The sequence below is a fragment of the Ranitomeya imitator genome, chromosome 9, assembly GCF_032444005.1.
Source record: "Ranitomeya imitator isolate aRanImi1 chromosome 9, aRanImi1.pri, whole genome shotgun sequence".
Lineage (NCBI taxonomy): Eukaryota > Metazoa > Chordata > Amphibia > Anura > Dendrobatidae > Ranitomeya > Ranitomeya imitator.
The window spans coordinates 77,644,595-77,716,683 of record NC_091290.1 but is presented as its reverse complement, the minus strand read 5'-3'; the positions used below and the strand labels follow the sequence as shown (position 1 = coordinate 77,716,683).

The window sequence follows — 72,089 nt, the reverse complement described above, 5'->3', positions numbered from 1 at the left end:
GCGTGGATCAAGAAGGCAGGCCAACCAGTAATCGTCATCGTTCATCATTTTAGTAATGCGTGTGTCCCTTTTGAGGATACGTAAGGCATAATCCGCCATGTGGGCCAAAGTTCCAGTTGTCAAATCTGCGGTTGTGATTGGCTGAGGGGCAGTTTCAGGCAAATCTACGTCACTTGTGTCCCTCAAAAAACCAGAACCCGGCCTTGCCACGCAACCAATTTCCAGTGCCCCCGGGAAAGCTTCCTCATTAAAAATATACTCATCCCCATCATCCTCCTCGTCCTCCACCTCCTCTTCGCCCGCTACCTCGTCCTGTACACTGCCCTGACCAGACAATGGCTGACTGTCATCAAGGCTTTCCTCTTCCTCTGGTGCAGACGCCTGATCCTTTATGTGCGTCAAACTTTGCATCAGCAGACACATTAGGGGGATGCTCATGCTTATTATGGCGTTGTCTGCACTAACCAGCTGTGTGCATTCCTCAAAACACTGAAGGACTTGACACATGTCTTGTATCTTCGACCACTGCACACCTGACAACTCCATGTATGTATAATGATTTTAATTATAATTTGTCTAAAACTATCATGTGATTTAGTTAGGCAATCTGGTTGGTGGATTTCCCACATATAGGACAGCTAAACCAGATTAGGATATGGCTATGAAAAAGATCGTCAGATCGAAACGCGTTAAAAAAAAAAAAAAAAAAGCCGTATAGCCCCTCATGTGCAGGGGCACCCACCCGGAGGGAGTTTGGTTATTCCATGTCTGTGGATTTTATCGTTTTTGGAATCTAATAAAAATTACCGAATTTTAGGAGCTGGATCTCAATCCCTTTTTTTTTTCCTTTGGACTGCCATCCTACTGCCTGCCCGTGTATGTGTATCCTCCCACAAAAACATAACAGCCCGCCTCTGTTGGCACAGTCTCTGAAGCATGTGCAGTGTTGAGTTCCACCTTGTTGCAACGTCTATGATTAGGCGATGCTGGGGAAGGTTCAAAGACCGCTGGTAGGTCTGCATACGGCTGGAGTGTACAGGCGAACGTCGGATATGTGAGCAAAGTCAACGCACTTTGAGGAGCAGGTCGGAGAACCCAGGATAAGTTTTCAATAAGCACTGCACCACCAGGTTTAAGGTGTGAGCCAGGCAAGGAATGTGTTTCAGTTGGGAAAGGGAGATGGCAGCCATGAAATTCCTTCCGTTATCACTCACTACCTTGCCTGCCTCAAGATCTACTGTGCCCAGCCACGACTGCGTTTCTTGTTGCAAGAACTCGGACAGAACTTCCGCGGTGTGTCTGTTGTCGCCCAAACACTTCATAGCCAATACAGCCTGCTGACGCTTGCCAGTAGCTGGCCCATAATGGGACAACTGGTGTGCAACAGTGTCAGCTGCCGATGGAGTGGTTGGCCGACTGCGGTCTGTGGAAGAGCTGTCGCTTCTGCAGGAGGACGAGGAGGAGGAGGAGGGGGTGCGAACGCCTACAGCCATTTGTTTCCTAGACCGTGGGCTAGGCACAACTGTCCCGAAATTGATGTCCCCTGTGGACCCTGCATCCACCACATTCACCCAGTGTGCCGTGATGGACACGTAACGTCCCTGGCCATGCATACTGGTCCATGCATCTGTAGTCAGGTGCACCTTTGTACTCACAGATTGCCTGAGTGCATGGACGATGCGCTGTTTAACATGCTGGTGCAGGGCTGGGATGGCTTTTCTGGAAAAAAAGTGTCGACTGGGTAGCTCGTAGCGTGGTTCAGCGTACTCCATCAGGGCTTTGAAAGCTTCGCTTTCAACTAACCGGTAGGGCATCATCTCTAACGAGATTAGTCTAGCTATGTGGGCGTTCAAACCCTGTGTACGCGGATGCGAGGATAAGTACTTCCTTTTTCTAACCAGAGTCTCATGTAGGGTGAGCTGGACTGGAGAGCTGGAGATCGTGGAACTAGCGAGTGTGCCGGTGGACATGGCAGACTGAGAGACGGTTGGAGACGATATTGTTTCCGCCGGTGCCCTAGATGCAATATTTCCTCCTACAAAACTGGTGATTCCTTGACCCTGACTGCTTTTGGCTGGCAAAGAAACCTGCACAGATACTGCCGGTGGTGCGGAAAATGGTGGCCTTACAGTGACGGAAGGGATGTTGCGTTGCTGACTAGCTTCATTGGCCGAGGGTGCTACAACCTTAAGGGACGTTTGGTAGTTAGTCCAGGCTTGAAAATGCATGGTGGTTAAATGTCTATGCATGCAACTTGTATTGAGACTTTTCAGATTCTGACCTCTGCTTAAGCTAGTTGAACATGTTTGACAGATGACTTTGCGCTGATCAATTGGATGTTGTTTAAAAAAAATGCCAGACTGCACTCTTCCTAGCATCGGATCCCTTTTCAGGGATTGCAGACTGAGCTTTAACCGGATGGCCACGCTGTCCTCCAACAGGTTTTGGCTTTGGCACGCGTTTTGGGCCAGATACGGGCCCGGCAGATGGAACCTGTTGCGATGTTGATGCCTGCTGCGGCCCCTCCTCCACCTCCGCTTCTGATGCTCCACTACCACTACCATCATTACCAGCTGACAATGAATGCCCACGGCCACGACCTCTTGCACCAGACTTCCTCATTGTTTTAAAAACTTAACCAAAGAAACTTTATTTGTTGCTGTCAAACAACTTACACGGTGAGCTATAACTTCAGTATGATTTCAATATCCCTTTACAGGTTGGTGAGACCACAAGGAAAATCAGGCACAATGTTACACACTCTGTTTTCTGTGGCACCAAATCACAGAGATGCCACACACGCAGGACTGTCACTCAAGCACAAATGTCAATATTAATCTCCACCTATTTTTTTTTTATTTTTTCAGGGAGACTTTAGCAACAAAATAAAATAAAATGATTTTTTCTGGGAGAATTTAGAAACCAAATAAAAAAAAAATAGGCTTTCTATGGCCCACTGAGTGAGAGATGGCACACACAGGAGTCAGGAGTGGCACACAAGCCCAGAGGCCAATATTTATCTCCCACTGATTGATTTATTGATTTTTTCAGGTAGAATTTAGAACCCAAATCAAGCAAAAAAATAAATAGGCTTTCTATGGCCCACAATTTGAGAGAGAGAGAGAGAGAGATGGCACACCCAGGAGTCAAGACTGGCACACAAGCAGAAAGGGCAATATTAATCTCCCACTGTTTTATTTTATTTAATTTTTTTCAGGGAGACTTTAGAAACAAAATAAAATAAAATGATTTTTTTCAGGAAGACTTTAGAAACCAAATAAAATAAAATGATTTTTTCAGGGACAATTTAGAAACCAAATAATAAAAAAAAAAGGCTTTCTATGGCCCACTGAGTGAGAGATGGCACACACAGGAGTCAGGAGTGGCACACAAGCCCAGAGGCCAATATTTTTCTCCCACTGATTGATGTAGTGATTTTTTCAGGTAGATTTTAGAACCCAAATCAAGCAAAAAAATAAATAGGCTTTCTATGGCCCACTGAGTGAGAGATGGCACACACAGGAGTCAGGAGTGGCACACAAGCCCAGAGGCCAATATTTTTCTCCCACTAATTGATGTAGTGATTTTTTCAGGTAGATTTTAGAACCCAAATCAAGCAAAAAAATAAATAGGCTTTCTATGGCCCACTGAGTGAGAGATGGCACACACAGGAGTCAGGAGTGGCACACAAGCCCAGAGGCCAATATTTTTCTCCCACTGATTGATGTAGTGATTTTTTCAGGTAAATTTTAGAACCCAAATCAAGCAAAAAAATAAATAGGCTTTCTATGGCCCACTGAGTGAGAGATGGCACACACAGGAGTCAGGAGTGGCACACAAGCCCAGAGGCCAATATTTTTCTCCCACTGATTGATGTAGTGATTTTTTCAGGTAGATTTTAGAACCCAAATCAAGCAAAAAAATAAATAGGCTTTCTATGGCCCACAATTTGAGAGAGAGAGAGAGAGAGAGAGAGAGAGAGAGAGAGATGGCACACCCAGGAGTCAAGACTGGCACACAAGCAGAAAGGGCAATATTAATCTCCCACTGTTTTATTTTTTTATTTTTTTTCAGGGAGACTTTAGAAACAAAATAAAATAAAATGATTTTTTCAGGAAGAATTTAGAAACCAAATAAAATAAAATGATTTTTTCAGGGACAATTTAGAAACCAAATAAAAAAAAAAAAAGGCTTTCTATGGCCCACTGAGTGAGAGATGGCACACACAGGAGTCAGGAGTGGCACACAAGCCCAGAGGCCAATATTTTTCTCCCACTGATTGATGTAGTGATTTTTTCAGGTAGATTTTAGAACCCAAATCAAGCAAAAAAATAAATAGGCTTTCTATGGCCCACTGAGTGAGAGATGGCACACACAGGAGTCAGGAGTGGCACACAAGCCCAGAGGCCAATATTTTTCTCCCACTGATTGATGTAGTGATTTTTTCAGGTAGATTTTAGAACCCAAATCAAGCAAAAAAATAAATAGGCTTTCTATGGCCCACTGAGTGAGAGATGGCACACACAGGGATGGCACTCTAGCAGAAATGCCAATCTTAATCTCCCACAAAAAAAAATAAAAACAGGGACTGTCCTACAATTACTATCTCCCTGCAGTAATCTCAGCCAGGTATGGCAGGCAGCAATAAGGAGTGGACTGATGCACAAATTAAATAAAAAGTGTGGACAAACAAAAAAGATAGCTGTGCAGAAAGGAAGGAACAACAGGATTTGTGCTTTGAAAAAAGCAGTTGGTTTGCACAGCGGCGTACACACAGCAATGCAGCTATCAGGGAGCCTTCTAGGGCAGCCCAATGAGCTACAGCGCTAAGAAAAAAAAAAAGTAGCTTCCACTGTCCCTGCACACCGAAGGTGGTGTTGGACAGTGGAAATCGCTACAGCACAAGCGGTTTGGTGGTTAATGGACCCTGCCTAACGCTATCCCTGCTTCTGACGAAGCGGCAGCAACCTCTCCCTAAGCTCAGATCAGCAGCAGTAAGATGGCGGTCGGCGGGAACGCCCCTTTATAGCCCCTGTGACGCCGCAGACAGCAAGCCAATCACTGCAATGCCCTTCTCTAAGATGGTGGGGACCATGACTTATGTCGCGAAAGTCGCGTACCGCATGGCCGACCCCGCACAGGGGTCGGATCGGGTTTCATGAAACCCGACTTTGCCAAAAGTCGGCGACTTTTGAAAATGAACGACCCGTTTCGCTCAACCCTAATCATTACTTTTGGATCGCCCCTCGTATAATTAAAGGGTTCGTCCAGGTTTGAGATGAAAGTCTGCAGTCACTATAGGTGGCTGCAGGCTTCTCACAGCGCACACACTGCACACATTCAGGATTCTCCTTTGCACAAGTATGCGATTTGTATACTTCTGACCACATTCCGACTAGACGTGCCTGGCCTCACTCAGTTCATTTTCATTGAGTGAGGCCACACATGTCTTGTCAGCACGTGACCGTATGTATGTAAATCACCAGCACCAGAGAGTGTGCAGTGTGTGCACTGTGAGAATTCAGAAGTCTGCAGTCACATAGAATGACTGCAGACTCATTACAAACTTGGACAACGCCTTTAATATCCCTAGCATAAAAAAAAATATGAGAATTAGTCAATATAATAAAAAATATTTACATCCAAGTACCATATAGGTGACGTCGTGTCTTGAGTTGTTCTCTTTCTTTTCTTCGTCATCTTGTCCAGACTCCATGAGTTTTCTTATCCACAGCCGTCTGCAGACTTCCATCTTCTCCGGTCTTGTGCAGCACATCCCCACACGACGCCCTTAAAGATAGCAGTGTTATTATAATGCTCCTGAATAAAAATATCTGTCTTAGGCCGGAGTCACACATGCGAGAAACATGTCTGTATCTCGCATGTGAAAAGCAAGCTCTGGTGCCGGCACTTCGGAGCGGAGCATGCGGCTCCATGTGTTGCTATGCGGCCGCATGCTCCGCTCTGGAGTGCCGGTGCCAGAGCTGCTTTTCACATGCGAGACACGGACGTGTTTCTCGCATGTGTGACTCCGGCCTTACCCTGAACCTCTGAATAAATAATTGCCCCTCACTATATGCCCTGCACAAAGTATGACCCCACACTGTCCCTCTTATGGTACATGCTCTCCACACTGCCCCCTCCTTTCCATACTTCACGCTGTTCTCTCACACTGAGTCACCCCTATAGGGCCCAGTCTCTATACTGTGCCCCCTTATCACACTCCTTGGTATACTGTTGCCTCCTGACTATGCCCTAACACTGTTCCCCCATGCTACATCCCCCACACTACTCAGTCTCTATTCTGTGCCCACTCGCACATTTTCCCACCATACTATCTCCTTGCACGTTTCCTCCTCCCTCCTCATACACTTACCTTCTCACTTTCCATACTGCCTCCTCACACATTCCTCTGACTTCCCAAACTGTGTCCGCACTCATCCCATCACCCTCACTTCCCATACTGTGTCCTCTTACTTTTTTACCTCGCTACTCATACTGTATCCACATCCATACCACCACACACCATACTGTGTCTGCACCCATCCCCCTATACATACAAAATACCCCTATACATGCCCCCATTACATACCTTCCTCCTCATATTGTGTCTTCAAATTTCTCCCGCTCCCCATATTGTGTCGGCACCTGTCCCTTCCTTTGCTCTCCAAATGTGTGTCCTCAAATCATACCCGTTACACAAAATCTCACCCAGCCATATCTCACCCAGCTATACTAAATACCCCCATCACAGTAAATCTCCTTCTGCCCGTTACAGTAAATACCCCCAACACACACACCGTAAATACCCCCACACACAGTAAATACCCGCCCACACAGTAAATACCCCACACACGCACAGTAAATACCCCACACACATGCACAGTAAATACCCCACACACACAGTAAATACCCCACACACGCACAGTAAATAACCCACACACACGCACAGTAAACACCCCCAACACACACAGTAAACACCCCCAACACACACAGTAAACACCCCCAACACACACACCGTAAATACCCCCCCACACAATAATAAACACCCCACACATGCACAGTAAATACCCCACACACACACAGTAAACACCCCACACACACACAGTAAATACCCCCCACACAGTAAATACCCCACACATACAGTAAATACCCCCTAACACAGAAAATACCCCCTCATACACACAGTAAATACCCCCATACACTAAGTACAACACACACAGTAAATGCCCCCCACCCCCAGTAAACAAACACTATCCACACTCAGTAAACACACAAACTAAATGCATTGTGAAACAGAGGAGCTGGGTTTGACAGGAGGCTCAGTAATGTGCACACCATCTACCTCTGTACTCGGGGGTTGTTTTGCGCCTGGACCTAGCTATATGGCTCGGTAACATTACATCATCGGATAATCGGTTAATTATCAGATTGTAAGGCCATCCGGCATGCAGAGGATCAGAGGGACCCTGTGGCAGAAGAAGGAGGACACAGCACCAGCTTGCAGCTTTTTAGGCTTAAAAACCTCAAGCACTCAGCCACTCACCCTCAAGCAGCAGGAGCTGCCTTCGGCCCGTCCTTCCCTGTAGTGCGGCTGAAGGACCTGCAGACACCTCTCTCCTGGTCACAAGGTTAGATCATGTGACCACATTCAATCCACTTCCCCCTTATGTAACTGGAGGACCTGCTGTGACGCCTCCCTCCGGGTCTCATGATTGGGACCTTAACAATTGTGCTACCTTTTTCTGCATCTTTGCTGGACGGACAGATGGACGGGAGGGCCCCTGTACTCCGGGCCCCGTCGCAACTGCGACCGCTGCGACCGCTATAGTTACGCCCCTGCCTATTACTAACCCCATAATTAAAAATAAAAAGACACAAACAGGAAAAGAAACTTTATTTGAATAAAAACTCCACCACACATTCCCTGGTTTACACATGTGTTATTAAAAAATAATCCCTACACCTTCATCGTAATCCATTGTGGTTCCTACGATGTCCAGTGATCCCCTCCTGCAAGCTATGTAGCATCATTCTGAGACTGACGCTTTTTAAGGTACTCGTTGTCTTGTCTCATGAGCGATGGCGTCAGTAACATTGTTGCCCATGAGACATGACCACAGGTGACCTATGAAGCATTGTGTGATAGACGATTCTCCATTACTAGCCCCTGGACTTGATACCAGCTGAAATTACAAAGCTGACTTCAATTCCGAAAGCCACCGCAACAGTGCAGTTGGGGAAAACCAATGCTAAGTGCCAGAATTGGTGCATCCAATGGATGCACATTTCTGGGGCGGCTGAGGGCTGGTCTTATAAGGCTGGAAAGAGACCAATATCCATTGCACTTCCCAGCCTATCAGTATCAGCCCCCAGCTGACTGCTTTGCCTTATCTGGTTATAAAAAATAATGATGTGGGGTCACCCCAAGTTTTATTTACCAGCAAAAGCAAAGCAGACAGCTGATATTAATAGGCTGGTAAGGTCAATGGATATTGGCCCCCACCCAGCATAATAAGTCCAGCTCATAACTGTCTGCTTTTCCCTTGGCTGGTTATTAAAAATATGCTTTTTACGCTAATCAGAGCACAATGGCGACACCACACATCATCCGGCATTTATTCAGGCCAGGTAACATGTTGCGCTGGCCAGTCACAGCCATGCCAATACTTGTGCTTACAGCCTAAAAACTTGTTGATTGGTTGCTTCAGCCTTTGAACAAACTTTATTCGGCATCTAACCTGAATAGTAAGACAGACTTCAGGGGAAAAGGCAATGTTCAGAGTGCAGTACAAGACACTAGGTGTCCGATATGAACCCCGAACTTTACAGTTCAGATTTGCTCATCCCTAGTGATCTTTATTCCATTAGTGGAGAGTTTTAGAAATCACATACTTATGTATTTCTTTGACTCTCATTGGTGCCATAAAATTAATCCCAGAAACTTTTAAATTGGAGTTAGAACTGCTCCAACACACTCATACACAATGGTGTGTAAAAGTGTTTGCCCCTTCCTAACTTCCTATTCTTTTGCTATCTGTCACACTTAAATGTTTCAGATCACCAAACCGATTTAAATATTAGACAAAGATAACACAAGTAAACACAAAATGCAGTTTTTAAATGAAGGTCTTTATTATTAAGGGCAAAATAAATTCAAACCTACAGGGCTCTGTGTGAAAAGGTAATTGCCTCCTAAACCTAATATCTGTTTGGGCCACCCTAAGCAGCAACAACTGTAATCAAGCATTTGTGATAACTGGCAATCGGTCATTTACAACACTCTAGAGGAATTTTGATTGCCCCCACCCCCCATTAAAACATAAATTAACTGGTTTATCACATCTTTGGGAAGCTGAGTTCAAATTCCCTAGCCACACCATGGCCTGATTACTGCCACATGTGTTCTCAATCAAGAAATCACTTAAATAGGTTCTGCCTGACAAAGTGAAGTAGGCCAAAAGATCCTCAAAAGCTAGACATCATGCTGCAATACAAGGAAATTCAGGAACAAATGAGAAACAAAGTAATTGAGATCTATCAGTTCCTATTATTAGGTTTTGGGGCAATCACTTTTTCACACAGGGCCCTGTAGGGTTGGATTTCTTTTTCCCTTAATAATAAATACCTGCATTTAAGAACTGCATTTTGTGTTTACTTTTGTCATCTTTGTCTAATATTTAAATCGGTTTGCTGATCTGAAACATTTAAGTGTGACAGATAGCAAAAGAATAGGAAGTTAGGAAGGGGCAAACACTTTTTACACCACTGTAGTTGTGTCTATAAAAAAATTAAAAAGAGCGAAAACTGAAATCACACCTGTCAGGAAGTGGTTAAAATTAAAGCACAAACCACTTTGATGAAAAAAAAATTGGGGCATTTTTTAGACTGTCCAGTTTAAGTATGGACTATCTAGCAATTAGAATTTGCAAACCTAGACTAAACTGTCTTAAAATGACCCATATTTATCAAAGTGGTTTGCTTTCTTTTGTAAATCTTTCATAACTCAACAGAGTGAATGATATTAAACCAAAATAACTGCAAATCATTAACCTATGCAAAAATATAAGGTAATCAAAGAATTGTCCTAATTTAACTGGCACTTCTTATTGAATACATATAAACCTAGAAAACAGTAATTAAACTGCTAACTCAATCAAGCAAACCAAACAAAAATTATTAAAATATATCATTTACTGTAAAAAATTAAAAATGTCTAAAATAACCACATTTCGATCATTCACAGAGACGTACCCCAAAACAGAGAGGGAATACCAATAGTAGACCATGGACACAGAGCCAATATAATGCAGCATACAGGGAAAAATAAATAACTAATCAAACCTACTAATGCAGATTATACCTAAACCAAAATGCAATATAAAATTCACAAGTACAGGCCAATGACCAGAAAAAATATAAAAGGTGCTATAAGTCATCCATATTGACGGTCTCCCTATAAGGGTTAGCATATAACCATTGTCTGTTTGGCAATAGTCTGCAGTGAGATTACACATTAAGTAAACAATAATGTTACATTTTCCCGGGCCACGTATATAGAGGCAAAAAGTGCGAGTGGTCTAACGGTATCCCCCACTGGTGCCCCGACGCGCGTTTCGCTCTTTGCTTTTTCCGGGGGCTTCTGCTTGGTGTGCACGGCTTGTGCCCTGCCCCTGCTCTTTTGTACATGGGTGAGCACTAGCTTTGGCACTATTAGTGGCACTTTATCCCTTGATGATTAGGAGCATGGCTAGTGACATCACAGATTTATTTATATAGACTAGTAGAGGAATTTTTCTCATATGCCCTATAGGGGTTAAGCATTAAGTTTGTATATGCTAAATGCACTTTGCTAGTACCTCACTTGCTTTACATTGGGGTCAGTGGTACCTGTGCAGCCTGGTTTTCTTCCCTTAAACGTCAAGTTTTTTGCAACTTTGTCCTTATGTGTATTTGAATTTATATATTCTATGTGAGGTTTTTGTATTAATAAACATTTTTTTTCACTATATATTTACATACAGCCTCAGTCTTTATACAGTAATATTTTTTATTGTGAGTAAATACTCCTCTGTCTATATAGGATTAATCCTACAAAGATAGAACAACACAAATATATTTTATTAATTAAATATACAAGCAAACATATATTAAACTGTGACACAGAAAAAATGGTAGTGACAAAGCAGAAGGGGATGTAAATACAGAGCAAAGAAATTGATTAAATCTAAATAAGGTACCAGTTACACAAAGCGCCAAAATGCAATAATCAAGCATTTTTTCAGGGTAAAGGCATTCATGATAATATAGGCAGAAAATGATGCACAGCTAGAAACAGGGATGGACACTGACAGCTTGGGGCCCCTGTGAGAGAAATGTGATTGGGCCCCCCTCCTTTTTCCCTTTTTGTTGTTCTCTTTTCCCCAAAATGTACATCTGTCCAATATTTATATTATATACTGGGTTTTGTTGAGCCCAATTTATGTACTTTATATCTGTGTGAGCTTAATAAAAGTTATATTTGATAAAATCTAAAAAGGTTGTCACACTAGAATTATGTTTTGAGTATGGAGCTCCTTTTTTAATGTAGGTTGTATATGACTTTGAGGAGCCACTCACCTTGCTTAGTGCGAATCTGAGTTGTTTAGGTATTTCCGATATGTCAGGTTTTGTTAACTATCTATGGGGAAAAGTGCAGCCAGGAGCTCGAGGTGTAAATAGCACTGGCTCACGAAACCCCTACAAGATTTGTTATCTCCAGAGAATTTATCTGGCAGTGGGAGGCGAGATAAGGTCAGAACAGGGGTGGCAGTGGACAAAGTTGCTGCAGCCACGCTAGCAGCCTGAACAGCATCTGCGGTAACATCCACAGCTGAGGTTGTGCGCTCGAGAGCCACCAACCTGCCCTCCAGCTGCTGGATATACCGCAATGGTTGCTGTTCGTCCGCCATTACTAGCCAGACCCTGGCGCTAGTATACTGTTAGGGTTAGCGGAATGCACCGAGTAATGAGAGATAGATGCGAGGTGCGTTCGCAGCCCGGGGTCCACCTTGCAGAGATACCTGCTGCTAAGTAATGGCGGATGGACACTGAGCTCACACGTAGGTTAACCTCACCCCATGTGAAATGTAAGCGACCTCTGTTACTTCACAGAGTTGCGCTGTACACAGAAAACTATTACCCTATCTAGGGTTGCGCTTGCTCTAGAACTCTTCTGTGCTAACCGCCCACATGAAGGAATCAGATGCTAAGCCAAGGCTAATTGCCCCCACTGACGCTAGCTGCCTGCCTTAGTGTACAGCCCCTAAGCTAAACAGACTCTCCGCATATGACTGAGTGGTAGAGTATCCACTGGCAACAGCCAAACACAATTGATGCTAGCGCACGGCCGTGCGGCCATACAAACCTTTTATAGTTGTAGCTTCTTCTGGACCTTCCTAGTGGACCAATAGGAGCTGCAACAGGACCTGAGCATGTGAACCCCGACCTCCAATGAGAGGTCTTCCCTTGACCATGCTCAGAAGGAGAAAAGAAGGACTTAGTCCCAGAAGCGTCTGCTCGCCGCTGACCAGTACTGGCTACAATTAGTGAGCCTTGAAGGGCAGCAGTAACCAAGCGCACAGTATCTGCCTGAGCCAGATGCTGGGACCGATGTCTCCTCTGAGCAGGCTCCACTGCAGCTGGAGAAGAATGGGAAAACGCAGCTGAGGTGGTTCAAGATTCCCCCTGTGCAGCGGCGGGAACGTGAGATCTAACACACTATCCCTCAACTTAGTCTCCTCTCAACATGGATCACCCTTAAGGCAGCACTGATCACTTCACACTCCAAACTTGAACAAACTCACTCCACAGGCACTTGCCCTAACACTAATTCCTCCCACTGTGGGCTAGTCCCAAACGTTAACTCTATCCTACACTACATATGCTACAGTTAACTATCTACATCCCTATACTACCTGTCCTATAACACTATATCTTGCACTATACATCCTTTAGTATACAATAATTATCTTACATGACTAACTGGTTTAACCCCTTCATGACGGGAGGTATTTTCGTTTTTGCGTTTTCGTTTTCTGCTCCCCTTCTTCCCCGAGCATAACACCTTTGGTTTTAACATATCATGTACTAGAAAATGGGGGGAAAATTCAAAGTACAGTTACATTGCAAAAAAAAGTGCAATTCCACAATCGTTTTATGTTTTGCTTTTGTACTATGTTTACTAAATTCTAAAACTGACCTGCAATTATGATTCTTCAGGTCATTATGAGTTCATAGACACCAAACATGTCTAGGTTATTTTTTATCTAAGTGGTGAAAAAAATTCCAAAGTTTGTTATAAAGAAAAAGTTGTGCCATTTTCCGATACCCGTAGCGTCTCGATTTTTTTGTGATCTCGGGTTGGGTGAGGGTTTATTGCGTGCTGACGTTTTTAATGATACCATTTTGGTGCAGATATGATCTCTTGATCGCCCGTTATTGCATTTTTTCTCATTATGCTGTTTAGCGATCGGGTTAATTTTTTTAAAAATTGATAGATTGGGTGATATCAAATGTGTGTGTTTGATTTTAATTTATTGTTTTACTTTGAATGGGGCGAAGGGGGGTGATTTGATCTTTTATGTTTTTTATTTTTTTTATATTTTAAAAACCTTTTTTTTACTTTTAGCATGCTTCAATAGTCTCCACTGGGCGGCGGACATAGCAATCCGGCAGTGACAACCATAGAGGTCTGCTGGAGACCTCTGGTCGTCATGCCAACCCATCGGCGACCCGCGGTCATGTGACACGGGCACCAATAGGTTGGATTTCCATTGCGCTTGCTGGAAGCGCGTGTTAAATGCCACTGTCAGAGTTTGACAGCGCCATTTAACGGGTTAACAGCCGCTGGAGGATCGCGATTTGTCCCCCGGCTGTTAGCGGCACATGTTAGCTGTTCTGTCCAACATCAGCATATTATTTCACCCAATGTCGTAAAAAGGGTAAAGGATATAAAGATTGAAATTTGAAAATTGCTATTTGCTTCAAAAATTTTAACAAAATTGAGATATTTTCACAAATAAACACAAGTCATATTTAAACAAATTTTACCTCTGTCATAAAGTACAATATGTCATGAAAAACAATCTCAGAATCAGTGGGATACCTTAAAGCGTTCAAGAGATATTACCACTTAAAGTGGCACAGGTCAGATTTCTAAAATTTGGCCTGGTCATTAAGGTAAAAATTAGCTCCGTCACTAAGGGGTTAATATTCACTTATTTCGTTGCTACAGGTATATGTTCATTTTGTTTTTTTCTTGTGTTTTGATTGTAAACTTGTAACCTAGGATCGCACAAAACGATTTTTCATTTTTGAACTGTTCATATTTTCAGGATTTTCTTCGTATTGCACAGGTGATGGTATTCTTGCCTGTCCAGGTGATGCAATTATCACCTGGGCCATAAACTGTTAAAAGACCGCATATCCAAAAAATCATACATTGATCTAATTCCGCTAGGCAAAAATATATATAACTGAACATGAGGTTCTTAGTTTCTGATCAGACTGTATGAAGCCCACTGCCACATCACGGCGAGCCTCTCAGTGGGTCGTTTATTGGCTTAACCGCTTCCCAACCGCCCACTGTAGATAAATGTCAGTGCTAGCAGAGTTTTATGTAGCGCTGACGTTTCTCTACGATGGGCGGTCTCGCAGTTCTCAGGATCCCAGGGTTCTGCAAGCACTGCAATTCTGGTGCAGAGCAGTAGCTGTGACAGGTGACATCATCAGGTCCCAATGATGTTAACCCTTTGCTATCTTCTAGGTGCCTCAATCGCGGCCGGAAGAGGGCTTCTCTACTCAGCTCTTTGACATCCCCATGATGTGATGTAATCACATCAGGAGGGAGCAAAGCATTGTCAAGGCAGCCAGAGGTCACATGATGACAAATTTCATGCAACGCAATACATGTGTTTTGCAATGCATGAGACCAGCGAACAGGAAAATGAAAATTGAAGTCAGATACAGAGATTAAGTAAAAAACGTTTAAAAATAAAAAGTTAAAAAATGTTTTAAAACTATTAAAAAAATCACAAAATAAATAAAAAAAGAAAAATATTAAACCAATAAATACATATATTTATGTAAAAATAAAAAAGTACACATATTTGGTATTGCCGCATCCGAATTGACCCGACCTATAAAACTGTTGCACTAGTTATCTCCTTTTGTGCATAATGTTAACAAAAAAGGAGCAAAAAGCTTTGCTTTTTCATCATACATCATGAACAAAAAATAGAATAAAACACACAACAAAATTTATGGTGCATTTTCTCCTGTTATCCTTGTGAAAATGAAAAATTTGGGAATAAAATAACATTTTTGTGGGAAAAAGTTAAATGTTAATTTTTTCCTTCCACATTCCAAAAATTCCTGTGAAGCACCTGATGGGTTAATAAACTTCTTGAATTTGGTTTTCAGCACATTAGGGAGTGCAGTTTTTAGAATGGTGTCACTTTTGGGTAATTTCTGTGATAGTCACTTCAAATGTGATGTGGTCCATAAAAATAATGATTTTGTAAATTTTATGTAAAAATGAGAAATCGCTGGTCAACTTTTAAAACTTATAACTTCATAACAAAAAAAAAAAATTTAAAAATTGTACTGATGTAAAGTAGACATATGGGAAATGTTGTTTAGGAATTATTTTGTGTGATATATCTCTCTAGTTTAAGGACATAAAATTCTTCAGAAATAAATGCAAGTTATATCAAACAAATTTTACCACTATCATAAAGTACAATATCTCACAAAAAAATTCTCAGAATCACTGGGATACATGGAAGCGCTCCAGAGTTATGATCTCATAAAGTGACACTAGTCAGAATTGAAAAAAATTGGCCTGGTCATGAAAGTGAAAACAGGCTCTGACGTAAAAGGGTTAAAGGAGCAGCATTGTGCGCTAACCTCGACCACACCAGCAATGCATCTTCAGGGCAGACAGCCTCACAGCACCCATTTTAGTTGAAGCTAGATCAAGAAACACTCCTTTATTAGGGAGTTTTAAGAGGAGTTTTTCGTTTCTTGAAGTGGTTATGGAGAGTTTTTGAAGCATTTTTGATATACAGTATGTGCATACAGTGTCTTCAAAATGCATTTTCCTAGGGAAGCCTGCGTGGACGCACGGCCCGAGATCCTGCCCCGCAGCCTCTTCTGATTTATTCTCACTGCGGGGCTGGGATCTCGGGCTGCGCGTCCACGCAGGCGCAATAAGAAAGACATCAAGGGAAGTCAGTGGATGAGCAGTGCTAACTGCACATGCCCAAGGCCTAAGATCACAGCGCAGGCGCCAGGAAAATTCAATAACGCTGAGGAGGCGGCACCCTGTAAACATGATGAAGTAACTGATGGCTGTGGTGCGTCTGTGTTAGGGGGAAAGACCTGCCCCCCTGACGAATTCAAGGTATGAGGGCCAAATTTCACAAACAATTCTTTCAGCAGTGGCAGGAACAAGAACTAAAAGAGCCACCTTGTCAGAATGCAGCAGTAGTACTGCACAAGTTGTCTCTTTTAGTTACAAATGCCTGGGGGGGGGGTGACAGGTTCCCTTTAAGTCTGGCATTGAAAGTATCTGTAGGATCTTGAGGTAGAAAATTATACATGATTTTATCAGTCAATAATTTTGGACACATTTGATGATTCAAGATCACCATAATGCCTCCCCCTTATCAGACGCCTTGAAAATGAGTTCCTTGTTTTCAGATAATGCGTCTAAAGCTTTTCTCTCGAATAGAGGCAAGTTGGAGTTTTTCTATTGTTTCAGTAAACTTTTTTTTAGGTCTGCTATATCTAATTTGGTGAATATATTTATTCTAATGTTATCCAAGCAGGGATGCATCTTGATACTCATTGGTCTTAATTCGGTGAATGGGTCTGGACCTAGTCCTCTAGAATCCTCATCGAACAGATAATAATAATAATCTTTATTTATATAGCGCCAACATATTCCGCAGCGCTTTACAGTTAAAGAGTTTCAAACACAGCAGTCATAAGTAACAGCGTTAACAATAATATAATACATAGTAACATAGTTATTAAGGTTGAAGGAAGACTTTAAGTCCATCTAGTTCAACCCATATTGATTAAAGCAAAGCAGACGACCCTGCTCGTGAGAGCTTACAATCTACAATGAGGTGGGGGAGATAAAAAGTACACGTGTGTATTTTCAATGATGTATTTACAGTGAAGGTCCAGCCATCTTCAGGGGGTGGCGGATAGATGGAGATAGTGAATGGCCTACACACACACACTTACACATAAAATGACTTTGATGAGGGAACGTGATAGGCCACTCTGAACAAATGTGTTTTGAGGGAGCGCCTAAAACTGTGCAAGTTGTGGATGGTCCTAATTTCTTGGGGTAGAGCATTCCAGAGGATTGGCGCAACGCGGGAGAAGGTTTGGAGTCGGGAGTGGGAGGTACGGATTAGTGCAGAGGTTATTCAAAAGTCGTTTACAGAGTGCAGCGATCGGCTAGGCAGATAGACAGAAGTGAGGGAGAAGATGTAAGGTTGTGCCGCACTGTGGAGAGCTTTATGGGTGAGAACAAGTACTGTGAATTAGATTTTATAATGAACTAGCTGAAGAGCCCGGCGTTGCCTGGGCATAGTAAATATCTGTGGTTAGTTATAGCACCTCACTTCTCTCATTTTCCCATCACATCTTTCATTTTCCCTCTCACATCTCTCATTTTCTCCCTCACACCTCTCATTTTCCCCCTCACTCCTCTTATTTTCCCCCTCACTCCTCTCATTCCCCCCTAACACATCATTTCGACCTCACATCTGTCATTTTCCGATCACTCCACTATTTTCCCTCACTCCTCTCATTTTGCACTCACACCTTTTCATTTTCACCTCACACCTCTCATTTTCACCTCAGTATATACATGTTTGTCATCTCCCTTATATATAGTATACACCTGTATGTCATCTCCTGTATATAGTATATACCTGTATGTCATCTCCCCTGTATATAGTATATACCTGTTGTGTGCCATCTCCCCTGTATATAGTATATACCTGTATGTCATCTCCTCCTATATATAGTATATACCTGTATGTCATCTCCTCCTGTATATAGTATATACCTGTGTGTCATCTCCCCTGTGTATAATATATACCTGTAAGTCATCTCCTCCTGTATATAGTATATACCTGTAGGTCATCTGCTCCTGTATATAGTATATACCTGTGTGTCATCTCCTTCTGTATATAGTATATACTTGTATGTCATCTCCTCCTGTATATAGTATGTACCTGTATGTCATCTCCTCCTCTATATAGTATATACCTGTGTGTCATCTCTCCTGTATATAGTATATACCTGTGTGTTATCTCCCCTGTACATAGTATATATCTGTATGTCATCTCCTCCTGTATTAGACCTCGTTCACACGTTATTTGGTCAGTATTTTTTCCTCAGTATTTGTAAGCTAAATTGGCAGCCTGATAAATCCCCAGCCAACAGGAAGCCCTTCCCTTGGCAGTATATATTAGCTCACACATACACATAATAGACAGGTGTTGTGAATTCTGTGGCAGAGCTCCCTCCTGTGGTCACAAGTGGTACTTCGGCTGATTCTCTCTGGGAGCTTCCGTTTGTGGAGGAAAGTGGTACTGCGGCTTCTGAGTTTCCTCCCTCCGGTGATCTGGTGAGGTCGTTAGGTGCTTCTCTACTTAACTCCACCTAATGCTTTGATCCATGCTTCCTGTCAATGTTCCAGTGTTGGACTTGTTTTTCCCTGGATCATTCCTGTGGCCTGCTGCTCTGCATAGCTAAGTTCTTCTTTGCTATTTGTTTGCTATTTTTTCTGTCCAGCTTGTCTAATTGTTTTGCTGGAAGCTCTGGGACGCAAAGGGTGTACCTCCGTGCCGTTAGTTCGGTACGGAGGGTCTTTTTGCCCCCTTTGCGTGGTTTTCTTTAGGGTTTTGTGTAGACCGCAAAGTTATCTTTCCTATCCTCGCTCTGTTAAGAAAGTCGGGCCTCACTTTGCTGAATCTATTTCATCCCTACGTTTGTCTTTTCATCTTAACTCAGTCATTATATGTGGGGGGCTGCCTTTTCCTTTGGGGTATTTCTCTGAGGCAAGGTAGGCTAATTTTCTATCTTCAGGCTAGTTAGTTTCTCAGGCTGTGCCGAGTTGCATAGGCAGAGCTAGGCGCAATCCACGGCTGCCTCTAGTGTTGTTTGGAGAGGATTAGGGATTGCGGTCTGCAGAGTTCCCACGTCTCAGAGCTCGTTCTATTATTTTGGGTTATTGTCAGATCACTGTATGTGCTCTGACCGCTATGTCCATTGTGATACTGAATTGCCTATCACAACAGTACAGGAAGCCAAAAGTGCTAATGATTCTCAATAGAGGGAAAAAAGAAGTTCTGAGACCATTTTTTTTCTTTGCACTGTGTTTTGCCTTTTTTTTCCCCTAGACATTTGGGTGGTTCAGGACACAGGTGTAGCAATGGACATTAAAGGTCTGTCTTCATGTGTGGATCAGCTCACGGCAAGAGTTCAAAATATTCAAGATTTTGTGGTTCAGAATTCTTTGTTAGAACCGAGAATTCCTATTCCAGATTTGTTTTTTGGAGATAGAACTAAATTTCTGAGTTTCAAAAATAATTGTAAACTATTTCTGGCTTTGAAACCTCGCTCCTCTGGTGACCCAGTTCAACAGGTTAGGATCGTCATTTCTTTTTTGCGTGGCGACCCTCAGGACTGGGCATTTTCTCTTGCGTCAGGAGATCCTGCAGTAAGTGATATCGATGCGTTTTTCCTGGCGCTTGGATTGCTGTACGATGAGCCTAATTCAGTGCATCAGGCAGGAAAAAATTTGCTGGCTCTTTGTCAGGCTCAGTATGAGATAGAGGTATATTGTCGGAAATTTAGAAAGTGGTCCGTTCTCACTCAATGGAATGAATCTGCGCTGGCAGCTATATTCAGAAAGGGTCTCTCTGAAGCCCTTAAGGATGTCATGGTGGGATTTCCTATGCCTGCTGGTTTGAATGAGTCTATGTCTTTGGCCATTCAGATCGGTCGACGCTTGCGTGAGCGTAAATCTGTGCACCATTTGGCGGTATTACCTGAGATTAAACCTAAGTCTATGCAGTGCGATAGGACTATGACCAGAGTTGAACGGCAAGAACACAGACGTCTGAATGGGCTGTGTTTCTACTGTGGTGATTCCACTCATGCTATCTCTGATTGTCCTAAGCGCACTAAGCGGTTCGCTAGGTCTGCCACCATTGGTACAGTACAGTCAAAATTTCTTCTGTCCATTACCTTGATCTGCTCTTTGTCATCGTATTCTGTCATGGCGTTTGTGGATTAAGGCGCTGCCCTGAATTTGATGGACTTGGAATATGCTAAGCGTTGTGGGTTTTTCTTGGAGCCCTTGCAGTGTCCTATTCCATTGAGAGGAATTGATGCTACGCCTTTGGCCAAGAATAAGCCTCAATACTGGACCCAGCTGACCATGTGCATGGCTCCTGCACATCAGGAGGTTATTCGCTTTCTGGTGTTGCATAATCTGCATAATGTGGTCGTGTTGGGGTTGCCATGGCTACAAGCCCATAATCCAGTATTGGATTGGAAATCCATGTCGGTGTCCAGCTGGGGTTGTCAGGGGGTACATCGTGATGTTCCATTTCTGTCAATTTCGTCATCCACCCCTTCTGAGGTTCCAGAGTTCTTGTCTAATTACCGGGATGTATTTGATGAGCCCAAGTCCGATGCCCTACCTCCGCATAGGGATTGTGATTGTGCTATCAATTTGATTCCTGGTAGTAAATTCCCAAAAGGTCGACTGTTTAATTTATCGGTGCCTGAGCACACCGCTATGCGCAGTTATGTGAAGGAATCCCTGGAGAAGGGGCATATTCGCCCGTCATCGTCGCCATTAGGAGCAGGGTTCTTTTTTGTAGCCAAGAAGGATGGTTCGCTGAGACCTTGAATAGATTACCGCCTTCTTAATAAGATCACTGTTAAATTTCAGTACCCCTTGCCATTGTTATCTGATTTGTTTGCTCGGATTAAGGGGGCTAGTTGGTTCACCAAGATAGATCTTCGTGGTGCGTATAATCTGGTGCGAATCAGGCGAGGCGATGAATGGAAAACTGCATTTAATACGCCCGAGGGTCATTTTGAGTATCTAGTGATGCCATTCGGACTTGCCAATGCTCCATCAGTGTTTCAGTCCTTTATGCATGACATCTTCCGAGAGTACCTGGATAAATTCCTGATTGTGTACTTGGATGACATTTTGATCTTCTCCGATGATTGGGAGTCTCATGTGAAGCAGGTCAGAACGGTTTTTCAGGTCCTGCGTGCTAATTCTTTGTTTGTGAAGGGATCAAAGTGTCTCTTTGGTGTGCAGAAGGTTTCATTTTTGGGGTTCATCTTTTCCCCTTCTACTATCGAGATGGATCCTGTTAAGGTCCAAGCCATCCATGATTGGACTCAGCCGACATCTCTGAAAAGTCTGCAAAAGTTCCTGGGCTTTGCTAATTTTTATCGTCGCTTCATCTGCAATTTTTCTAGTATTGCCAAACCATTGACCGATTTGACCAAGAAGGGTGCTGATTTGGTCAATTGGTCTTCTGCTGCTGTGGAAGCTTTTCAAGAGTTGAAGCGTCGTTTTTCTTCTGCCCCTGTGTTGTGTCAACCAGATGTTTCTCTTCCGTTCCAGGTCAAGGTTGATGCTTCTGAGATTGGAGCAGGGGCTGTTTTGTCGCAGAGAGGTTCTGATTGCTCAGTGATGAAACCATGCGCTTTTTTTTCCAGGAAGTTTTCGCCTGCTGAGCGAAATTATGATGTGGGCAACCGAGAGTTGCTGGCCATGAAGTGGGCATTCGAGGAGTGGCGTCATTGGCTTGAAGGAGCTAAGCATCGCGTGGTGGTATTGACTGATCATAAGAACTTGACTTATCTCGAGTCTGCTAAGCGTTTGAATCCTAGACAGGCTCGTTGGTCGCTGTTTTTTGCCCATTTTGACTTTGTGATTTCGTACCTTCCGAGCTCTAAAAATGTGAAGGCGGATGCTCTGTCTAGGAGTTTTGTGCCCGACTCTCCGGGTTTATCTGAGCCGGCGGGTATCCTCAAGGAAGGAGTAATTGTGTCTGCCATCTCCCCTGATTTGAGGCGGGTGCTGCAAATATTTCAGGCTAATAAACCTGATCGTTGTCCAGCGGAGAAACTGTTTGTCCCTGATAGGTGGACGAATAAAGTTATCTCTGAGGTTCATTGTTCGGTGTTGGCTGGTCATCCTGGAATCTTTGGTACCAGAGAGTTAGTGGCTAGATCCTTTTGGTGGCCATCTCTGTCGCGGGATGTGCGTACTTTTGTGCAGTCCTGTGGGATTTGTGCTCGGGCTAAGCCCTGCTGTTCTTGTGCCAGTGGGTTGCTTTTGCCCTTGCCGGTCCCGAAGAGGCCTTGGACACATATCTCTATGGATTTTATTTCAGATCTTCCCGTTTCTCAAAAGATGTCAGTCATTTGGGTGGTCTGTGATCGCTTTTCTAAGATGGTCCATCTGGTACCCTTGTCTAAATTGCCTTCCTCCTCTGATTTGGTGCCATTGTTCTTCCAGCATGTGGTTCGTTTGCATGGCATTCCAGAGAATATCGTTTCTGACAGAGGTTCCCAGTTTGTTTTGAGGTTTTGGCGAGCCTTTTGTGGTAGGATGGGCATTGACTTGTCTTTTTCCTCGGCTTTCCATCCTCAGACTAATGGCCAGACCGAACGAACCAATCAGACCTTGGAAACCTATCTGAGATGCTTTGTTTCTGCCGATCAGGATGACTGGGTGTCCTTTTTGCCTTTGGCTGAGTTCGCCCTTAATAATCGGGCCAGCTCGGCTACCTTGGTTTCGCCATTTTTCTGCAATTCTGGGTTCCATCCTCGTTTCTCTTCAGGACAGGTTGAGTCTTCGGACTGTCCTGGTGTGGATACTGTGATGGACAGGTTGCAGCAGATTTGGACTCATGTAGTGGACAATTTGACCTTGTCCCAGGAGAAGGCTCAACGTTTCGCTAATCGCAGACGCCGTGTGGGTCCCCGACTTCGTGTTGGGGATCTGGTTTGGTTATCTTCTCGTCATATTCCTATGAAGGTTTCCTCTCCTAAGTTTAAACCTCGTTTCATTGGTCCGTATAGGATTTCTGAGGTTCTTAATCCTGTGTCTTTTCGTCTGACCCTCCCAGATTCTTTTTCCATACATAACGTATTCCATAGGTCATTGTTGCGGAGATACGTGGCACCTATGGTTCCATCTGTTGACCCTCCTGCCCCGGTTTTGGTGGAGGGGGAATTGGAGTATATTGTGAAGAAGATTTTGGATTCTCGTGTTTCAAGACGGAGACTCCAGTATCTGGTTAAATGGAAGGGTTATGCTCAGGAAGATAATTCCTGGGTTTTTGCCTCTGATGTCCATGCTCCCGATCTTGTTCGTGCCTTTCATGTGGCTCATCCTGGTCGGCCTGGGGGCTCTGGTGAGGGTTCGGTGACCCCTCCTCAAGGGGGGGGTACTGTTGTGAATTCTGTGGCAGAGCTCCCTCCTGTGGTCACAAGTGGTACTTCGGCTGATTCTCTCTGGGAGCTTCCGTTTGTGGAGGAAAGTGGTACTGCGGCTTCTGAGTTTCCTCCCTCAGGTGATCTGGTGAGGTCGTTAGGTGCTTCACTACTTAACTCCACCTAATGCTTTGATCCATGCTTCCTGCCAATGTTCCAGTGTTGGACTTGTTTTTCCCTGGATCATTCCTGTGGCCTGCTGCTCTGCATAGCTAAGTTCTTCTTTGCTATTTGTTTGCTATTTTTTCTGTCCAGCTTGTCTAATTGTTTTGCTGGAAGCTCTGGGACGCAAAGGGTGTACCTCCGTGCCGTTAGTTCGGTACGGAGGGTCTTTTTGCCCCCTTTGCGTGGTTTTCTTTAGGGTTTTGTGTAGACCGCAAAGTTATCTTTCCTATCCTCGCTCTGTTAAGAAAGTCGGGCCTCACTTTGCTGAATCTATTTCATCCCTACGTTTGTCTTTTCATCTTAACTCAGTCATTATATGTGGGGGGCTGCCTTTTCCTTTGGGGTATTTCTCTGAGGCAAGGTAGGCTAATTTTCTATCTTCAGGCTAGTTAGTTTCTCAGGCTGTGCCGAGTTGCATAGGCAGAGTTAGGCGCAATCCACGGCTGCCTCTAGTGTTGTTTGGAGAGGATTAGGGATTGCGGTCTGCAGAGTTCCCACGTCTCAGAGCTCGTTCTATTATTTTGGGTTATTGTCAGATCACTGTATGTGCTCTGACCGCTATGTCCATTGTGATACTGAATTGCCTATCACAACAGACAGGTCATGTGACTGACAGCTGGCGTATTTCCTATATGGTATATTTGTTGCTCTTGTAGTTTGTCTGCTTATTAATCAGATTTTCATTTTTGATGGATAATACCAGACTTGTGTGTGCTCTAGGGCGAGTTTCGTGTGTCAAGGTGTGTGTGTTGAGTTGCGTGTGGCGACATGCATGTAGCGACTTTTGTGAGATGAGTTTTGTGTGGCGACATGCGTGTAGCAACTTTTTGTGTGTCGAGTTGCATGTGACAGGTTAGTGTAGTAAGTTGTGTGCAGCAAGTTTTGCGCATGGCGAGTTTTGCGCGTGGCGAGTTTTATGTGTGGTGCCTTTTGAGTATGTGCAAGTTTTGTGTGAGGCAACTTTTGCATGTGTTGCAACTTTTGTGCATGTGGCAATTTTTCCGTGGGTGCAAGTTTTGCGTGTGGCGAGTTTTCCCATGAGGTGAGTTTTGCACGTGTGGTGAGTTTTGCGTGAGCCTAGTTTTGCATGTGTTTCGACTTTTATGTGGCGAGGTTGGTGTATGTGTGGTGAAATGTGTGCTGAGGGTGGTATATGTGTTCAAGCACGTGGTAGTGTGTGGCGCATTTTGTGTGCGTGTTCATATCCCCGTGTGTGGTGAGTATCCCATGTCGGGGCCCCACCTTAGCAACTGTACGGTATATACTCTTTGGCGCCATCGCTCTCATTCTTTAAGTCCCCCTTGTTCACATCTGGCAGCTGTCAATTTGCCTCCAACACTTTTCCTTTCACTTTTCCCCATTATGTAGATAGGGGCAAAATTGTTTGGTGAATTGGAAAGCGCGGGGTTAAAATTTCACCTCACAACATAGCCTATGACGCTCTCAAGGTCCAGACGTGTGACTGTGCAAAATTTTGTGGCTGTAGCTGCGATGCCTCCAACACTTTTCTTTTCACTTTTTCCCCATTATGTAGATAGGGGCAAAATTGTTTGGTGAATTGGAAAGCGCGGGGTTAAAATTTCACCTCACAACATAGCCTATGATGCTCTCAGGGTCCAGACGTGTGACTGTGCAAAATTTTGTGGCTGTAGCGGCGACGGTTCAGATGCCAATCCCGGACATACATACACACATACACACACACATTCAGCTTTATATATTAGATGGGCAGCCAGTGTAACGACTGGCGAAGAGCGGTGTAAGGATTCCGGACTTCCCTTGTGCCTGTTTGCCCTGATCCAAGATGGAGTCTTGGATCTCACCCTGTCATGGAACTTCCTGTCTGTCCTCATTATTTAAGTTTGGGTCATGTGTTCTCCTGTGCCTGAGTATTTTGTGCTGCTGGCTCCTGAGCATTTGCCTGTTGGCTGGTTAACCCCCTGCTTCTGCTGCTCACTACTCGGTGGTCTGCCTCACCCCATTCTACTGCCTCTTACTTCTGGAACTGCTGCGACGGGCAGAACACCAATGGAAGTGTACTGACCACGAAAGCCATTACTAATGTATGTTATATATCATATGGTAAGTGTGTTCTCTATTCCTTACATAATCACTCTTGCGACATCGGCTCCTTTTCTTGCCTTGGGAGGAGGTAAACTATTTGATTCTATGCTGTTATTACAACTTGTAGTACTATGCTGCTTTCTTCTGCTTTCTTCTGCCTTAGTTTGCATTGCAACGTGTTTTTTCTGATTTGAAGATAAGTGGCAGTTGGAGGTGGTGAAAAGCACTTTATGGACGGTTTTGGTAGGGATAGGAGGTAGAAAATTGGGGCTCCTGGATTGGGACAAGCGGGGTGTACAAATAGCACCGTATTTGGAGTGCCCTGCATCTTACAGCAACAGAGTGCTGAGACAAGAGAAGGAACTGCAGAACTGCGTAGCAGATTCCCTGGATACTCCGATCTGATTAAGGTCAGTTTGATCCTCCCCCTTCATGCAGCACAGTTAGTCAAATGAAAAGTTTCCACCGTCCTCCCAAGGCCGGGACCGAGAAAAGGCTTTGACCTTCGTAGTTGTAAGAAAAATTTTATCGGCTACCCATGACTGATATATTGAAAAATATAAGGATTGTTACAAGTCTTCAGTAAAGTTCATCTTTCAAGTTTGCACGAGACCCCGGTTTATGATAGCCACCGAACCTAGGGATTGTTAGACCCATCGGAGTCACCGTGACTGAACCATCCTCCGAGATTCTAGGCCCTGCATCTCACAAGGCGGTGCGTCAGAAGGATCTCCTTTGTTTGCAAAACTTTTCCCAGTGTTGTGCCTCTTTGCACAACCACACCAGGTGAGCAAGATTCAAGCTGTGCTTTTCTCTCCGAGAAAGATCTACTCATCTACTTCGCATAAATAAGCGCTCTCCCTCTTTCTCCCCTCGTCCTTTCTTTCCCAGGACATCATTCACTCGACACATCATCTGAGAATTATTGGACTCCCACTAACAAGTACTGTGCACACGTGTGATCAAGCTTTGCTGGACTTCATCATTTAAGTACTGTGTGCATTTGCACTATAACTTTATTGGACTTCCTCGTTTAAGTGTCTTGCTTGCTTCCTGTCATTTCCTTGCTGGTCTGGTTCATATTAGCGGTTGCGCCCCGCTACTGTTTGCTGTGATTTTCTATATAGAGCTGAGGACCTCGTTACTATTGCAGGAATATCTATACTATGTTCTGTTCGCTGTCCTGTTGGCTATTTTCTATATAGAGCTGACGACCTCATTACAGTGGCAGAAATATCCATGTTAGTTCTGTTTAAATTTCTGTTTTGAGTAAATACATCTTTTGCCGCAACTTTGCTCTCGGACTGGCTTTATCCCATGCTATCAGATTCCGTAGTACCCATATAATTATTACAGGATACTCAGGCCATAAAGGAATCTGCTGGGATAATGTCGACTGAGACCAAGATGGATCAGTTGTTCTCTATGATCCACTCTTTACAGGGGGAGATTGAGGCACTGAAAAACAAGGTTGCTAACTGGGAGGCCCATTTTGGGCAGGCTCTTCAGGATTTAAGTAATCACGTGGCTGGGCAGATGACTGCATGGGCACCTCCACCCCCAGTACAGCCACAGCCAATTACTCCTCCCACGTTACCACCATTTAGGTTCAGTGGAGACCGTTACAAGTTTTGTGGGTTTGTAAACCAATGCCTGTTGCATTTTGATGTGCATGCCGCCCATTTCCTTATTGATCGATCTAAGGTTTTCTGTATTTTCATGTTGCTCACTTCCCGAGCTCTTGCATGGGCAAATCCGCTTATGGAAACTCGTGACCCTCGTTTGAATAACCTAGATTATTTTCTTGCTGCAATGTCTATGATGTTTGATGACCCTAATTGTCACACTACAGCTGAAACCGCCTTGTTATCACTACGTCAGGGTAAGCATCCTGTCATTGAATACGCTACTGAGATTAGATGGCTGGCGGTGGATACGATTTGGGACAGTTATGCCCAATTACCTATTTTTAAGAGGGGATTGTCTAATGTGTTAAAGGATGAACTAGCTCATGCAAATTTTCCAGAAGAGTTAGACGCTTTTATACAGCATTGATATACGTATTACTGAGCATAGACAGAAGAGATTTGCTGCCTCTAATCGTGTCACTAACTCTTCCCTTCCTTCTAAAGAACCGTCAGGCAAATCTTCTAGGCTGAACCAGTTCCCATGCAGGTGGATGCGCTACAGTGGCGCGAGAGTAACGAGCACAGAAAGCATCATTTCCAGGATAGTCTGTGCTTTTACTGCGGTCAGTCAGATCTTTTTCTTATCAATTGTCCCAAGCGGCCTCGCAAGATACTAGCCATGGTTGGGGAATTTGAGAATCAGGATGCTGAATCCATTACGTCTGAGTCTAGTTTTTCTGTGAATGCCATTTTTCACTCTGTATCTATGACTGCCTCTCCCAAGATGCTGGAGGGTAAGGACACTCATTGCTCCCTTCCTATTAAAATCCGGTTGTCGGGCCAATGGTTTCCCTGTGCAGCTATGGTAGATTCAGTGGCAGGAGGAAATTTTATGGACTTAACTTTTGCCCGGGAACATGGCATACGGACCCAGCAGAGAGCCACCCCTGTAACTATGGAAACGGTGGATGGCTCCCCTCTAGTCTTTGGACCAGTAGATTAAGAGACTGTACTTCTGGAAGTCTTCATAGACCCTGATCATCAGGAAATGCTGTCATTTATGTTGATCTCTTCACCACATTTCCCTTTAATTTTAGGGATTCCATGGCTGCAGTCACAAAATCCTATTATCAACTGGGAGACCAAGGAAATCACTTTCCCATCAAAGGAGACACTGCTAACAGGCCAAGTAAGTCCTCGAGATACGGAATATGCCACTGAGGTATCTACTTTACCATCTGTCTATAGTGAATTTTCAGACATTTGTGAGAAGATGGCAGACCAGTTTCTTCAACACCGATCATATGATTGTCCCATTGAGCTGCTTCCAGGGGCCGCTATTCCTTTTAAGAATGTCTACCCACTTGCATCTCCGGAGCTGCAGGCTTTAAAAGAATATATCAATGAGAATTTGGCTAAGGGTTTTATTCACCCCTCCTCATCATCGGCAGGAGCACCCATTTTTTTTCGTTAAGAAGAAGGATGGAACTCTTAGACCCATGTATTGACTATCGGGAGCTCAATAAAGTGACCATTTGGAATCGCTACCCATTACCGTTGATCCTTGAACTGCTGGAAAGAGTGTGACAGGCCAAGATCTTCTCCAATTTACGTCTTCGGGGAGCATATAATTTAATTAAGATCCGCTCTGGTGATGAATGGAAGACTGCATTTAGATGTTGGTATGGGCATTTTGAATATCTGGTGATGCCTTTTGGTCTCTGCAATGCTCCGGCAACCTTCCAGCATCTGGCTAATGATATTTTCTGAGATCTATTGGACCATTTTGTCGTGATCTATTTGGATGACATCTTATTTTTTTCTGATTGTTTGCAGGAACATCAGGAGCATGTTAAAACTGCCCTAAAGCACCTGAAAGAGAATCACCTGTACATTAAGCCTGAAAAATGTGAATTCCATCGCACTGAGATGCGTTTTCTGGGGTATGTCATCTCACCACAGTGGCTTAACATGGAGGCAAGTAAGATCCAGGCTATTCTTGATTGGCCCACACCTAAAAATGTCAAGGAGGTCCAGCGTTTCATCTGATTCGCGAACTTTTATAGGTGATTTTTTCGTAATTTGTCTGAAATTGTTCGACCCATTACCCAGCTAACACAGGCTCAGTAAGCCTTTGATTGTCTTAAAAAGGCACGGATGATTGACCTCGTGGAGACCAAAACATCCAACACCGCGGAGACACCATCACGTGTTTCTCAACGCAGTGATCCAGAACACTGCCCCCAAATATGCAAATGCATGTAGAGGAGCTGCGGAGACACCATAACGTTTTTCTCCTCTACATGCATTTGCATATTTGGGGGCAGTGTTCTGGATCACTGCATTGAGAAACACGTGATGGTGTCTACGCGGTGTTGGATGTTTTGGTCTCCACGAGGTCAATCATCCGTGCCTTTATAGACTTTCTACTAGGCACTGCTCCTGATAGCCAGTTTCCTACTCCACACTGATGAGGGGCAAAAACCCCAAAACAGCTGTCTGTGGATGGGTACCATGCTTGGCATAGGTGGTTTTCCTTTATTGGATGTTTTCCTTTATTGGATGCTGCCCTTCCCTTGGTTGTTCCTTCACGGTGAAAGGCCTGGCTATTCACTGCCTGCGTTGAGAAACACGTGATGGTGTCTCCACAGCTCCTCTACATGCATTTGATTGTCTTAAGTCCTGGTTTACTTCTGCACCAGTATTGATTCACCTTAACCCGGCACATCCTTTCATCGTAGAGGTGAACGCTTAGGAATGTGCTCTTGTGGCCATCCTCTCACAGAGAATGGGAGAGAAGTGTTTGTTACATCCATGTGCTATTTTTTCTCGCAGACTCTCCGTTGCAGAGAAGAACTACGATGTTGGAGATAAGGAACTTCTAGCCATTATTGCTGCATTTAAGGAATGGAGGCACCATCTGCAGGGGGCAGCACAACAAGTTATTGTGCTCACGGATCATCGCAACTTGGAATTCCTTAGGTCTCCGAGATGTCTTTCTCCTCGGCAAGCTCGATGGAGTCTAGTTTTGAACCAAATTACTTTTGGCATTTCGTACCCCCAGGTTCACGTAATGGGAAAGTGGATGCTTTGTCCCAAATCCATGCCACGGATTCCATACCAGGGACCCCGTCTAAGACCGTCTTGTCTGATGCCAACTTTGTCGGAGTCATTCAGTCATTCAGAATAAGGAATTATGGAAGACCATTAAGGAGGCCTATGACGCAGATCGATTTCTCGCCAACCCGACTTATGTCAAATAAAGCTACACACTTGGCTTAATCATGAATCTTAAAGAAACTTTCCACTTTCAGTGTCTTGAAAACAAATTGATGTCCTTATATCAATCAAACTCGTTAAAATTGTTGGTAGGTATAAAAAATAGTCCCTTATATAGGACTGATATTTTCTTTAAGGGATTCATTTGGCATGATAACGGGGGGTACCTGTCCGTCCCCGTAAATGATATGGGAACCTAAAGTTCATCTTTCTAAAAAAGACATGGAAGATGAAGAGGGAGAAGAGAGTGTTCTAGAGTGGGTGGTGTTTGAGGCGTGATAGCCAATATTTCCTCTTGAAGGAATGAGCCTCCTTCTTCCTGCCATCCCCATCTCTATATACGGGCTCCATTACCTCAAGTGAAATTACTCCCCCCTGCTATTCTGCTTGTTTCTTCTCATTCACTGTTGGATATCTCTATATCAGAAGATGATATATCAATATCACCTGCGTTATCTGTCTTGTCCTCCAAAAACAAATTGAATACTCTATTTTCTTTAACCCCTTAGCGACCGCCGATACGCCTTTTAACGGCGGCCGCTAAGGGTACTTAAACCACAGCGCCGTTAATTAACGGCGCTGTGGAAAAAGTAAATAGCGCCCCCCAGAGTCGGATTTTCTCTGGGGTCTCGGCTGCCGGGGGTAGCCGAGACCCCAGAGAACATGATTCGGGGGGGGGGGTTTACCAACCCCGCATTTGCGATCGCCGGTAATTAACCGTTTACCGGCGATCGCAAAAAAAAAAAAAACGCGATTTCTTTTTAATTTCTCTGTCCTCCGATGTGATCGCACATCAGAGGACAGAGAAAAGGGGTCCCAGATAGCCCCCCCGATACTCACCTATCTCCCCCGATGTTCCTCGTGGCTCCCGGTGGGCGCCGCCATCTTCAAAATGGCGGGCGCATGCGCAGTGCGCCCGCCGGCCGGCACCGGGACAATCTTTGGGGTCTCGGCTGCCGTGGGTAGCCGAGACCCCAAAGAACATGATCGGGGTCGGTTTTACCGACCCCTGTTTTGCGATCGCCGGTAATTAACTGTTTACCGGCGACCGCAAAAAAAAATAAAAAAATCAAAGTGTAATTCTCTGTCCTCTGATGTGATCGCACATCAGAGGACAGAGAAATAGGGGGATTCGGGGACCCTATTTTACTTACCGGTGTCCCTGGATCCTCCTGCTGCTCCTCCTGGTCTTCTTGGCAAAAGAAAATGGCGAGCGCATGCGCAGTGCACCCGCCATCTGTCGCCATCTGCCGGCCGGCAGGAGAAGAGCAGTTGGGGCTAAAATTTGGGTTAGGGTTAGGGCTAGGGTTAGAGCTAGGGTTAGGGTTAGGGTTAGGGCTAGGGTTAGGGCTAGGGTTAGTGCTAGGGTTGGGTTAGGGCTAGGGTTAGGGCTAGGGTTAGGGCTAGGGTTAGGGCTAGGGTTAGGGTTGGGGCTAAATTTAGGGTTAGGGTCGGGTCTAAATTCAGGGTTAGGGTTCTTTCACACTTACGGTACGCCTGACATACCGACGCACGTTGTGAAAATTGTGCACAACGTGGGCAGCGGATGTAGTTTTTCAACGCATCCGCTGCCCAATCTATGTCCTGGGGAGGAGGGGGCGGAGTTACGGCCACGCATGCGTGGTCAGAAATGGCGGACGCGACGTACAAAAAAACGTTACATTGAAAGTTTTTTGTGCCGACGGTCCGCCAAAACACAACTGATCCAGTGCACGACGGACGCGACGTGTGGCCATCCGTCACGATCCGTCGGCAATACACGTCTATGGGCAAAAAAAACGCATCCTGCGGGCACATTTGGAGGATCCTTTTTTGTCCAAAACAACAGATTGCGACGGATGCCAAATGACGCAAGTGTGAAAGTAGCATTAGGGCTAGGGTTAGGGTTGGGGCTAAAGTTAGGGCTAGGGTTGGGGCTAAAGTTAGGGTTAGATTTGGGGTTAGGGTTTGGATTAGAGTTGGTATTAGGGTTAGGGTTGGCATTAGGGTTACGCTTGGGATTAGGGTTAGGTTTGGGATTAGGGTTAAGGTTAGGGTTGTGATTAGGGGTGTATTGGGATTAGGGTTAGGTTTGAGGTTAGGGTTGAGATTAGGATTAGGGGTGTGTTGGATTTAGGGTTTTGATTAGGGTTATGGTTAGGGTTGACATTAGGGTTGTTTTGGGGTAAGGGTTGTGATTATCGTTAGGGTTAGTGATTAGGATTATGGATCGGGTTGGGATTAGGGTTAGGGGTATGTTGGGGTTAAGGTTGGAGCTAGAATTGGGGGTTTCCACTGTTTAGTTACATCAGGGGGTCTCCAAACACAACAGTCAATTTTGCGCTCAAAAACTCAAATGGTGCTCCCTCCCTTCTGAGCTCTGCCGTGCGTCCAAACAGTGGGTTACCCCCACATATGGGGCATCAGCGTACTCGGGATAAATTGGACAAAAACATTTGGGGTCCAATTTCTCCGGTTACCCTTGTGAAAATAATAACTTGGGGGCTACAAAATCTTTTTTGTGGAAAAAAAATATTTTTTTATTTTCACGACTCTGCATTCTAAACTTCTGTGAAGCACTTGGGAATTCAAAGTTCTCACCACACATCTAGATAAGTTCCTTGGGGGGTCTAGTTTCCAAAATGGGGTCACTTGTGGGGGGTTACTACTGTTTAGGTACATCAGGGGCTCTGCAATCGCAACATAACGCCCACAGACCATTCTATCAAAGTCTGCATTCCAAAACAGCGCTCCTTCCCTTCCGAGCTCTGCCGTGCGCCCAAACAGTGGTTTACCCCCACATATGGAACATCACTGTACTCGGAATAAATTGGACAACAACATTTGGGGTCCAATTTCTCCGGTTACCCTTGTGAAAATAATAACTTGGGGGCTACAAAATCTTTTTTGTGGAAAAAAAAATATTTTTTTATTTTCACAACTCTGCATTCTAAGCTTCTGTGAAGCACTTGGGCATTCAAAGTTCTCACCACACATCTAGATAAGTTCCTTGGGGGGTCTAGTTTCCAAAATGGGGTCACTTGTGGGGGGTTACTACTGTTTAGGTACATCAGGGGCTCTGCAATCGCAACATAACGCCCACAGACCATTCTATCAAAGTCTGCATTCCAAAACAGCACTCCTTCCCTTCCGAGCTCTGCCATGCACCCAAACAGTGGTTTACCCCCACATATGGAACATCACTGTACTCGGGATAAATTGGACAGCAACTATTGCGGTCCAATTTCTCCTGTTACCCTTGTGAAAATAAAAACTTGGGGGCTACAATATCTTTTTTGTGGAAAAAAATATATTTTTTATTTTCATGACTCTGCATTCTAAACTTCTGTGAAGCACTTGGGCATTCAAAGTTCTCACCACACATCTAGATAAGTTCCTTGGGGGGGTCTAGTTTCCAAAATGGGGTCACTTGTGGAGGGTTTCTACTGTTTAGGTACATCAGGGGCTCTGCAAACGCAACATAACGCCCGCAGACCATTCTATCAAAGTCTGCATTCCAAAACGGCGCTCCTTCCTTCCAAGCTCTGCCGTGCGCCCAAACAGTAGTTTACCCCCACATATGGGGTACCAGCATACTCAGGACAAATTGGACAACAACTTTTGGGGTCCGATTTCTCTTGTTACCCTTGTGAAAATAAAAACTTGGGGGCTAAAAAATCTTTTTTGTGGAAAAAGAAATATTTTTTATTTTCACAACTCTGCATTCTCTGCGTTCTCACCACACATCTAGATAAGTTTCCACTGTTTAGGCACACCAGGGGCTCTCCAAACGCGACATGGCGTCCAATCTCAATTCCAGACAATTCTACATTGAAAAAGTAAAACGGCACTCCTTCTCTTCCAAGCTCCGCGGTGCGCCCAAACAGTGGTTTACCCCCACATATTGGGTATCAACGTACTCAGGAGAAATTGCACAACAACGTTTGTGGTCTAATTTCTCCTGTTACCCTTGTGAACATAAAAATTTGGGGGCAAAAAATCATTTTTGTAGAAAAAATTAGATTTTTTATTTTCACGGCTCAACGTTATAAACTTCTGTGAAGCACATGGGGGTTCAAAGTGCTCAACACACATCTAGATAAGTTCCTTAAGGGGTCTAGTTTACAAAATGGTGTCACTTGTGGGGGGTTTCCACTGTTTAGGCACATCAGAGGCTCTCTAAATGTGACATGGCGTCCGATCTCAATTCCAGCCAATTCTGCATTGAAAAAGTCAAACGGCGCTCCTTCACTTCCAAGTTCTGCGGTGCACCCAAACAGTGGTTTACCCCCACATATGGGGTATTGGCGTATTCAGGAGAAATTGCATAACAAAATTTATGGTTACATTTCTGTTTTTACACTTGTGAAAATAAAAAAAAATGGTTCTGAATTAAAATGTTTTCAAAAAAAGTTAAATGTTCATTTTTTCCTTCCACATTGTTTCAGTTCCTGTGAAGCACGTAAAGGGTTAATAAACTTCTTGAATGTGGTTTTGAGAACCTTGAGGGGTGTAGTTTTTAGAATGGTGTCACACTTCGTTATTTTCTATCATATAGACCCCTCAAAATGACTTCAAATGTGATGTGGTCCCTAAAAAAAAAAAGGTGTTGTAATAATGAGAAATTGCTGGTCAACTTTTAACCCTTATAACTCCCTAACAAAAAAAAATTTCGGTTCCAAAATTGTGCTGATGTAAAGTAGACATGTGGGAAATGTTATTTATTAACTATTTTTTTGTGACATCACTCTCTGATTTAAGGGCATAAAAATACAAAGTTTGAAAATTGCTAAATTTTAAAAATTTTCGCCATATTTCCGTTTTTTTCATAAATAATCGCAAGTAATATCAAAGAAATGTTACCACTAACATGAACTACAATATGTCACGAAAAAACATTCTCAGAATCAGCGGGATCCGTTGAAGAGTTCCAGAGTTATAACCTCATAAAGTGACAGTGGTCAGAATTGTAAAAATTGGCTCGGTCATTAAGTACCAAATTGGCTCTGTCACTAAGGGGTTAAAGTCCCAACTGTCCCTGTGAAATAGTTTTTGTTTAGTTTCCTCAATATCTGTTTGGAACTGTTCTACATTTGTCTGTAAAATGGATTCTCTCCTATTAAAGTCAGGATCCCCATTAATTTTAAGAATGTTATCTATCAATTCCGTTAATTGTTTGCTGGTCCTTTCAAATGTTAGTTTCTCTATCATAGAAAAAATTTCATGAACTGGATTGAACTGTAAATCATTTTATTCTGCCATTTCTGAATCAGGTTGGGGCTCCTTGCCCTACATGCCAGTGTAATATTTAATTTCAAACCTCTGGGGATGATTCTGTCCTTGGTGTAATTTTCAAGGAGGCACCAATGCACAGGTCATAGGGTGCCAATCTCCGCCTCAATGCAGTTAGAGTACAGCAATCCAATAGAGTCAGTTCCCTGGCTCTTATTTATATATTTTTTTTTAATGGTGATGGTGGTTCTGGTCTGTTTCTGCACTGTTGTTTGATTTTAAAAGGAACCAAAAAAGGTTATATTTGAATATAATATTGCTCACCATCCAACCTGAGGGAACTGGAGAGGATCTGCAAGGAAGAATGCAGGAGATCCCCACATCCAGGTGTGAAAAACTTGTTGCATCATTCCCAAGAAGACTCATGGCTGAATACTTATGGCCTTGTGATATTTCATTTTTTCTTTTTGAATAAATTTGCAATAATTTCTACAGTTCTGTTTTTTTCAGTCAAGTTGGGGTTCAGAGTGTACATTAACGGGAAAAAAATGAACTTTTTTGAATTTACCAAATGGCTGCAATGAAACAAAGAGTGAAAAATTTAAAGGGGTCTGAATACTTTCCGTACCCACAGAGGGTGACAGATTCCCTTTAAAAGAATTACCAAAGGACTGAACATGCGCAAAGCAATGTCGGATTAATATTGCTGCACACAATTTTTATAGTGCTTTTTCAGGCGCGATCCAATTGTAATCCACATGAAAAAGGCATTGTGTGCACATTGCTTTGAACAATTTTTTTCTGAAGCATTTTTTGCAGCTTTTTGACTAAACAGTGCCTAGGTTGCAGCAGATTCTGTCAGGAGCCGCTTTATTTTTTCCCATTCTTCTAAAGAGAAATATATTTATATGCATATCTCTGCTGCGACCAGAAGAATACCCCAAGAGTAAGGATTCAGTGACTCTACCAGCATATTGTTCTCATCTGCTAATAATGGTATACATTTGCATGGTATGTGATATAATAATGTTATTCCTGTGGTGATAGCCTATTGAAGATGGTTGGAAAATTACATTTTCACTGCTGTGTATGATCATTAGTCTCTTTCATCTTATTCCGCACATTGAAGCATGCAATGCAATGATGTGAGGTTTTATTATATTATTTAACAGGCTATTGTGGGCTGTTATTTTATTCCACTGGATGTTAATATGTTATGTGGGAAGAGAACGGTATCACTTCTGCTGTGACACTTAGCTTACAGACATTCCATAAGCGTAACAGAAAAGGTAACGGGGGAGCAATCTAAAGGAATTGTCAAATTTACTAATCGTCCATGTGGATCGCCCCCAGAGTAGGGCAATGGGGTACTCGGCACTGGGTCCTGCGGTTCGGGGGGATGTCACGGTGGCTGACCCGGTCCGTGGCCCTCAGGGGTGTCCAGTAACAGAGTTTATATATGGGCAAGGTGCGGTAAAGAATGTATCCTCAGCCCAGAGCGCCAGATGACAGGGCAGGCAGAGTCCGGTCGGTCTGAAGGCAATTCCAGAGTCACATTGTTTTTGGAGTATCAAGGGCCCAGCAGTGACTGCTACCTCTGCACCCACTATTGCTGCGGATGTACCAACAAACACTGAATTATAGAATAATACTATATTGCATCACTATATGTTTCTATTGTACAGTGCATAAACATTTGATCATAAGTAATTGGACAACGACAGAATTTTAGCTTCCAATACAATTGATATAAAGCAAAGCCATCAGGATTTGGGGCTGAAAGGGAACCTGTGACCAGTTTTGACCGATATTAGATGCGACCATCACCTTCCAGGGCTGATATACAGGATTCTATAATGCTGTATATAACCCCCCACCCAGACCTGTAAGAGAAGAAAAATAACTTATTATACTCACCTGTGGGGCGGTCCGGTGTGAGGGGTGTCATTCTTCTTGGTCCGGTGCCTCTCATTTTCTTGCAATGCCGTCCTTCTTGCTTCGTGTGGATAATGCTTCCCTACATTATCCTCACAGTCTCCTCGGCATCACGCTCCTGCGCAGGCGTACTTCTCTGTCCTGTTGAGAGCAGAGCAAAGTAAAAAGCCCCCGCGCATGCACACTGCAGTACTTTGCTGTGCACACAACAGGGCAGAGAAGTACGCCTGCGCAGGAGCGTGACGCCCAGGAGACTTGTGTGGATGATGAAGAGATGTGTCATCCATACGGACCAAGAAAGAGGACAGCAGCTCAAGAAGATGGGAGGCTAGTTCTCGACTCCAGACAGCTATAGTGCAACTGTACTCCGACGATGCTGTTTTCTGAAACCGTACAGCTAATCTGAACAATCAAGCAAGAGTAGACTGCTCCTCAGCAAAGTAGGAAATGCAGTTGAACATTGCAGTACTGCCGAAGATGAGATAACCCCATAAATGCATGTTCAGGAATTCAAGTCATTTATTACATTGTCCCTTTTTTCACAGGCTCAAGATAATTTCACATTAACACAAATATAAGCATCATGTTTCATACAAATACTTTACAGTCAATGACTGCCTGAAGTCTGGTAGACTTAGACATCAACAGCTAAGATGAGGGGAAGCAGGCTTAGCCAATGGATGAAGCCAGTCAGCCAGCTCCCATCAAGCATTTCACTGGTCAAATGGTGATAAAAAGAGGAGGAAAGTCCTTTTCTGAGACAAATACAAAGGTGAGATTGCAGAGCTGACAGCTTCCATAGCATGCAGATATGCATGCTACAGAAGCGATCAGCCTGCACAAAATGAATGTCCCACAGTGTAAAAGTAAGGATGAATTTAAAAAAATTATTAAATAATTGCAAAAATATTTTTAAAAAATAAATAATAAAAAAAGCAATATTTATTCTACCACTAAATAAATATGTGAATAAAAAAAAATCAAAACAATAAAAGTACACATATTTAGTATCACCACGTCTGTAACGACCCGACCTATATAAAACTGTCCCACTAGTTAACCCCTAAAAATGCTTTGTCATCATAACGCTGCACAAAAAGTGGAGTAACACACGATCAAAAATACGACTATAAATAATCGTGGTACCACTGAACACATCATCTTGTCCCTCAAAAAACAAGTGCCCATACAGCTCCATCACTGGAAAAATAAAAAAAAGTTATAGCTCTTAGAATAAAGCGATGCAAAAATAATTATTTTTTTATATAAAATAGTTTTTATTGTATAAAAGCGCCAAAACATAAAAAATGATATGAGGTATCGATTTCATTTTACAGACCTGAAGAATTATACAGCTTTATCAATTTTACCACACTCGGAATGGTATAAACACCACCGCCCCCAAAAGAAATTAATTTATTGCTGGTTTTTGTTCATTCTGCCACACAAAAATCGGAATAAAAAGCGATCAAAAATGTGCCCGAGAATGGTACCAATAAAAATGTCAACTTGTCCCGCAAAAACAAGACCTCACATGACTCTGTGCGCCAAAATATGGAAGATTTATAGCTCTCAAAATGTGGCAATACAAAACCTATTTTTTGCAATAAAAAGCGTCTTTTAGTGTGTGACAGCTGCCAAATATAAAAACCCACTATAAAAACCCGCTATAAATAGTTACCCAAACCCCCCTTTAGAACCATCTTAGTTAGGGAAAAATAATAAAATAAAAAAAGTATTTATTTCCATTTTCCCATTAGAGTTAGGGTTAAAGTTAGGGTTGGGTCTAAAGTTAGGGTTAAGGTTGAGGCTAAAGTTGGGGTTAGGGTTTGGATTACGTTGGGATTAGGGTTAGGGGTGTGTCATGGCTAGGGGTGTGGTTATGGTTGGGATTAGGGTTAGGGGTGTGATGGGGTTAGGGGCGTGGTTAGGGTTGGGAATAGGGTTAGGGGTGTGGTTAGGGTTATGGTTAGGGTTGAGATAAGGGTTATGGGTGTGTTGGGGTTAGGGTTGGAGTTAGAATTGGGGATTTCCACTGTTTAGGCACATCAGGGACTCTCCAAACGCAACATTGCGTCCAATCTCAATTCAAGCCAATTCTGCATTGAAAAAGTAAAACGTTGCTCCTTCCCTTCTGAGCTCTGCCGTACGCCCAAACAGTGGTTTACCCACACATATGGGGTATGAGAGTACTCAGGATAAATTCCACAACAACTTTTGTGCTCCAATTTCTCCTGTTGCCCTTGTGAAAATAAAAATTTGGGGCTAAAATATCATTTATGTGGGGAAAAAAGATTTTTTTTATTTTCATGGCTCTGCCTTATAAACTTTAGTGAAACACTTGGGGGTTTAAATTTATCACAACACATCTAGATAAGTTCCTTGGGCGTCTAGTTTCCAAAATGGGGTCACTTGTGGGGAGTTTCTACTGTTTAGGCACATCAGTGCCTATGCAAACGCAACATGATGCCGGCAGACAATTCCATCAAAGTCTGCATTCCAAAAAGGGGCTCCTTCCCTTCCGAGCTCTGCCATGCGCACAAACGGTGCCCCCCCCCACATATGGGGTATCAGCATACTCAGGAAAAATTGAACACCAGCTTTCTGGGTCCAATTTCTCTGTATACCCTTGGGAAAATATAAAATTGCGGGCTCAAAAAAAATCATTTTTGTGGGAAATTTTTTTTTAATTTTCATGGCTCTACATTATAAACTTTAGTGAAACAATTGGGGGTTCAAAGTGCTCACCACACATCTAGATAAGTTCCTTGGGTGGTCTAGTTTCCAAAATGGGGTCACTTGAGGGGGGCTTCCACTGTTCAGGCACATCAGGGGCTCTCCAAACGCGACATGGCATTCCATCAATTCCAGCCAATTTTGCGTTGAAAAGTCAAACAGCGCTCCTTCCCTTCCGAGCTCTGCCGTGCGCCCAAACAGTGGTTTACCCCCACATAAGGGGTATTGCGGTACTCAGGCGAAATTGTACAACAACATTTGGGGTCCAATTTCTCCTGTTACCCTTGGTAAAATAAACACCTACAGATAAAATAAGGCTCCTCACAAGAGCAAATAATGATAAAAAGTGAGTTTATTATCAAGACACAACAAAACCAGACTAAAAAGGTTATAAAAATCAGTATAAAGAATTGGTGAGAACCACATACACAAGGAAAAAAAGGTGGAAAAGCCTGGAAAAAATTCAAAAACACAAAATTCAAATACTAGTGTATAAATGAGGAAATGGATGCTATATAAAACACATAAAAAAAATCACATAATGGCGCCACTTAATCAGTATAAACCAGCACAATGCTGCACATAGTAGAAAAAATATATATTGTAAAATGTGGCATCCCAATCAAATAAACCTAAGTGTACATAATAGAGTATTTACATATATGCATAAAGAAGAGCAATCTGTGGTGGACGCCTGAATTCCTCTTACCCTTTCTGTTAATGAATGTCTTTTTTACCTCACTATATATGCATCTTAAAATGGCTGAGTAGAATTTGCTGGACATCCCATCGGCCTTAAATGTTGATTATGGGTGTGGTCAGAGGCGTGGCCTAAAATTTGCTGCGGCACACGTAGGCGCCGCAAACTTTATACCTGTTTCCCTTCTTCAAAAGTTGGGAGGTATGGGACCACATTTGCCAGATCACGGCAAGTGCCACAAATCCCATGAGGAATGAATGAGGCCAAACGCAGTGTTGCCGTAAGTGATCCGTTACACGGCAGATGCAGAAAAACTGCCCGATCTGCTGCAAAAGGCTACTTTCACATCAGCGATTCTTGCCAAAGTCTATGATGATAGTGTCATACTCACCAATGGGGGAGGCAGCACTAAAAGTGCCTAGGGCAGCAGAAACTCTAAATACGGCCCTGCCCTCATATATTTATACATTAACATAAGATCACCCCTTAGTCTTCGTTTTTCCAAACTAAATAGCCCAAGTGTAATAACCTATCTTGGTATTGCAGACCCCCCAGTCCTCTAATAACCTTGGTCGCTCTTCTCTGCACCCGCTCTAGTTCAGCTATGTCTTTCTTATACACCGGAGACCAGAACTGTGCACAGTATTCTAAGCGTGGTCGAACTAGTGACTTGTATAGAGGTAAAATTATGTTCTCCTCATGAGCATCTATGCCTCTTTTAATGCATCCCATTATTTTATTTGCCTTTGTAGCAGCTGCCTGACACTGGCCACTAAATGTGAGTTTGTCATCCACCCATACTCCCAGGTCTTTTTCATTGACAGTTTTGCCCAGAGTTTTAGAATTAAGCACATAGTTCTACATCTTATTACTTCTACCCAAGTGCATGACCTTACATTTATCCCCATTAAAGCTCATTCGCCATTTATCAGCCTAAGCTTCTAGTTTACATAAATCATCCTGTAATATAAAATTGTCCACCTCTGAATATATAGGATATATATATATATATATATATATATATATATATATGTACAGTACAGACCAAAAGTTTGGACACACCATCTCATCTAAAGATTTTTCTGTATTTTCATGACTATGAAAATTGTACAGTCACACTGAAGGCATCAAAACTATCAATTAACACATGTGGAATTATGTACTTAACAAAAAAATCTGAAACAACTGAAATTATGTCTTATATTCTAGGTTCTTCAAAGTAGCCACCTTTTGCTTTAATGACTGCTTTGCACACTCGTGGCAATCTCTTGTTGAGCTTCAAGAGGTAGTCTGTTGTGAATTCTGTTGTCGGGCTACCTCCTGTGGTCATGAATGGTACTTCGGCTGGTTCTGTCCATGGACTTCCTCTGGTGGGTGTTTCTGAGTTTCCTTTCACAGGTGACGAGGTTAATTCGTTAGCTGCTGCTCTATTTAACTCCACTTAGATCTTTGCTCCATGCCACCTGTCAATGTTCCAGTATTGGTCTAGTTCTCTCCTGGATCGTTCTTGTGACCTGTCTTCCCAGCAGAAGCTAAGTTCCAGCTTGTATTTCTTTGGTTTGCTATTTTTCTGTCCAGCTTGCTATTTTTATTGTTGTTTTGCTTGCTGGGACGCAGAGGGAGCGCCTCCGCACCGTGAGTCGGTGCGGAGGGTCTTTTTGCGCCCTCTGCGTGGTCTTTTAGTAGGTTTTTGTGCTGACCGCAAAGTAACCTTTCCTATCCTCGGTCTGTTCAGTAAGTCGGGCCTCACTTTGCTAAATCTATTTCATCTCTGTGTTTGTATTTTCATCTTTACTCACAGTCATTATATGTGGGGGGCTGCCTTTTCCTTTGGGGATTTTCTCTGAGGCTAGGTAGGCTTTATTTTTCTATCTTCAGGGCTAGCTAGTTCCTTAGGCTGTGCCGAGTTGCATAGGGAGCGTTAGGCGCAATCCACGGCTATTTCTAGTGTGTTTGATAGGATTAGGGATTGCGGTCAGCAGAGTTCCCACGTCCCAGAGCTCGTCCTTTATTATCAGTAACTATCAGGTCATTCCGTTTGCTCTTAACCACCAGGTCCATTATTGTCCTGACCACCAGGTCATAACAGTAGTCACCGGGAATGGTTTTCATTTCACAGGTGTGTCCTGTCAGGTTTAATAAGTTGGATTTCTTTCCTTATAAATGGGGTTGAGACCATCAGTTGTGTTGAGCAGAAGTCTGGTGGATAAACAGCTGATAGTCCTACTGAATAGACTGTTAGAATTTGTATTATGGCAAGAAAAAAGCAGCTAAGTAAAGAAAAACGAGTGGCCATCATTTCTTTAAGAAATAAAGGTCAGTCAGTCCGAAAAATTGGGCAAACTTTGAAAGTATGCCCAAGTGCAGTGGCAAAAACCATCAAGCGCTACAAAGAAACTGGCTCACATGAGGACCACCCCAGGAAAGAAAGACCAAGAGTCACCTCTGCTTCTGAGGATAAGTTTATCCGAGTCACCAGCCTCAGAAATTACAGGTTAAAAGTAGCTCAGATTAGAGACCAGGTTAATGCCACACAGAGTTCTAGCAGCAGACACATCTCTACAACAACTATTAAAAGGAGACTTTGTGCAGCAGGCCTTCATGGTAAAATAGCTGCTAGGAAACCACTGCTAAGGACAGGCAACAAACAGAAGAGACTAGTTTGGGCTAAAGAACACAAGGAATGGCCATTAGACTAGTGGAAATCTGTGCTTTGGTCTGATGAGCCCAAATTTGAGATCTTTGGTTCCAACCACCGAGTCTTTGTGTGATGCCCAAGATTGTTGGAAGACCATTCCCGGTGACTACCTCTTGAAGCTCATCAAGTGAATGCCAAGAGTGTGCAAAGCAGTCATCAAAGCAAAAGGTGGCTACTTTGAAGAACCTAGAATATAAGACATAATTTCAGTTGTTTCACACTTTTTTCACAGGCTATGTGCACACGATGCGGATTTGCTGCGGATCCGCAGCGGATTTTTCTGTGCAGAAACGCTGCAGTTCCGCACTGTGATGTACAGTATAATGTTATTCTATGGGGGAAAAAAAGCTGTGCAGATGGTGCATAAATATCAGTGCGGAATTGCTGCGGATTTCAATGAAGTGCATGTCACTTCTTTTGTGTGGACCTACAGCGTTTCTGCACCCCTCCATGTTAAAATTCTGCAGTGGCAAAAACCGCTGAAAATCCGCACAATATCCGCATCAATTCCACATAAAAAACGCGGCAAATCCACGGCTGCGGATTCTGCCAGGAGATTCGGATTTTGTGCAGAAAATTCTGCAGAAAATTTTGCACCTCTTTTCTTACGTGTGCACATATCCTTAGGCTATGTGCACACGTAGGAAATGTGGTGCAGAATTTTCTGCACTAAATCTGCATCTGCAGATTTGATGCAGTTTCTGTGCAGTTTCTATGCAGTTTCTGTGCAGTTTCTGTGCAGTTTCTGTGCAGTTTCTATGCAGTTTCTGTGCAGTTTCTGTTCAGTACAATGTAAATCAATGTGAAAAGAAAAAAGCTGTGCACATGGTGCAGAAAAATCTGCTGCAGAAACGCTGCAGAACTGCACAAAAGAAGCGACGTGCACTTCTTTGAAATATGCAGCGTTTCTGCGCAGATTTTTCTGCACCATGTGCACAGCTTTTTTCTTTTCACATTGATTTACATTGTACTGTAAATCACAGTGCAGTTCTGCAGCGGTTCTGCAGCAGAAAGATCTGCTGCAGTTCTGCACCAATTCTGCACTAAATCTGCATCGTGTGCACATACCCTTATAGTCATGAAAATAAAGAAAAATCTTTAAATGAGAAGGTGTGTCCAAACTTTTGGTCTGTACTGTATATATATATATATACATATATATATATGTATATATATGTATATATATACGTATATATTAAACTACACAGTCCAATATAGTAACCACTGAGTATATCCTCAAAAACAAACTGGATCAATACATAACTCCCCAAAAAATCTCTTTAGGATAAAGAGGGACCATTCAGATTTCCTTTAAAATTAATAAATATTTTATTTCTCAAACAATAAACAACAATATTAAAAATCCAAGCAGGTATTGCTAATAGTGGCAAATTCAGGTATAGCAACTGGCTTAGGTTTTCAAATAGGTTCAACAGATATTGCAATAGTATTATGGGTAAAATAGTCCCTATATAATGCATGTGCTCAGCAATAAAGGTTAATCCCAACACACTCTTACTATTTTAAGCAGGACTTTTGCCAATGTGGCCAAACCAGGTAACTAAATAAATAAATAAATCCATGTATCAAAGAAGTATACTTACATCAATAGTTTGTAAACAAGTCCGCAACGCCAGTGAAAATGCGTGATTAGATGCCACCACCCCGACGACGCCGTTTCGCCAAATGCTTCTTCAAAAATGGGGGCGTTTCGCTTAAAATAGTAAGAGTGTGTTGGGATTAACCTTTATTGCTGAGCACATGCATTATATAGGGAGGGACCATTACCTGCTTGGATTTTTAATACTGTTGTTTATTGTTTGAGAAATAAAATATTTATTAATTTTAAAGGAAATCTGAATGGACCTTCTTTATCCTAAAAAGATTTTTTTGGGGGTTATGTATTGATCCATATACCGTATATACTCGAGTATAAGCCGAGATTTTCAGCCCAAATTTTTGGGCTGAAAGTGCCCCTCTCGGCTTATACTCGAGTTACGGTAGCGGTGGGGTCGGCGGGTGAGGGGGAGAGGGCGCTGAGGTATACTTACCTAGTCCCAGTGATCCTGACGCTCCCCCTGCCGTCCCACGGTCTTCTCTGCTGTAGCTTCTTCCCCTCTTCAGCGGTCACGTGGGATCGCTCATTAGAGAAATGAATAGGCGGCTCCACCTCCCATAGGGGTGGAGCCGCCTATTCATTTCTCTAATCAGCGGTGCCGGTGACCGCTGACAGGAAGAGCTGCAGCACAGAAGACTGTGTGACAGGCGGGGAGCGCCAGGATCGCTGGGACTAGGTAAGTATGTCATACTTACCTGTCCCTGTTCCAGCCGCCGGGCGTCGCTCCATCTTCCCGGCGCCGCTCCATCTTCCCGGCGTCTCTGCGCTCTGACTGTGCAGGTCAGAGGGCGCGATGACGCATATAGTGTGCGTGGCGCCCTCTGCCTGATCAGTCAGAGCGGAGAGACGCCGGGACCGGACGCCGGGAGCTGCAAGCAAGAGAGGTGAGTATGGCTTTTTTTTTTTTATTGCAGCAGCGGCACAGATTTATGTGGAGCATCTATAGGGAAACATGAACGGTGCAGAGCACTGTATGGGGCAGTATGAACGATGCAGAGCACTATATTTGGGGCAGTATGAACGGTGCAGAGCACTGTATGGGGCAGTATGAACGGTGCAGAGCACTATATGGGGCAGTATGAACGGTGCAGAGCACTATATGGGACACAGCTATGGGACAAAAATGAACGGTGCAGAGCACTATATGGGGCACAGATATGGGGCAATATGAACGGTGCAGAGCACTATATGGCACAGATATGGGGCAATATGAACGGCGCAGAGCACTATATGGGACACAGCTATGGGACAAAAATGAACGGTGCAGAGCACTATATGGGGCACAGATATGGGGCAATATGAACGGTGCAGAGCACTATATGGCACAGATATGGGGCAATATGAACGGCGCAGAGCACTATATGGGACACAGCTATGGGACAAAAATGAACGGTGCAGAGCACTATATGGGGCACAGATATGGGGCAATATGAACGGTGCAGAGCACTATATGGCACAGATATGGGGCAATATGAACGGTGCAGAGCACTATATGGCACAGATATGGGGCAATATGAATGGTGCAGAGCATATAGGGCACAGATATGGGGCAATATGAACGGTACAGAGCATATAGGGCACAGATATGGGGCAATATGAACGGTGCAGAGCATATAGGGCACAGATATGGGGCAATATGAACGGTGCAGAGCACTATATGGGGCACAGATATGGGGCAATATGAACGGTGCAGAGCACTATATGGCACAGCTATGGGGAAATAATGAACAGTGCAGAGCACTATATGGCACAGCTATGGGGAAATAATGAACGGTGCAGAGCACTATATGGCACAGCTATGGGGAAATAATGATCTATTTTTATTTTTGAAATTCACCGGTAAATGCTGCATTTCCACCCTAGGCTTATACTCGAGTCAATAAGATTTCCCACTTTTTTGTGGCAAAATTAGGGGGGTCGGCTTATACTCGGGTCGGCTTATACTCGAGTATATACGGTATGTATATATTTATATGATTATTAAATGTTAGTGTTTTTTAAACATTCCAAAAATTCTGAGGAAGCACCTGAAGGGTTAATAAACTTCTTGAATGTGATTTTGAGCACTTTGAGGGGTGCAGTTTTTAGAATGGTGTCATTTTTGAGTATTTTCTATCATATAGACCCCTCAAAGTGACTTCAAAGGTGATGTGGTCCTTAAGAAAAAAAATGGTGTTGTAAAAATAAGAAATCGCTGGTCAACTTTTAACCCTTATAAATCCCTAACAAAAAAAAAATGTGGTTCCAAAATGGTGCTGATGTAAAGTAGACATGTGGGAAATGTTACTTATCAAGTACATACAGTACAGACCAAAAGTTTGGACGCACCTTCTCATTTAAAGATTTTTCTGTATTTTCATGACTATGCAAATTGTACATTCACACTGAAGGCATCAAAACTATGAATTAACAAATGTGGAATTATATTGTTAACAGAAAAGTGTGAAACAACTGAAATGATGTCTTATATTCTAGGTTCTTCAAAGTAGCCACCTTTTGCTTTGATGACTGCTTTGCACACTCTTGGCATTCTCTTGAGCTTCAAGATGTCCTCCGCAGCTCCTCGTTCTGCTCGGCAGATGGCAAAAAGCAATTCCAGATTAAAGAATATATCAATTGCAGTAGTATTAATGTAATATACTATGCCACATGCAACTGTTCATTAATTTATATAGGGTTGACATTGAGAGAGCTAAGAATAAGAGTAAGGGAGCATGTGCGGGACATTGGCGCAGCCCGAATGGTGGAGGATCCTTCGGAATTAAAAACAATTCCCCGGCAATTCAAGTCCTTTCATAATTGTGATCCTAGAGGGCTTATGATAAGGGGGATTGATGTTGTCCACACAGGTATAAGGGGGGGGGGGGGCAATGTCAAAAAAACTATTGGCACAACGAGAATTGAAGTGGATCATCACATTGGGGACAATGAAACCAATCGGGTTAAATGAGTCCCTTAATTTTGCACCCTTTCTGCAAATGAATGTAAATGTATATAAAAAAATAGAGGCTGTATATAGATTTCCTGTTTGTAACTCCTTCCTGTTGTATGTGTTAACTGGTATTGGTGTGTGTTTTAAGATCATGATTTTAATTATTGTTTTTTCTTTGTATAGTGTGATTTTAATTTTTCTCCTGCGGTATGAAGGATTATACCAGATCACCATATCCCAGACCTTGCCATCACCCTAGAATGCTTTGTGAAGGATCTATTTGCCTGTTGAATGGGACCATAAGAATATGAGATGAACGTCATCTGAATAATGAACTACGGCTTTTTAGGGTCCTAGAGACATGAAATCCTTTGAAATCTTTAATTCATGAATGTATATTATAATGTCTTCACAAGGTTACTTAAATTTCTATTTTGCTGCTGTGGCTGTGGTGCGCATGCGCCCGCTTGCCATCCGTTGCTGACCAGCGTCATACGGCACATAGTCATCGCTGGCGTCTGACTGGGAGTCATGGTTACCCCCTGCTCCTGCTCGAACGCTTGGCGGTGGCGTGCCGGGCCACATGGGTATGGTGCGGTTGGCCGCGGGCGCATGCGCCGTGTCCATGCAGCCCAGCGGCGGCCGGTCACGTGATACACACATGACTGGTTACCATGAATATATAAGGTCCTGTAGGAGACCTTGAACACACCTCCCCTTGAGAAAGCAAGGCTATAGAGCGGCGAAACACGCGTCGGGGTGCTTCCAGTGTTGTACCTCAGTACGGGTAAGAGTACCCCTCATTCAATCTTGCACATGCTGATGTCATGACCATATGTATTTAGGTGGCAGCATGAAAGATGGATTTCTAAATGTAATTTTGCACTAGCCACTAGGTCATAATGACAAATGTCCTCCCTCCAGCAACAATTGGGAGTATGTGGATGGACATTGTATTGGATTGGGGTTTTTGCAACACATTTTGACTGAGTCCTTTTGTACTGTTATTTGATACTAGATGGTGGCCCAATTCTAACGCATCGGGTATTCTAGAATATGCATGTCCACGTAGTATATTGCCCAGCCCACGTAGTATATTGCGCAGCCCACGTAGTATATTGCCCAGCCACGTAGTATATTGCCCAGTCACGTAGTATATTGCCCAGGCATGCAGTATATTGCCCAGTTACGTAGTATATTGCCCAGTGACGTAGTATATTGCCCAGGCACATAGTACAGTTGTGGCCAAAAGTATTGACACCCCTGCAATTTTGTCAGATAATACTCAGTTTCTTCCTGAAAATGATTGCGATCACAAATTCTTTGGTATTATTATCTTCACTTTATTTGTCTTAAATGAAAAAACACAAAAGAGAATGAAGCAAAAAGCAAAACATTGATCATTTCACACAAAAATCCAAAAATGGGCCAGACAAAAGTATTGGCACCCTCAGCCTAATACTTGGTTGCACAACCTTTAGCCAAAATAACCGCGACCAACCGCTTCCGGTAACCATCAATGAGTTTCCTACAATGCTCTGCTGGAATTTTAGACCATTCTTCTTTGGCAAACTGCTCTAGGTCCCTGATATTTGAAGGGTGCCTTCTCCAAACTGCGATTTTTAGATCTCTCCACAGGTGTTCTATGGGATTCAGGTCTGGACTCATTGCTGGCCACCTTAGAAGTCTCCAGTGCTTTCTCTCAAACCATTTTCTAGTGCTTTGTGAAATGTGTTTTGAGTCATTTTCCTGCTGGAAGACCCATGACCTCTGAGGGAGACCCAGCTTTCTCACACTGGGCCCTTCATTATGCTGCAAAATTTGTTGGTAGTCTTCAGACTTCATAATGCCATGCACACGGTCAAGCAGTCCAGTGCCAGAGGCAGCAAAGCAACCCCAAAACATCAGGGAACCTCCGCCATGTTTCACTGTAGGGACCGTGTTCTTTTCTTTGAATGCCTCCTTTTTTTCTCCTGTAAACTCTAAGTTGATGCCTTTGCCCAAAAAGCTCTACTTTTGTCTCATCTGACCAGAGAACATTCTTCCAAAACGTTTTAGGCTTTTTCAGGTAAGTTTTGGCAAACTCCAGCCTGGCTTTTTATGTCTCGGGGTAAGAAGTGGGGTCTTCCTGGGTCTCCTACCATACAGTCCCTTTTCATTCAGATGCCGACGGATAGTACGGGTTGACACTGTTGTACCCTCGGACTGCAGGACAGCTTGAACTTGTTTGGATGTTATTTGGGGTTCTTTATCCAACATCCGCACAATCTTGCGTTGAAATCTCTTGTCAATTTTTCTTTTCCGTCCACATCTAGGGAGGTTAGCCACAGTGCCATGGGCTTTAAACTTCTTGATGACACTGTGCACGGTAGACACAAGAACATTCAGGTCTTTGGAGATGGACTTGTAGTCTTGAGATTGCTCATGCTTCCTTACAATTTGGTTTCTCAAGTCCTCAGACAATTCTTTGGTCTTCTTTCTTTTCTCCATGCTCAATGTGGTACACACAAGGACACAGGTTGAGTCAACTTTAATCCATGCCAACTGGCTGCAAGTGTGATTTATTTATTGCCAACACCTGTTAGGTGCCACAGGTAAGTTACAGGTGCTGTTAATTACACAAATTAGAGAAGCATCACATGATTTTTCGAACAGTGCCAATACTTTTGTCCACCCCCTTTTTTATGTTTAGTGTGGAATTATATCCAATTTGGCTTTAGGACAATTCTTTTTGTGTCTTTTCATTTAAGACAAATTAAATGAAGATAATAATAACACATAATTTGTGTTTGCAATCATTTTCAGGAAGAAAATGAGTATTATCTGACAGAATTGCAGGGGTGTCAATACTTTTGGCCACAACTGTATATTGCCAAGTTACGTAGTATATTTCCCAGTGACGTAGTATACAGCACAGAGCCACGTAGTATATTGCACAGCGACGTAGTATACAGCACAGAGCCACGTAGTATATTGCCCAGCCACGTAGTATATTGGCCAGTCACGTAGTATATTGCCCAGCCACGTATGTCACAGGTTAAAAAATAGACATATAGTCACCTTCCAAGGGCCCATTGTAGTTCAGTCACATGACGTCATGGCAGGTCCTTCTCGCACAGGCGCGCAGGACCTGTGATGACGTTGCGGTCACATGACTGTGACATCATGGCAGGTCCTTCTCGCGCAGGCGCGCAGGGCCTCTGATGATGTCGCGGTCACATGACCGTGATGTAATGGCAGGTCCTTCTCCCATACCATCCTTGGCACTTGCGTGGATCGGTCACCGGAGCATCGCAAAAGGTGAGTATATAATGATTTTTTATTTGTTTTATTATTTTTAGCATTACATGTTTTTACTATTGACGCTGCATAGGCAGCATCAATAGTAAAAACTTGGTCACACAGGGTTAATAGTGGCGGTAACAGAGTGAGTTACCCGCGGCATAACGCGGTCCGTTACCACTGGCATTAACCCTGTGTGAGCGGTGACTGCAGGGAGTATGGAGCGGGCGCCGGGCGCTGACTGCAGGGGAGTAGGGAGGGACTAATCGGACTGCGGCCGTCGCTGATTGGTCGCGGCAGCCATGACAGGCAGCTGGCGAGACCAATCAGTGACTTGGATTCCATGACAGACAGAGGCCGGGACCAATGAATATCCGTGACAGACAGAAGGACAGACAGAAAGACGGAAGTGACCCTTAGACAATAATATAGTAGATGGTACTGAGTGTCGCCAGTTTTGGTGTCCTTTTCTATCACATCTTTTAACTTTGTCTGTCAATATATTGTAGCATGGCGCCTACTATGTGTCTTGGGGGACACTCGATTGGCACGGGATTAACGCACTCAGGCATGGATTTCTTATAAAACAGAGTCTTTTAGGTTTATTTCACACGACATAAAGCACATCCTCAGGAACTTGGCAACAGCTTGAACACCATCTGGACATATTCAACTTCACCACAGTTCTTCTCTGACCCCGGTCAGCATAATACACGGACCTCGTCCGTTACCTGCTGGTGACCTTCACAGGTTCCTGGATACCTCTTGGCCTCAGAGGTGCCCCATACACAATGTCTCTCTCTTCTAACCCTGGTTATCATAACACGGATCCCTTTCCATTACCTGTTGGTATCTTTCAGACGTTTCTCACTCTGACCCCAGTCAGTACAACACGGATCTCCATCCGTTCCACACACTGGCATGTGCTAGGTCCAGAGCCCTGCCATGTGCTCTTCAGGAATCCTATTCTCCAGGACTTCCAACACAGACTTCCAGGACCTTCCGGCATAGACCATTCAGGTCCACACTCCAAGACCATGTGACCAGCCCTCAGACACATTATATAGTACTAACCACTCCCACAGGTGGGAGTGTGGATGTGTGGCTAGTTTGTCCCACCCATCTCACACAACTAGCCTAGTAAGTCTCCCTTACAACTACACCATACATATACACACTCTTGAGGAACTACAGGTCCCAGAACAACAATATTGCATCAGACTTACCACGCAGACTCCCTCTGCGACACATATCGGCCATTCACAACACTGCCGGACTTTGTCTCATCAGAATTATGCCTCCAAGTGCATCTTGCAGCGCACACACAGCACCCCCTGGCTGTACCATTGGTCACTACACCACAATGTTTTATTGTTTCAATAAAGATTGTTATAAGATATGTTACCATTAACTCTTATGATTCTCCTTTTTTGAGTTCATTGAGTATGGAGTGGTATGAAGGTAGCTTGGCATACTGAACAATACGAGTCTGGGTATTTTGTATTGATCCATGAAGTACAATATGTCACGAGAAAACAATGTCAGAATTACCAGGATCCGTTGAAGTGTTCCAGAGTTATAACCTCATAAAGGGACAGCGACCAGAATTGTAAAAATTGGTCTGGTCATTAACATGCAAACCACCCTTGGGGGTAAAGGGGTTAACATGGGTGTGTAGACTTTTGCCAAACTACAAGAATTTAACCAAGGAGTATCCAGTTCAAACTTTCAGTTTCCCCAAGGTGCCAGCAATATTGTTTTGATTTTGTACTGTAGTGGGAAATAAATAACCTTCTGTCATGATCCAGACCAGGTTTTGAGTCCTGTCTTCTCCATTGTCTGGTCTGGTCACTCCAGGGATTAACTTTCACAGCCTCAGTCTGGTCTCAGGTTTGCTATTTCTCTCTGCTGTGACCTGCAGACCAAGTCAGCTATAGTTTCTGCCTAAGGCATGTGTAGCTGACTCCATTTGCCCTGATTTGTCCTGCTGCTTGCTTATTGAACCCGTGTCTGTTTATCCCCTCTTCCCTTTCCGACTCTGTGTTCCCCTTTCGTGTATTGACTCAATGCTTTTGACTTGGCTTGGACCCTGACCTGTTGTTTTGTCTCCTCTTTGGCATATCCATTCCTGACTGGTACTGACCCATTTGGCTTGTTATTGACTCTGTGTTTGCTTATTCCTTTTGTACTGTGCTACAGTCATTTATTGACCCGGCTTTTTTGACTATTCTGCTGCAACCTGGTGGTGGCCTCGCCGCTGCGCTTCAGGTCTGGTCTTGCTGTGTGCAGTCCTCCCTCCACTCTATTTCCAGCTAGTGGAGCTTGCAATTAAATGACAACTTCATTTGGTAAAGAGCCTTTTAGAGAAAATATATATTTGTATGCTGGATGACCCCTTTTGTCTGCAGAGATGTAGATAATGACTAATGTGAAACCTCATGAGAAGCTCTATGGTTATATGTATCTAACAGCAGGAGGCTTATGAGCTGGCACTCACAGTATACACTGATAAAAATCAATCTAAAATAAAGGCGTTATGGGTGAGGTGGATGTATGTCAGCTTCACAATTTTCAGCACACAGGTATATTAAAAAGAAAAATAATTTTGCTAAATAGAAGCCTTCCCCTCATCCCATATTAACTATTTATCCATCTATTTATCTATCAGGTGGTGGTTAATCCAATTTTCTACTATTCATTTTGATCAGCCAAATTCTGCAAACTCTACCGTACCTGCATCTCCAATTATATGAATGCCTGAATGAGTCCTATCTAAGTAGAATCTACAGAAACCCACGCACATGCTGCAGTAAGAATCCCAATTCAGGTGTATGGAAATTATTTTCAATCGCAAACATATTTGTAATTTATCTATCCCGGATGATTGTATATAGTTTGTTAAAAAAAGCTAAGAAAAAAAATGTGCTTATAAAGCTGCACTAAAAAGTGCATGAAAACCTGTGAGTGTGATTCCAGTCTTATAGGAACTCTCACATAACATTTTAAATGTCATGCCTCATTCAGACGTTTGCTGTTGTTGATGTATGTTCTATCTGTACTTATGATCTATTGGGCTGTTCACATGTCCGTTTGTTTGTTTTTTACGGAGTAATTGTCAGGGATCAAAATCACCCGTTCAAATGAATGGATCCATGAGTAAAATAGACAACACAAGGATGCCTACCTTGTGTCATCAAAGTGCTCTCCGAATTTACTGCTCAATGAGTGGGGGATGCTTGGAAATTATTTTTTGTTTTATTTTTTTCATATGAGATAATGGATGTCAGACTAATGATAAAAACAGACACAGGAAAAAAAAGGGATGACGACTGGATCTAGCAAACATAAAAAACAGAAGTCTGAATAAGGCCTTTTCTTTAGAGATTCTCTGCTCGTCACTTTAATAATACATAACTATCTACAGTCCAGAATATATGATAATCTGGCACCTATCAAGCCTTATTGATGTAAGAATAAAGAATGTTTTAAGCTGTTTATATACACATGGTGAGGCCTTTCCAGAAACCCTCCCTCTTTCCAGAAACCCTCTATCTAGACCAGATTTTCTATTTCCTAATCAGTTCCTCTGTATACTTCACATACTGGCCTCCTCCTAGAAGACAACTTCTCATGTCATTTTATATGGTTTTCTCAAATAAGTTTCACTGTAAATAACAACATAATATTTTAATCATTGGAACCATTTTTATATGTATAGATCTCTGACAATGCTAATATGAAGACGTTGGAAACATTTGTGGTGACCTGTAAAAAAAATACAATGTACAGTTGTCAACTCCAGTCTGAACTCTTATTCTGTTCCAACAGGGCAGAAACATGAAATTAAAGTTATGGCAGACAGACAAAAATGGTGAATTAGCAACACCACTGCATTAACAACGGATGGCATCACGGTATCTGACATTTCCCCAGGAACACACAGCTCTGCTTTTGGTGAGTTTTTGTTGTTACAGATTTTCCAAAAAATGCAAGTCACCTATCGTATTTTACTTATTTTACTTGATACAGAAATATTGCAGAAAATCTGCAACATCAAAAGCTCACCAAAAGCGCGTGGTGGGAACGTAGCCTCCCGGATGTGAACAGATTCTAAAATGCACAAGTTCCTCCTGCTTAGAAAAATCATGGACAAGTCAAATTGTAATTATTATTATACATTTTTATAGCGCCATTTATTCCATGGCGCTTTACATACGAACGGGCAAAATATAGACAAGTACAATAAACATGACTAAAACAAGGCACACACAAGTACAGAAGGAGAGTGGACCCTGCCCGCGAGGGCTCACAGTCTACAGGAGATGAGTGAGGATACACTAGGAGAGGGTAGACCTGGTCATGCAGCGGTTTAGTAGACTGGGCATTACTGCAGGTTGTAGGCTTGTCGGACGAGGTGGGTCTTCAGGCTCCTTTTGAAGGTTTCCGTGGTAGGTGAGAGCCTGATGTGTTGGGGTAGAGAGTTCCAGCGTATAGGGGAAGCACAGGAGAAGTCTTGGATGCAGTTGTGGAAGGAAGAGATGAGAGGAGTAGAGGAGGAGATCATGACACGATCGAAGGTTGCATGTAGGTAGGTATCGGGAGACCATGTTACAGATGTATGGAGGAGTCAGGTTGTGGATGACTTTGTACGTCGTTGTTAGTGTTTTGAACTGTAGCCTCTGGGCAATAGGAAGCAATAGGAAGCCAGTGAAGGGCCTGGCAGAGAGGAGAGGCTGGGGAATAACGAGGAGACAGATGCATTAGTTGGGCAGCAGAGTTTAGGATGGATTGGAGTGGTGACAGAGTGCTAGAGGGGAGGCCAGAGAGTAGGAGGTTGCAGTAGTCGAGGCAGGAGATGATAAGGGCATGTACTAGTGTTTTTGTGCTTTCATGGTCAAGGAATGCATGGATCCGGGAAATGTTTTTGAGTTGGAATCAGCAAGAGGAGGTAAAGGCTTGGATATGTGGCTTTACAGATAGAATATTAATTATATTTTCTATAGCGCCAATATAATCAGCAGCACCTTACAATTAAACAGGGACATGTGCAGACAAAGAATACAAGGTGACGTGTAGTTCACCAGTTACAGGAGTAAGGTTCCTGCTCCTAAGCTTACAGTTCACAAGGATAATAAAATCCCCACTATTATAGGATGGTCTAAGAAATATGTGTATATATATCTATATGTGTGTAGTGACATATGTCTAGGGTGACTAGTGATAATGTAACATCTGTCCTGAAGGCAAGTCGTACCTATGTGTTAATAGGTACTTCCTTGGGACTAGTAGAAAATTGTGTCTCCATATCTCACCAGGAGGTCTAGCTAGAGCCAAGAAGGTAACATTTGGCCCCTCTTCGGTCTTGGAGGGGAGATGCTAACTGCGGCCTGAGGTGATCTATTCCTGAGAACCTTTACACAAGTGTCTCAAAAGAGAAAATAATATATTCATTAGTAGAGCAGCCGTGGCCAATCAAACAGACCGCAATTATGATATTAACCTGGGGGGCCGGTCTAGAGACCTGACCTCAGGCCAAAGTTATACATTTAGGCTGCAGACAGAGAATTGTGTTCACAAGTGAGGGCAGCCTGAGAAGCTGAGGTGTTTCACCAACTCCATTCACCCCCCCCTCAGGGAGCAGAAAGCAACTACCAGTTAGATAATTTCTGTAAGTTTTCTCCTGTTTATTTTGATACTGTTTTGCATAAGTTGTATGTCTTTTTATTATCATATTTTTATACCTTTTCTTATTGTAAGCACTGACCCTTTTGTTATTAAAGTATAAAACTTTAACAAGTTGAACCTTGAATGTTCTAAAAGAATCCATAGCCTAAGGTGTGTGAGCCTTAGGAGTGATAGACATATTTTTATTAGTATTATTATTTCTGGAACTTATCGCCCGTGTATTCAGTGAGTGGTGGCAGCACGTATGAGCGGGTGTATGGCCTGGGTCGGTGTGTGATTTATGCTCCAATTACAGCATAGGGCAGAGGTTGAATGCTGGACTGAGAGTGGGGAGATAGATTAACCCTTTCAGGCACAACCCCAAGTCACGTGTGAGAGCAGGCACATGACGAATTAGTGACACCACGGAGTAGGGATCCGTGACAATTGGTGGCAGAGCGGTGGGATAGAATTATTTCTATTAGAGCATTAGTGCATGGTTTAAGCAATTATTCCCTGTACTAAAGAATTGGTATCTTTGCGAGGAGTGCACGAGTTCTTCAAGGTTCAACTCAGTGCTTACTTAGACATACTTGCAAACAGTTTCCCCTCCCCGTTTTTCTTTTCTATCTTTTATTTGGCAAAGGCTGTTCATCGATATGGCAGCCCAGTACAAGAAGCTGAGCAAAGAGGCTCTGACCGGCCTCTGTGAGCAGAGAGGAATAGAGACAGCCGATAGATCCAGGGAGCGGCTGATATGTTCCTTGATTGAGCATGACATGGAGCAAAGTGCTGAAGCATCGAGCCTAGGAGAGAGTCCACCTCAGAGAGACCCAGCAATGCCAGCTCTCGCACCGGAGATACCTGCTGGAAATGCCAGTGCTGAGGAGCCTATGGACTGTACTTTACAAATGGACTTACAACGGCTGGGAACAAGTGATCCCAATCTGTGCATGTAGCTTATTCTACAGTACCGACAGGCTGCAGAACGCCAGGCTGAGAGAGAGGCTGCAGAACGCCAGGCTGCTGCTGCAGAACGTCATGACCAGGGTGAGAGAGAGGCTGCAGAACGCCAGGCTGCTGCTGCAGAACGTCGTGACCGGGCTGAGAGAGAGGCTGCAGAACGCCAGGCTGCTGCTGCAGAACGTCGTGACCGGGCTGAGAGAGAGGCTGCAGAACGCCGGGAGGACAGAATTTTCCAGCTTCAGATGGCTCAAATATAGAGGGGTATCAGTCCTCAGATAACCCTCTCCCAGGACATAAATCTAAGGAGACCACGTCTAGAAAACTTCCCTGTGATGGAGAAGGATACGGACTTACTTTCCTGCGGTGATTTGAAAAAACCTGCAGGCAGTACCATCCACCCCGTGAGCAGTGGGCACAGTATCTAACCCCAGGGTTGAGAGGCTAAGCCCTTAAAGTTTTTGCTGACCTCTCACCAGAGCTAGATGCGAACTATGAGGCCATAAAAGAGGTTCTGATCAGGAAATACAACCTGACGCCAGAAGTGTATCGTAGAAAGTTCCGGAACCTACAACGTGGATCAACTGACAGCTATGCAGATGTTGTGAGCACCTTGAGGACCACATTCCACCAATGGATTAGGGGACTTTCTGTTAACAGTTTTGAGGACTTAACGGATCTTATGGTCAAGGATCAATTTCTTCACATGTGCCCCACGGATGTACGACAATTTGTGTGTGATCGGGAGCCACAAACTGTGGATCAGGCTGCAAGGATTGCGGACTGCTATGTGGCTAACAGGATGCCTGAGGTGTGGAAGCCATCGGGATTCAGCTAGAGGGGAGGTAAGCCAAACGGGGACCCTTCTCCCTCTGCCGGCTGATCACCAGTGCTGTCCAAGACCACCTTCTATGGGGCCCCAGGGAATAGACATTCTCTAGGCGATGCATGCCGGTACTTCTGCAACAAAGTGGGACATGTTAGCGCTGTCTGCCCTGATAGGGAGAAACACCCAACTACCACCACAAAGCCATTTGTGCCCTCACCGTCTTTTCTCTTTGTAGCCGGCTCTGATGCGAGGACGAATGAGAACTGTCAATCTGTCACTATTGGCAATAAAGTCACCATTTGTCTCAGAGATTCTGGGGCAGAGGTGACCCTGGTGCATCCAGCCATGATAACCCCTGCCAATATCATACCTGGAAAGACTATGTCGATAACCGACATTGGAGGGGTCAGCCCTGCCGTGCCCATGGCCCGTGTGTACCTGGACTGGGGAGCAGGGAAGAGACTGAGGGAAGTGGGAGTATCAGAGGCTATTCCCACCAATGTGTTGCTAGGCACAGACCTGGGGAGGATGATGTCCCACTATGTTCCTCCCTTGCAAGTAAATGATACAGAGAAGGTGGAAGAAAGTGACCCACCTGAGATCCCGTGCGAGGAGGGGAAATGTCCCAATGCACAGGACTGTAATTATGTGGCCGCTGTGACCCGGAGTCAGGCTGCGGCTCAGACTCAGGCCCAGAGATTAGAGGATTAGTCTCAGACAGAACTGCCAGGACAGGAGGCCCATACTGTGGTCCCGGAGCCTCCATACATGGCAAACCCACCAAGGTCCCTGATAGTGCAGCGCCCCAGAGTCCTGGTCGTTGCAGTAATGTCGTTCTTCCACCAGGAAGAGCGATGTTACGTCTGATGGCACCAAAGGAGTTCACCCTGCCAGGTATCACAGCCACATATACTTCACACGCCGGTCCACCAGGGGGAGCTAAGGGTTCTATGTACTAGGCCACTCCTCACAAAGGGTAAAACTGGTGGGTTGGTTAGGAAGTCAGTCAGTTGGAGCCAGGAGGAGGAGAGGGAGAGTAGTAGCCTGGGCTCGGCCCAGGGAATTCCTGTCAGGCAGACAGAGGAACAAGAAAGAACATCAGCGGCTCAGTGGGAAAGAAGGACACGGAGCTGCGCCTGCAACCAATTCGGCAGCCTCCTTAGAAAGGACAAGAAAGGAAGTGTGCCGTAGTGAGTGAGCACAGAAGTCATAGCAACAGGAGTGATACAACAGTGGGAGACCAGCTAGAAGCAGGCTGCCTCCATCTGAGCGCAGATCCGGTGGCCGGAACACCGAGGGAGTAATAGACTCTACGCTTTACTTCAGAGACCGGCAGGGCAGTTGATTCCAAGTTGGCTGTCCGACCTTAACACCTAAGCAGACAAGGTGGCAACACGGAGGAGGGGCATCTCTAGGGTCCCTATAAAATAGCCTCAGGCCACCACCGTCATATGGGTTATGTCCTATCCATCTGGGGGACAGAGAGAGAGAAGTAACAAGAGTGAGGACCTTATGGTAGCTAATGCAAGTAGGGACCTACTACGTTACTGTACGCAAGGGGAAGGCTACTGATTTCCACCTGGATAAGGGGACTCTGGAATTGCCATCAGACCGGCTGGACCATGCCGACCCTGTTATCCGGCACCCTGGACTGTGGATGCTGAAGCCTTCAGTAAAGGTAAAGAGACTGCACCCATTGTGTCCTCGTTATTTACCGCACCTTGCACCATCCACCATCAACATCTACACTTCTGGGAAGCCCTGGGGATATACTTCACCTGTGAGAAGGTATACCATCTAGCTGCCATTCCATCACCCCAGCGGACCCCTAAGCAGCGTCGGTCACCCTGACCAAATACCACAGGTGGCGTCACGAACACTACCGTTATCTACGAACTCTGCCTTTAATTGGGCGCCCCTAATAGGGCCACGGTCCGGGTCGGGCCACCGTGACATCCTCGCTGAGGGAACCGAAGGACCCGGTACCGAGTACCCCATTGCCCTTACGTGGGGGCGATCCAATAACAGACACTGAAAACTCAGCTTCAGACCAGGGCCTGGCAGTTACACTAGGCCAGGACCTGCAGGCTGACCGTCAGAGCTTCCAGGAGGCCCTGCAGACGGATGTCAGTTTGGAGGAGCTCAGATGTCTTGCAGACCGACCCCCTGCTGCTTCTGACAAAGAGAGAGTATACTGGGACCAAGGCAGACTAGAACAGAGACTATCCCCATGGATACTACAGAATCTTGGGACTATGAGCGGCGGCTGATCGTCCCTTATCCATTTAGGGAACAATTATTGAGAATTGCCCATGAAATTCCTTTGGCCGCACACCTTGGAATACAAAAGACTAAAGCTCGCCTGACACATAACTTCAATTGGCCCAAGGTGGGGACAGATATTGCCAATTACTGTCGATCATGTGTAGTTTGTCAGAGAGTTGGGAAGTCCGGGAATATACAGAAAGCTCCATTGATACCAGTGCCTGTGATCGATGAACCTTTCCAGCGAGTGGCTGAGGATATCATAGGGCCACTTGCAATCCCTAGCAGCTCTGGCAAAAAGTACATCCTCACAGTGGTGGACTATGCTACACCATACCCGGAAGCTGTGGCACTGTCCTCCATCCGAGCAGACAAAGTGGCGGATGCTTTACTGACTGTGTTCTCTCGTGTGGGTTTCCCCAGGGAAATGTTGACCGATCAGGGAACCCAGTTCATGTCTGATCTGATGGAAAGCCTCTGTGAAAGAATACAAGTACAGCATTTGTGGCCAGCGCCTATCATCCCCAAACCAACGGACTCTGTAAGCGTTTTAATGGAATATTAAAGCAAATGCTCAAAATGCTGGTGGAGACTGAAGGGAGAGACTGGGAGTGGTACCTCCCCATCTGTTGTTTGCCTACAGAGAGGTACCTCAGGCATCTACTGGATTCTCCCCCTTTAAACTGGTTTATGGGAGGAGGGTCAGGGGGCCACTTGATTTGATTAAGGACTGTTGGGAGGACGACCCCAGAACTACTGGAGTCTCAGTGGTCGAATATGTACTGCGGCTCAGAGAGAGAATGCAAAAACTGAGCAACCTGGCCCATGAGAATGTGACCCAGGCCCAGATCAACTAGAAGGTCTGGTACGACCGTAATGCCAGACTGAGGGCCTACAAGGAGGGGCAAAAGGTTTGGGTGTTGGTCCCTATGTTACAGAATAAATTGTAGGCCGCATGGGAGGGACCATATACTGTACATAAGCGGCTGAATGATGTTAATTATGTGGTGACACTAGATGAGCATGCAAAGCATCAGAAAGTGTTTCATGTAAATATGTTGAAGGCACATCATGCCAGGGAGGCGTGTCTTACCTGTCTGTAGCCTGCCTGAAGAGGGGGAGGCTGATCTGTTACTGGATGTGGGGCCGGGACTCAGTACATGGAGTCTCTGGAGTCAGCAAAGTTTAACCCTGAGCTATCCCGCGGTCAGAGGTCTGAGCTGATGGGGGCGCTCAGCGAGTTCACCGGTCTTCACAGGGGAGCCTGGGAGGACACACTTAGTAGTTCACCATGTGGACACTGGTACTAATCCCCCAGTATGGCAGTCTGCATACCATGTGTCAGCAGAGGTGAAGGCACACATGAGGGAACAGGTAGAGGAGATGCTGAAACTCAAGGTGATACAAAAATCCCAGAGTGCCTGGGCCTCGCCTGTGGTTCTTGTCCCAAAAAAGGACCGTACTACGCAGTTTTGTGTAGACTACAGGAAATTAAATGTACTGACTACATGTGAGGTCTACCCCATGCCGAGGATAGATGAGCTGTTAAGAGTAGCTAGCCAAAGCATCGTACTTTACCATCATGGAACTAAGTAGACGTCTGTACCTAAGCAGGAAACTCCTGCCCAGAGAAGTGGCTTATGCCACCATTGAAAAAGAATGTTTGGCAATTGTGTGGGCTCTGCAGAAGCTGCAACCATACCTCTATGGGCAACTTCACCGTGATCACAGATCATAACTGTAACGGGGACTGCCGTGCTGGAGTACCTCTTTCAGTACCACCCCGTGTTTCAGGAGGTCCACTTTGCTTTGGCTGGAGTCGGAAGGAAGGACGCTGGCTGGAATTCCTTGATTACATGGGCGCATATAAAAGATCACTGCATCTCCACATATTTCCAGTATGACAACACTTTACTCACAGGACACAGAATATATATCACACAGATACAGAGGGTGGGCCAATTGAAAAGCGGCAGGCCAGACATACATTACCATAGCCGCAGGTGGCCGGAGCCTGCCGATATTTACTGTGGGAATTACAAAGGTTGGGAAGGTCAAAAGGGGAATATCTTGTCCTATCTGCCCAGGGGCACAGCCTTTGGGATGATGCGTTAGGGACATGCATCTCACCTGGAACCTATTATACATACATATAACTGCACAACATATTCTTGGAGCGGTGGGGTTCCGTAACAATAACCCATTGAGTTGGCTCAACAGAGTAGTTAGGGACAATGGGAAATTGCTTAGATGGAGTTTGATACTTCAGCAATATGATTTCACAATTCAGCACAAGAAGGGAGTTGATCATGGCAATGCTGATGGCCTTTCTCACCGAGATGGGGCAGAACCAGATACGTGCTCGGGAGCTGACCTTTAAGTCAACCCCCATGCACGTTCATAAGGAGGGAGGTGTGGCGAAATATGTGTGTGTGTGTATATATATATATATATATGTATATATATATGTATATTATTATTATACATTTTTATTATACATTTTTATAGCGCCATTTATTCCATGGCACTTTACATGTGAATACGGGGCAAATATAGACAAATACATTAAACTTGAGCAGATAACAAGGCACACGAGTACATAAGGAGGGAGGACCCTGCCCGCGAGGGCTCACAGTCTGCAGGGGGTGGGTGAGGATACACTAGGAGAGGGGACAGCTGGCTGTGCGGCTGTTCAGTACACATATATATATATATATATGTGTAGTGACATATGTCTAGGGTTATATGTGTGACTAGTGATAATGTAACATCTGTCCTGAATTCAAGTCGCACCTAGGTGTTAATAGGTACTTCCTTGGGACTAGTAGAAATTGCGTCTCCATATCTCACCAGGAGGTCTAGCTAGAGCCAAGAAGAAGGTTACATTTGGCACCTCTTAGGTCTTGGAGGGGAGATGCTAATTGCGGCCTGAGGTGATCTATTCCTGAGAACCTTTTCACAAGTGTCTCAAAAGAGAAAATAATATATTCATTAGTAGAGCGGCCGTGGCCAATCAAACAGACTGCAAATATGATATTAACCTGGGGGGCCGGTCTAGAAACCTGACCTCAGGCCAAAGTTATACATTTAGGCTGCAGACAGAGAATTGTGTTCACACGTGAGGGCAGCCTGAGAAGGTGAGTGTTCCACCAACTCCATTCACCCCCTTCAGGGAGCAGAAAGCAACTACCAGTTAGATAATTTCTGTAAGTTTTCTCCTGTTTATTTTGATAGTTTTGCATAAGTTGTATGTCTTTTTATTATCATATTTTTATACCTTTTCTTATTGTAAGCACTGACCCTTTTTTTATTAAAGTATAAAACTTTAACAAGTTGAACCTTGAATGTTCTAAAAGAATCCATAGCCTAAGGTGTGTGAGCCTTATGAGTGACAGACATATTTTTATTAGTATTATTATTTCTGGGACTTATCGCCCGTGTTTTCGGTGAGTGGTGGCAGCGCGTATGAGCGGGTGTGTGGCCTGGGTCGGTGTGTGATTTATGCTCCCATTACAGCATAGGACAGAGGTTGAATGCTAGACTGAGAGTGGGGAGATAGATTAACCCTTGCAGGCACAACCCCAAGTCACGTGTGAGTTCAGGCACATGACGAATTAGTGACACCACTGAGTGGGGATCCGTGACAGACCCTCTCTGCCACAAATGACACAATTCCATAAGCAACATGTCCTGATGTGACTGTCAGATGTCACAGCCCAGCACTACTACATTTAGCGCAGGTTGTGGGACTGCAGTATTCATGTGGATACATTCACTGCAACAAAGTATCAACTCTGCTAACATGGACTGAGGAGCAGGCTAAGTCCCCTGACAGGAGGGATAGAGGTGACCCAGTGGCAGCCCATCTCCTGCTTCCTGACCCAATGGTAGCCCTCTTTCTGACCCAGGGGCAGCCCGTCTCCTACTCCCTCATCGAGTGCTAGCCCCTCTCATGCTCCCTGACCTCTGGCAGCCCCTCTCCCTCTACCTAACCCAGTGGCAGCCCCTCTCTTGCTCCCTGACCCAGAGGCAGCCCCTCTCTGGCTCCCTGACCTAGTGGCAGACACTCTCCTGCTCCCTGACCCAGTGGCAGCCCCTCTCTTGCTCCCTGACCCAGTGACAGCCTCTATCTTGCTACCAGACCCAGTGGCAGTCCCCCTCCAGCTCCCTGACCCAGTGGCTGCCCCTCTCCTGCTCCCTGACCCAGTGGCAGCCCTTCTTACACTTTCTGACACAAGGAAAGCCCCTATCTCGCTCTCTGATCCAAGGGCAGCCCCTATCCCGCTCTCTGACCCACGGGCAGCCCCAAACCCGCTCTCTGACCCAGGGGCAGCCCCTTTCCTGCTCCCTGACTACTGGCAGACCCATTCATGCTCCCTGACCCAGTGACAGCCCCTCTCCATCTCAATGACCCAGTAGCAGCCTCTCTTGCTCCGACCCAGTGGCAGCCCCTCTCCTGCTCTCTGACCCAGTGGCAGCCCCTCTCCTACTCTCTGACCCAGTGGCAGCCCCTCTCCTGCTCTCTGACCCAGTGGCAGCTCCTCTCCTGCTCTCTGACCCAGTGGCAGCCTCTCTCCTCTCTGACCCAGTGGCAGCCCCTCTCCTGCTCCCTGACCCAGTGGCAGCCTCTCTCCTCCCTGATCCAGTGGCAGCCCCTCTCCTGCTCCCTGACCCAGTGATAGCCCCTCTCCTGCTCCCTGACCCAGTGGCAGCCCATCTCCTGCTCTCTGACCCAGTGGCAGCCCCTCTCATGCTCTCTGACCCAGTGGCAGTCCCTCTCCTGCTCCCTGACCCAGTGGCAGCCCCTCTCCTGCTCCCTGACCCAGTGGCAGCCCCTCTCCTGCTCTCTGACCCAGTGGCAGCCCCTCTCCTTCTCTCTGACCCAGTGGCAGTCCCTCTCCTGCTCTCTGACCCAGTGGCAGCCCCTCTCCTGCTCTCTGACCCAGTGGCAGCCCCTCTCCTGCTCCCTGGCCCAGTGACAGCCCCTCTCCTGCTCCCTGACCCAGTGGCAGCCCCTCTCCTGCTCTCTGACCCAGTGATAGCCCCTCTCCTGCTCCCTGACCCAGTGGCAGCCCCTCTCCTGCTCCCTGACCCAGTGAGAGCCCCTCTCCTACTCGCTGACCCAGTGGCAGCCCCTCTCCTGCTCCCTGACCCAGTGAGAGCCCCTCTCCTACTCGCTGACCCAGTGGCAGCCCCTCTCCTGCTCTCTGACCCAGTGACAGCCCATCTCCTGCTCCCTGACCCAGTGGCAGCCCCTCTCCTGCTCTCTGACCCAGTGGCAGCCCCTCTCCTTCTCCCTGACCCAGTGGCAGCCCCTCTCCTTCTCTCTGACCCAGTGACAGCCCCTCTCCTGCTCCCTGACCCAGTAACAGCCCCTCTCCTGCTCCCTGACCCAGTGGCAGCCCCTCTCCTTCTCTTTGACCCAGTGGCAGCCCCTCTCCTTCTCCCTGACCCAGTGGCAGCCCCTCTCCTGCTCCCTGACCCAGTGACAGCCCCTCTCCTGCTTCCTGACCCAGTGGCAGCCCATCTCCTTCTCTTTGACCCAGTGGCAGCCCCTCTCCTGCTCTCTGACACAGTGGCAGCCCCTCTCCTGCTCCCTGACCCAGTGACAGCCCCTCTCCTTCTCCCTGACCCAGTGACAGCCCCACTCCTGCTCCCTGACCCAGTGGCAGCCCCTCTCCTGCTCTCTGACCCAGTGGCAGCCCCTCTCCTGCTCCCTGACCCAGTGGCAGCCCCTCTCCTGCTCCCTGACCCAGTGGCAGCCCCTCTCCTGCTCCCTGACCCAGTGGCAGCCCCTCTCCTGCTCCCTGACCCAGTGGCAGCCCCTACTCACTGCTCTCTGATCCAGTGGCTGCCCCTCTCCTGCTCCCTGACCCAGTGGCAGCCCCTCTCCTGCTCCCTGACCCAGTGGCAGCCCCTCTCCTGCTCTCTGACCCAGTGGCAGCCCCTCTCCTGCTCTCTGACCCAGTGGCAGCCCCTCTCCTTCTCTCTGACCCAGTGGCAGCCCCTCTCCTGCTCCCTGACCCAGTGGCTGCCCCTACTCACTGCTCTCTGACCCAGTGGCTGCCCCTCTCCTGCTCCCTGACCCAGTGGCAGCCCCTCTCCTGCTCCCTGACCCAGTGGCAGCCCCTCTCCTGCTCTCTGACCCAGTGGCAGCCCCTCTCCTGCTCCCTGACCCAGTGGCAGCCCCTCTCCTGCTCCCTGACCCAGTGGCAGCCCCTCTCCTGCTCTCTGACCCAGTGGCAGCCCCTCTCCTTCTCTATGACCCAGTGGCAGCCCCTCTCCTGCTCCCTGACCCAGTGGCAGCCCCTCTCCTGCTCCCTGACCCAGTGGCAGCCCCTCTCCTGCTCCCTGACCCAGTGGCAGCCCCTCTCCTGCTCCCTGACCCAGTGGCAGCCCCTCTCCTGCTCCCTGACCCAGTGGCAGCCCCTCTCCTGCTCCCTGACGCAGTGGCAGCCCCTCTCCTGCTCCCTGACCCAGTGGCAGCCCCTCTCCTGCTCCCTGACCCAGTGGCAGTCCCTCTCCTGCTCCCTGACCCAGTGGCAGCCCCTCTCCTGCTCCCTGACCCAGTGGCAGCCCCTCTCCTGCTCCCTGACGCAGTGGCAGCCCCTCTCCTGCTCCCTGACCCAGTGGCAGCCCCTCTCCTGCTCCCTGACCCAGTGGCAGCTCCTCTCCTGCTCCCTGACCCAGTGGCAGCCCCTCTCCTGCTCCCTGACCCAGTGGCAGCCCCTCTCCTGCTCCCTGACCCAGTGGCAGCTCCTCTCCTGCTCCCTGACCCAGTGGCAGCCCCTCTCCTGCTCTCTGACCCAGTGGCAGCCCCTCTCCTGCTCTCTGACCCAGTGGCAGCCCCTCTCCTGCTCCCTGACCCAGTGGCAGCCCCTCTCCTGCTCCCTGACCCAGTGGCAGCTCCTCTCCTGCTCCCTGACCCAGTGGCAGCCCCTCTCCTGCTCTCTGACCCAGTGGCAGCCCCTCTCCTGCTCTCTGACCCAGTGGCAGCCCCTCTCCTGCTCCCTGACCCAGTGGCAGCCCCTCTCCTGCTCCCTGACCCAGTGGCAGCTCCTCTCCTGCTCCCTGACCCAGTGGCAGCCCCTCTCCTGCTCCCTGACCCAGTGGCAGCCCCTCTCCTGCTCCCTGACCCAGTGGCAGCTCCTCTCCTGCTCCCTGACCCAGTGGCAGCCCCTCTCCTGCTCTCTGACCCAGTGGCAGCCCCTCTCCTGCTCTCTGACCCAGTGGCAGCCCCTCTCCTGCTCCCTGACCCAGTGGCAGCCCCTCTCCTGCTCCCTGACCCAGTGGCAGCTCCTCTCCTGCTCCCTGACCCAGTGGCAGCCCCTCTCCTGCTCCTTGACCCAGTGGCAGCCCCTCTCCTGCTCCCTGACCCAGTGGCAGCTCCTCTCCTGCTCCCTGACCCAGTGGCAGCCCCTCTCCTGCTCCCTGACCCAGTGGCAGCCCCTCTCCTGCTCCCTGACCCAGTGGCAGCCCCTCTCCTGCTCCCTGACCCAGTGGCAGCCCCTCTCCTGCTGCCTGACCCAGTGGCAGCCCCTCTCCTTCTCTCTGACCCAGTGGCAGCCCCTCTCCTGCTCTCTGACCCAGTAGCAGCCCCTCTCGTGCTCCCTGACCAAGTGGCAGCCCCTCTCCTGCTCTCTGACCCAGTGGCAGCCCCTCTCCTGCTCCCTGACCCAGTGGCAGCCCCTCTCCTGCTCCCTGACCCAGTGGCAGCCCCTCTCCTGCTCCCTGACCCAGTGGCAGCCTCTCTCCTGCTCTCTGACCCAGTGGCAGCCCCTCTCCTGCTCTCTGACCCAGTGGCAGCCCCTCTCCTGCTCTCTGACCCAGTGGCAGCCCCTCTCCTGCTCTCTGACCCAGTGGCAGCCCCTCTCCTGCTCCCTGACCCAGTGGCAGCCCCTCTTCTGCTCTCTGACCCAGTGGCAGCCCCTCTCCTGCTCTCTGACCCAGTGGCAGCCCCTCTCCTGCTCTTTGACCCAGTGGCAGCCCCTCTCCTGCTATCTGACCCAGTGGCAGCCCCTCTCCTGCTGCCTGACCCAGTGGCAGCCCCTCTCCTTCTCTCTGACCCAGTAGCAGCCCCTCTCGTGCTCCCTGACCAAGTGGCAGCCCCTCTCCTGCTCTCTGACCCAGTGGCAGCCCCTCTCCTGCTCCCTGACCCAGTGGCAGCCCCTCTCCTGCTCCCTGACCCAGTGGCAGCCCCTCTCCTGCTCCCTGACCCAGTGGCAGCCCCTCTCCTGCTCTCTGACCCAGTGGCAGCCCCTCTCCTGCTCTCTGACCCAGTGGCAGCCCCTCTCCTGCTCTCTGACCCAGTGGCAGCCCCTCTCCTGCTCTCTGACCCAGTGGCAGCCCCTCTCCTGCTCTCTGACCCAGTGGCAGCCCCTCTCCTGCTCTCTGACCCAGTGGCAGCCCCTCTCCTGCTCTCTGACCCAGTGGCAGCCCCTCTCCTGCTCCCTGACCCAGTGGCAGCCCCTCTCCTGCTCTCTGACCCAGTGGCAGCCCCTCTCCTGCTCTCTGACCCAGTGGCAGCCCCTCTCCTGCTCCCTGACCCAGTGGCAGCCCCTCTCCTGCTCCCTGACCCAGTGGCAGCTCCTCTCCTGCTCCCTGACCCAGTGGCAGCCCCTCTCCTGCTCCTTGACCCAGTGGCAGCCCCTCTCCTGCTCCCTGACCCAGTGGCAGCTCCTCTCCTGCTCCCTGACCCAGTGGCAGCCCCTCTCCTGCTCCCTGACCCAGTGGCAGCCCCTCTCCTGCTCCCTGACCCAGTGGCAGCCCCTCTCCTGCTCCCTGACCCAGTGGCAGCCCCTCTCCTGCTGCCTGACCCAGTGGCAGCCCCTCTCCTTCTCTCTGACCCAGTGGCAGCCCCTCTCCTGCTCTCTGACCCAGTAGCAGCCCCTCTCGTGCTCCCTGACCAAGTGGCAGCCCCTCTCCTGCTATCTGACCCAGTGGCAGCCCCTCTCCTTCTCTCTGACCCAGTGGCAGCCCCTCTCCTGCTCTCTGACCCAGTAGCAGCCCCTCTCGTGCTCCCTGACCCAGTGGCAGCCCCTCTCCTGCTATCTGACCCAGTGGCAGCCCCTCTCCTGCTGCCTGACCCAGTGGCAGCCCCTCTCCTTCTCTCTGACCCAGTAGCAGCCCCTCTCGTGCTCCCTGACCAAGTGGCAGCCCCTCTCCTGCTCCCTGACCCAGTGGCAGCCCCTCTCCTGCTCCCTGACCCAGTGGCAGCCCCTCTCCTGCTCCCTGACCCAGTGGCAGCCCCTCTCCTGCTCTCTGACCCAGTGGCAGCCCCTCTCCTGCTCTCTGACCCAGTGGCAGCCCCTCTCCTGCTCTCTGACCCAGTGGCAGCCCCTCTCCTGCTCTCTGACCCAGTGGCAGCCCCTCTCCTGCTCTCTGACCCAGTGGCAGCCCCTCTCCTGCTCTCTGACCCAGTGGCAGCCCCTCTCCTGCTCTCTGACCCAGTGGCAGCCCCTCTCCTGCTCCCTGACCCAGTGGCAGCCCCTCTCCTGCTCCCTGACCCAGTGGCAGCCCCTCTCCTGCTCCCTGACCCAGTGGCAGCCCCTCTCCTGCTCCCTGACCCAGTGGCAGCCCCTCTCCTGCTCTCTGACCCAGTGGCAGCCCCTCTCCTGCTCTCTGACCCAGTGGCAGTCCCTCTCCTTCTCTCTGACCCAGTGGCAGCCCCTCTCCTGCTCCCTGACCCAGTGGCAGCCCCTCTCCTGCTCTCTGACCCAGTGGCAGCCCCTCTCCTGCTCTCTGACCCAGTGGCAGCCCCTCTCCTGCTCCCTGACCCAGTGGCAGCCCCTCTCCTGCTCTCTGACCCAGTGGCAGCCCCTCTCCTGCTCCCTGACCCAGTGGCAGCCCCTCTCCTGCTCTCTGACCCAGTGGCAGCCCCTCTCCTGCTCCCTGACCCAGTGGCAGCCCCTCTCCTGCTCTCTGACCCAGTGGCAGCCCCTCTCCTGCTCCCTGACCCAGTGGCAGCCCCTCTCCTGCTCCCTGACCCAGTGGCAGCCCCTCTCCTGCTCTCTGACCCAGTGGCAGCCCCTCTCCTGCTCCCTGACCCAGTGGCAGCCCCTCTCCTGCTCCCTGACCCAGTGGCAGCCCCTCTCCTGCTCCCTGACCCAGTGGCAGCTCCTCTCCTGCTCCCTGACCCAGTGGCAGCCCCTCTCCTGCTCCCTGACCCAGTGGCAGCCCCTCTCCTGCTCCCTGACCCAGTGGCAGCCCCTCTCCTGCTCCCTGACCCAGTGGCAGCCCCTCTCCTGCTCCCTGACCCAGTGGCAGCCCCTCTCCTGCTCCCTGACCCAGTGGCAGCCCCTCTCCTGCTCTCTGACCCAGTGGCAGCCCCTCTCCTGCTCCCTGACCCAGTGGCAGCCCCTCTCCTGCTCTCTGACCCAGTGGCAGCCCCTCTCCTGCTCCCTGACCCAGTGGCAGCCCCTCTCCTGCTCCCTGACCCAGTGGCAGCCCCTCTCCTGCTCTCTGACCCAGTGGCAGCCCCTCTCCTTCTCTCTGACCCAGTGGCAGCCCCTCTCCT

At 46.1% G+C, this 72,089-nt stretch overlaps 1 pseudogene; it reads left to right on the top strand.

Moving 5' to 3' along the window:
- The first annotated feature begins 58,175 nt into the window (after positions 1–58,175).
- LOC138649489 (uncharacterized) lies at positions 58,176–59,284 on the top strand (annotated as a pseudogene).
- The last annotated feature ends 12,805 nt before the right edge of the window (positions 59,285–72,089 follow it).